The following is a 72,089-nucleotide window of genomic DNA, read 5'->3' on the forward strand; positions in this document are numbered from 1 at the left end:
GATGAAATCTCAGCTTGCATCATAAAGGCTGCATCCAGATCCTGTTGGGTTATTCTAGATAGAAGGTTCAGATACAATTCATACTCATTTGGAAAATCATTATGTTAGATTTGCAAAGAGCCCACTTTTCTTTATCGGCCTGCTTATGATATTCTTTTATTATTTTATATTGAATAAAATATATTCACTGAATTTTTGTTGTTTTTAAGTTTTTATAATATCACTCCAAAAACAAAAAATGCTCGACAAATATAGGCTACAATTTTCAATACCATTTTATAGTTCTCTAGTAACATAATAAAGTTTTTAACATGCTTTAAATCTTTCCCCAAAAAGTCTTGATGTATAATGCTAAAACAAAGTTTTAATAATTCTATCATTTTTATTTGAGGCGACATGTTGGTGCAGTGGGTAGGATGTTCGCCTCACAGCAAGAAGGTCACTGGTTCGAGCCTCGGCTGGGTCAGTTGGCATTTCTGTGTGGAGTTTGCATGTTCTCCCCGTGTTCGTGTGGGTTTCCTCCGGGTGCTCCGGTTTCCCCAAGAAGTCCAAAAACATGCGGTATTGGGTATACTAAAAATTTGACCGTAGTGTATGATTGTGTGAATGTTTCCCAGTGATAGGTTGCAGCTGGAAGGGTATCCGCTGTGTAAAAAACATATGCTGGATAAGTTGTTGGTTCACTTCACTGTGGCGACCCCTAATTAATAAAGCGACTAAGCCGGCAACAAATTCAATAAATAAATGAATTTTTATTAGTGCTGGGCAAAGATTAATCGTGCGTCATTGCATCCAAATTAAAAGTTAAAAGTCCAAATACAATATTTATTATATATATTGTATATAATATGCAGTATATATGTGTGTGTATTATATATTTTTTATGTATATACAAAAACATACATAGAAACAAAACTATACAAACAATTTTGTTACAAAGATTCTTAAATGTATATAAAATTTGTATCATATACACATATATCTTATATCTAAATATGAAGAGTTCAGATGCAAAAACCTCTACAAGCCATTTGAAATTTCCTTTTTAAAATTTGCATTTTCATCAGACCTGCGTGTAGGTTCAGTAATTTCAAGTTCATACTTCAAAATGAAATAACAATGCTCATTTCCAATGGAAATTTCAGATGGCTTTTAGAGGTTTTTGCATCTAAACTCTTCATATATTTCCTCAAATATGCATGTATGTATTTATATTTACATCATAAATATACACACATACATTATGGTAAAACAAATTTTAGGTTTTGTTTTGCATGCGATTAATTTTTGCCAGCACAAAATTTTATTTAATGTATTTTTTCTTTTCCTTGCGGACCACAGAGGGTTAACCTGAGCTCTTCAGTATTCAGTGAATACGTCACGAGCATGCACCGGAAGTATACCGCAACGGAACGCAGTACGTTTTGAGTTCATGTTGTCAAAACTTTTCGTCCGATGTCTTGTTTTTAATATCGATAAGAGACCCAAGCGCACAGTGCCATAATGGCACACCGATATCTGCATCTGTCAAGAGGCTGCAGGAACCTTCTTCACACTCTGCTGCCGAATGTCAGATCAACAAACCGCTTTCAGTCGGTAAATGTGGAGCTTGACTGTATTTGTGTGGATATTTCATCATGCATGAACCAAACATTATAAGCTGAGATTTGATCACAAACACGCATTCTGTCGTCTGTATGGTGGTTTTGTATTGTGTGCTGCAGACAGCACTGTTACAGACCGGGGAGATTGATAGTAAACAAGCGACGGCCTGTTTGACATTGCGTTGAGTAACATGTTGAGCTCTTATTATGTCACAGCCTCTTCACGTTAAATCTGTTGTACCTTTAACACCAAATGAAAACATCAGTCTGAGCTTTTGACTCTTATATATTCTCATATAATAATATGAAATCTTACGTTCATTTCACATACTGTTTTTGTAGTAAGTTATCTGTTAGAGATGGGCTAAAAGTGTGAATGTCAAATAGTAAGAAGATAAGTTACGTGAACAGGGTTTCTGCTGTTTATGTAAAATTATTATAAGTAATTTAAGGACTTTTAGAAAGACCAAATAAAAGAAAATGATGTAAAGGAACAGGAAATGTCAATGTTTTCTTTAAATAAACATTTATAGGGAGTAGACCATATTTTCTATTCATAACTCTTCAAAATGTGAAGATACGATTTGTACCATTACTTTTTAAAAGACATGTTAAGGATTGAACAACTCACCTCAAACATGAAAATATAGAAACAGTGCTTATTCAAACTTCTGATAACTCTGATTCTATTTCTCAAATTATGGGGTCTTTTTTTCCACTGATGTCTAGATTTCTACGAATTTAACACAATCAACCGGGAAGAAAAATTACAAATATGTATGAAAATTTTGCAATTTGTATGAAAAAAAAAATCTGCCATAACGTTCTGAAAAGAAATTTTATTAATTCAAATGGAAAAGCAATTTTCATACCCCGCTAACAATTGTTTGTTCTTGTTTTAAGCAGAATCAACTTAGTTTGATTTCTATTAAAGAAAACTTAATTTATTGATTTTGTCATTGTATATCTTGTTTTATGGATGTATAAATATTTGTATTAGTACGTTATTATACTTGGAAGTAGGGCTACACAATATTGGAAAAAAATGACATTGCAATATACTGCGATATTGAGTATAATTTTACCAGATGAAATAAATGGCTCAATATGGCAAGAATTAATCATTTTAGATAGATTGGGATGATTTTGTAGAGAAGTGCATTTGCATTAAATTTACTAAACCAGTCACGAGTGTTGATAAATGCAGTACAACAAAGACATAAACTAAATAAACAGTATTTTATGAATTTATGGAAGTTTAGCAGTATACAGTGCAAAACGTTAAATGACGCAGTATAATCTTCCTTATATTTATTTATATACATTTACAGTTTCTTAAAGTTGCAAACATTATCATTTTGTGTGCCTGAATGCTCAACATTGCAGATCATACAATGTGACTATTTTGGATGTGCATATTGAAATATCAATGCTGATATATTGTGCAGCCCTACTTGGAAGGCACTTTTTTGCACAGGGTTTCTGCAGGTTTCTTTAGATCAAATTTAAGAATTTTAAAGACTTTTTTATGGCCATTATGAATGAAATTTTAGGCTTATACAGGGCTAAACACTAATGATTTTTTCTGATGGTCCAGTTACTTCAGTAAATAGTTTTTAATTTGTATTAATGGAAAATCATGTAAAGGGATGTGTTGCTTTAGTTTTCTTTCCCTGCTTGGGGGATTTAATCAGGGCAATTTGCTGTAAACATGTCTAGTTTAGAGATGGATTATTGGTGATTGGGTAACTTTACTTGGACATAGGGAAATTAAGACCTGTTTAACAGGATTTAAGACCTACAACAAAACATTTACATGAATTTAAGAGTTTTTAAGGCCTAAAATTTAGTTTTTGAAATGTAAGACTTTTTAAGATCTTGCGGACACTGTTGCAGCTCATGCAAAATTGTATCCCATATGAAGTTTATGCTCAAAAAGGGACTTCAATTGTGGAAAGGTACATTTAGATCTTCTTTAGGCCTAAATAAATCCATAGATACCCTTACAAAAAGCACAGGAACCTGTATTTTTTCCAGGAGCTTAAAAGCTTTAGATTGTCAGTTGTTCTTACAGTAACAACTTCCTTCAGGTTCTCCAGGATATATTTATAATATCTGAGGTGTCTTGAGGAATTTAGATGTTCTCCAAAGGGAACCAAAATTGTGCCATGAGTATTTTTTGGTATCTTAAATTTGTTTTTGATAAGTTGAGTCTGTATATTTATTATGTCAATGTTTTTGCATTTTAAGGTCCAAGGTGTTGGACAAATTGTCCTAGACAGAAGATCCTTGCTCTCTCAGGTCTTGGGTACTTATAGAAGATTAAGCTCCAAACCTCCTAAAGGTGTGAAAGTCACTGGAAATGCAGTATTCTAAGCTAAGTTGTGTTTTAACTTATTTGTTAATGGCATTTTGTCTTTTTGCATTGAAGGTTTTGAAAAATACTTCCCTAATAATAAAAATGGGGGTCCAAAAAACAGTGAGCCCACGCCATCCAACGCTGAAGTCAAGGGTAATATTTCTGACCAGCTTAAAGTTCAAGGTAATGGCTTTCATATGATTATGATCTTTATAATCTTTTTTGTTTTGTCTGTCTATTTTAAACCAGAGGCCAAACCAACCAATTCTCAGAAAACCACAGGTGGAGGTGGAGGTGGAGGTAGTGGAGGAGGAAAACGAGGGGGACGGAAAGATGAATCCACCTGGCAAAGCCGTATTCAAAAGGTTAAACATCATGTTATTATTAGTTGTGCTGTAAGATTTTTTTTTTTAATTCAATGTTTGTTGTAATCTCTTTAAAAAAAACCAATAACATTTTGTTATCATCGCTCTGCAGTGAGAGTGGTTGAGCTCAAGCACATCAAATTAAAAGCAAACGAAAAGCATCTTGAAGGGGGCGGAGCATGTCAGATATTAGAGAGCATTTGATTATTCAGAAAGTTAGATGAGAAACTGAAGAATGAAGTGACGTCAAAAAACGTTGACCATTTTAGGCAGAATAACAAACTGTAAGATTTGCATGTTCATATCTTCTATTTTAAAAAAAACAAATAACTTTCTTTTAAATTCACAGGACCTTTTCTGCGCACCCTGTTCACACAGATAGATACATCATTTGTGTGTCCACGTGCAGCACAGCCACCTGAGGGGCACACATTTTCAATACTTTAAGCCAAGTTATTTCCTTCTTTGGCCATCTTTAAAACTGCCTCTCGGACACTATGCATTCTGATTGAATGGGTGCTTGCCAAGGTCACGATTCAATTTCATATTAGGAATCACCAGTAAAATTAAACAACTCTCTCTTTAGTTTCACTTCTAAATGTTTGAATTACACAAAATCCACAGAAAATGTATCTCCAGCAGAAAAGATATCCAAAGATCCTGTTTTGATTTGTAAAGAAATAGTTTTTGAAACTAATTAAGAAACATGTTGAGAAATGTTTCTCAAAATAAAATATATATTGTGAAAAAAAGTGGAAAAAAAGTTGTTGTTTTTACCCAGACATTTGAAAAGAATATATTTTAGAGCAATAGTCACAATACTGTGAAATTTGGATATTTTTATCCAAGGTTATCATACCGCCAGAATCATATACCAGCCCATGCCTATTCAAAACTTTGCGAGTGACATGTATTGTGTATTCTACAGTCTTTGGCTAAAGTAAGCATTTTTCTCAAATCTCTTACTGCACCTGTAATGATTGTACAAATTTAGCATACGTGACGAGAAAAGTCTGTTGTTTCATTGTAAGAGTAAGTCATGACATTTTTAATTTACAATATATTTCTAAAAATCTTGCAGATTAAGATTGGGGTGTAATTAAAGTTTTAAGTCTCAAAACAATTTGGCAATATGGTGTATGTTAAATAGTCAAGAAAATGATTTGATCTCTTACATTTTTCTCCATTTAATATCAACTTATTTTTTTTTTGTCCCTCTCATTCAGGGTGAATTTCCTTGGGATGATAAAGAATTTCGTATGTATTTCCTGGGTGGAACAGCCTTCTGGCTAGCTATGGGCTATTATTTCTTCATTCGAGATGGAGGAAGGGAGGTCACATGGAAAGACTTTGTCAATAGTTATCTTGCAAAAGGAGTGGTATGTGTTTACTTACAAGATCTTTTTTATCAATCAATATCGTTTGCTGTTTCTTTCCAGGAACGCATGAACATTGACCCTTGGGGTTATGTATTGAATCTTTTCTAGGTTGACAGGTTGGAGGTTGTAAACAAGCGATATGTAAAAGTCATCTTTACTCCTGGTAAAACTCCAGTTGACGGGGTGAGTTTATTTAGGAGGATTGCATACAGTTCTTTTTTCAATACTGCATACATTAGTGCTGTGCGATTTGGGGAAATGTCTAATTGCATCTAATATATCTATTTGCAACAGATATTGTGATTTTCGATTTGATTAACGATTTCATTTTGTATTCAAGCTTCAGCTCAATATTCTGTATCGTAACTTCTTACTGAAGTTAAAAAAAGGAACTGAAAAAATATTAAGTTACTCCAACATTTATTCAGATAGTTTTTAAAATATTCAGCAATTAAACACTCATTTTTTTCTAGAGCAAACAGTGAATACAAATAAATGGACTTCACCTTTCTATCAACAAGCTGAACTCAAATTAGGGAGATGGTGTAGCATATTATACAAACAAAATAATAATAATTATAAAAACGAGTGGGAGGAGACGCACGATTTTCAGGAGATTATCATTTGTTTACGGGCATCCGGGAGTCTCTATGCATAAGCGGGAGACTCCTGGAACTTTGAGGAGACTGGCATCCTCTTGCGATTAGATATTCGCAGCGTTTCAAATCGCTATTGCGATTCTATTTCGATTAATCGAACAGCCCTAGAATACATGTTGTTTATTATTTCAGCCAAAACCAACAATATTTAGCATATAATCAAATAAATTACCAAAGTAGCCCACAAAGACTGACAGGGTAACATAAACTACTGCTCACAATTTTGGGGTCAATAATGCTCACATTTCTTAAAGAGTCTCAGATGAAATTGGAGATTTATTCTTTCAAAACTAAGATTGTCTGATTGATCAGATGGCTCAAGTCTGTTATGATTGTTTTACTGCTTATAATGCCAAGTCTGAGTTTAACTCTGAGCCTGAAATGCTTAGACCAGGGGTCACCAATCCCGGTCCTGGAGGGCCGGTGTCCCTGCAGGGTTTAGCTCCATCTTGCCTCAACACACCTGCTTGGATGTTTCAAGTATACCTAGTAAGACCTTGATTAGCTTGTTCAGGTGTGTTTGATTAGGGTTGGAGCTAAAATCTGCAGGGCACCGGCCCTCCAGGAACAAGTTTGGTTACCACTGGCTTATACGTTTGTATGAAGTGAAGTGGGTTTTCTGCAAATGAAACATTTCTCATTTCATAAATGGGTACAATGCTTAGACATTGTAGATATTACGGGACAGTAATGATGGCGCCAATTTGATCTTATCCATTTAAACTTGAGACCGGTGATGAAACATTAGAAGTTGATCAATCAAAACCTCCAAGACTTAAGCAAGACTACATATTTGGAGACCTCTTAGTTTCTCTATATCGAACACGATGAAACGTAATATTTGAGAAGCCATAATGGGGCACTTTACAGAAAACATACTTTGTATTATATTGGTTTGTTTGTGTTTATTTTTGATCATTTCAGCCTTGGTGACTATAAGAGACTTTCTTTGATTAACCTTATACTTTTAAACATTTACATAACTAGGGGACATTTTTCTCATCCCTGTAACATTGTAATGACAAACAAATACTGTGGTCATTTCTTCAAACAGCAATATGTATGGTTCAACATCGGCAGTGTGGACACATTTGAGCGGAACTTGGAGACGGCTCAGCTGGAGCTGGGCATTGAAGGAGAAAACAGACTGCCAGTGGTCTATTCTGCTGAAAGTGATGGGTGAGATAGTGTCTTTTATATTTGCAACTTACAATTTATAATGAGACCTCAAAATTGCATTTAGATTTAAGCATCTTCTCTCAAATTGGAGAATTTAATGATGTGTGATTTTATTTTTCAGGTCGTTCCTCCTCAGCATGTTACCCACCGTCCTGATCATTGGGTTCCTGCTTTTCATGTTAAGGAGAGGGCCAGCAGGGGCAGGGAGGCCTGGCAGGGGAATGGGTGGACTCTTCAGCGTCAGCGAAACCACTGCCAAAGTACTACGAGACGAGATCGACGTCAAGTTCAAGGATGTGGCCGGCTGTGAGGAGGCCAAGCTGGAGATCATGGAGTTTGTCAACTTCCTTAAGAACCCAAAGCAGTACCAGGATTTGGGTGCCAAAATTCCAAAGGTAGCACAAGACCTTTAAATAACATTGTGAAGCTGCCAAAGAGATTGGGTGAGATTTCAACATTGTTTAATCCTATTGTTTAGGGGGCCATTTTGACTGGACCCCCAGGCACAGGAAAGACTTTACTAGCCAAGGCCACTGCAGGAGAGGCCAATGTCCCCTTCATCACTGTGAATGGGTCAGAGTTCTTGGAGATGTTTGTAGGAGTTGGACCGGCCAGGGTAAAGACATTTCTGTTTCTTGTTATTGTTTTTCATCCGCTTTGTTGTTGTTGTGACTAAACACTCTGTTTTTGGCTAGGTACGGGATCTTTTTGTATTAGCACGGAAGAATGCCCCATGTATTCTGTTCATAGATGAGATTGATGCTGTGGGAAGAAAGAGAGGCCGAGGGAACTTCGGTGGACAGAGTGAACAAGAGAACACACTCAACCAGTTACTAGTGGAGATGGATGGTTTGTATCTTGATAACAGTAATTATTACATTTATTGTCCATTAGGTGAATAGTCGATCTGTGCTTAATTGTTAATCAACTGAAAAAAGTTTGTTTTAGGGATCTTTAATCAAAGCCTGACCATTTACTTCTGTGATGGGAATAGCGATCCATCTCTGTTGACGTCAGTTTTGGGGCTTCAACCACAATATTCTTAACCACGCTGTTTGTTTGCTAAGAGTTTGCTTTTAATGCGCAAACAAAAAGCCTCGCACTTACTATCATTTGCAAGGCAAGTTTATTTATTTAGCACATTTCATACACAGTTGCAATTCAAAGTGCTTTACACAAACAGGAATAAAAGAGACTAGTATAAAAAAACAAAAACAAATAATATATAAAAAGATGAAAACAGCGTAAAGACAGTTTTTCCATATTCCAAAACACCAGTGTATCATAGTTTCTCATTTTACTCTGGGACTTTCCCATTCTATTGGACGTCTCCAACAGATTAGATTTTTTCACCTAAAAATCGAAAAGCGAAGCTTTACAGCTCTAATTTCCCAAATTTCAACTTTCTTCGCACGGCCCCCGATTTCTACCCCCTCCTGTGAGTAGATCACTTGAGCTAGCTAAACTTAATAAAAGGTATTAATCTCAGCCAGATGCCAGGGACTTTACCCCCGCAATAGATTATCTGTGGCAAGTCACGTCTCGGATCTCACTTATTGTAATTACGCTGCTATCCCATAGAGACAGATCTACCAGTATGGTGATGGCCCAAATGAAATCTTTTAACTGCCCAATCAGATACAGTTTTTCCATATTCCATTTGGAGTTACATAAGCATTCTGCAATAAAAGTCTCTGCTAATTCTGGTTCACGTGGACTAAGTATTTACACTTTTTCAGCTTTGATTCGGTTAATTCCTTGGCACATACCATCGCAGCTGTGTGATCAGTCTAGGCTGGTCACTGGAGCATACGATCACACTAGTGTGATTAGAACATTGCATCACATCATCAGCTGCCATATTCATATCTGCTTTTCTTCGATGACTGCCACTGAGCCAGAGGAAAATCATGTGCTGTGATTGTCATAAATCACAATTTATCATTGCTTTTAAACAAATAATGCTTATTTTAGGTGTCTCCATTGAAGCATAGACTAACATGGTGGTGCCCATCTGCATCATAGATCAAATACATGATCATTATTAAGCTGTTCATTAAACAACAAAATAAATGTTTTGACATATATTTGAGCATTGGGATATCAGATATTTGACCATATAAATAGGTTTTTCACAAAAAGGGGGAACTATAAAAAAAAATGTATATAATTATATAAATCATTGTGGCTGTGGTGTCATGTGATACATGATGATGGGGGTGAGGTGGGCTGGGGGGTCAGCTAGATTATTTCAAATATCAATGTGAAGGGATTAGAAAAACTATTGTGCTTGTTTTATTAGTATTTTTTAAAGTGTGAACACTGCCATCTGAACCTTGGTTTGCAAACAAACTAGGAAAATCTGAAAAAGATAGGTCTGTCTGCTATTTTCCAATGAACTCTAGAATGGTTTAACTGAAATGTTTACATGACAGTCAGAAACCAAAGGCATTCAAATTAACCAAAAATAGCAGTTGGTGGCATTTTTTTTTGTCTGGGCCAAGAAAATCATGCTAGGGCGTGAAAAACCCTAAACAACACTTTAATTTCTTCATAAAGTAGTAAATTAATATAAAAACATTTACTGGTCATAAACTCTAAATACTTTGTGTAAGATCATAGACATATTTTCGGAGCTTTCCTCTGGATGGTCCAGTTTCCCCCACAGTCCAAAGACATGCGCTATAGGTGAATTGCATGAACTAAATTGACTGTAATGTATGAGTGTGTGTGCGAATGTGAGATTGTATGGGTGTTTCCTAGAACTGGGTTGCAGCTGGAAGGGCATCTGCTGCATAAACCATATGCCTGAATAGTTGGCGATTCTCTCTGGTGACCTCTGATAAATAAGGAACTAAGCTGAAGGAAAATGAATCAATGAATGATCTGATGTAACTATTAATGCTAATGTCCATCTCTTTCTTTCCTTTGTAGGTTTTAACACTGCTACTAATGTTGTAGTGCTGGCTGGCACAAACAGACCAGATATTCTAGATCCAGCTCTAATGAGGCCTGGACGCTTCGATAGACAGATATATATCGGTAAGGAGTTTGTCACTTTTTATTTTAATGCTCACCAATGCTGTAATTACAGCACATTTAAACAATTCTATGCAAATGCTTGCAGGACCACCGGATATCAAAGGTAGAGCTTCCATATTCAAAGTCCACCTGAGACCATTAAAGCTGGAAGCAGAGCTGGACAAGGAAGCTCTGGCACGGAAAATGGCTGCTCTAACACCTGGTTTTTCAGGCATGTAAAGGCTTTATACTGTACATTTGGGTTACTTTTTGAAGTGTATATTGAGCTTAACGGTTCAACGGATTTGTTTTTCTTCTTCTGACAGGTGCGGACATCGCTAATGTGTGCAATGAGGCTGCACTAATTGCAGCTCGCCACCTTTCTGATGCCATCAACCAAAAACATTTCGAGCAAGCCATTGAAAGAGTAATTGGGGGTAAGAGAAAAATGGGATATTTGACAATTTCACTCACATTAGAGTGCATTCATAGCAAAATGATATTAATTGCATAGTTTGGATGGGAAGTAAGATTGGATGTCAATTCAGATGCCCTGCTGCTATTCCAATTCACAAGCTCGACTAAGTATTGATAGCATAACTGAACATGCTTTGGAAATCTTAAACATTTTTCAGTTTTGAGAGCATGTTTTTAATTGGTCTTTGAAAAAAAATATTAAAATGTTTCGAAAATTTTAATTTTCCAAAGCTAAAGGTCGTAACCATCAGAATTAAAACAAAACTATTGATGAAATAATTCCCTTTGAGTGCATTAAAGCTAGAACATAAGATTTGTTTTTAATTAAAGTGATAGTTCTGTCAAAAAAGAAACATTTACTCGCCCTCAAAGGGTTTCATTCCTCTGAGTTTTTTTCTCCTGTTGAACACTAACGAATATCTCTAAAAAACTTTTTAAACTTTTTTTTTCCAACATTTGTCAAAATATCTTCTTTTATGTTCAACAGAAAAAAAGAAACTCAGACAAGTTTGTGAGTTTGAGTTGAGAAAGGTTGAGTAAATGATGACAGAATTTAAATATTAGGGTGAACTGTACCTTTAAATCGCAAAAAAAAAAAAAAATTAAATAAAGAAAGAACTTGTCCATGGTATTTACATATATAAATGCACTGTATATATGTACATATATTAAGACAAACAAACTCATGTATAGATAATAAACATTGCTTAAAATAAAATTCTACAAACATTGATTAATATAATGAGCAACCAAACACATTTCGCCAGGAGGATTGTTTTTTTGCTGTTTCTTCTTTAATGAAACTGCATAAACATTGAACTATCATGCTGCCGTTGCTTTCAGATTTTATACATGGAGACATGATTGATTGTTTACGTAAATACTCAGCAAGATATTACGTTGCTAGATAGATGTTATTTCGCATTTCTGTTTGCAATAACCAAAAAAATTGGGGTAAAATTAGCTCTTTTTCTGCAAACTGGTTCAAGTATTTACAAAACAAAAATATACCTGCAGTTGAAGTCAGGATTATTCGCCCCCCTTTTTATTTTTCCCCTATTTCTGTATAACAGAGAGCAGATTTTTTCTACACATCATAGTTTTAATAACTCATTTCTAATAACTGATTTATTTTATCTTTTACATGATGACAGTAAATAATATTTGACTAGATATTTTTCAAGACACTTCGATACAGCTTAAAATAACATTTAAAAGCTTAACTAGGTTAATTAGGTTAACTAGGCAGGTTAGGGTAGCTTAAAGGGGCTAATAATTTTGACTTTAAAATGTTTTTAAAAAGATTAAAACTGCTTTTATTCTAGCCGAAATAAAACAAATAAGACTTTCTCCAGAAGAAAAAAATATTATCAGACATACTGTGAGAATTCCCTTGCTCTGTTAAACATCATTTGGGATATATTTAAAAAAGAAAGAAAAAATCGGGGGGCTAATAATTCTGACTTTAACTGTATCTGTTTCCTTCACTTTTTTAATGGCAAACCTTTTTCATCAAGCTCTTTCATGTTTCTTTACAATGGTATGGTAACATTTAAACTACTGTATACAGAAGAATCTACCTTTCTCTTTTTGTCGTTATCACCCAGCTCAACAAAGCTTCCCCTTTGTCGTTAGTTTGCTAAGAGTTTGCTTTTAATATGCAAAAACAAAGCCCTGGATTTACTTTTGGTTGGAGGTACATGCACATACTGAAGTCTCAGCAACTTCTGATTCACATGGTCCAAGCATTCACGCTCTTTCAGCTTTGAATCTATTAACCCTTTGCCACATGCAATCACAGTGGTATGATCAGTCATGGCTGGACAATGGAGCAAAAAGAAAGGTTTATCTGAAAAGTCGATTTTTTTTTCATACCAGCATTAATGATGAGCTCTGTGCATGTTTAGGTCTTGAAAAGAAGACTCAGGTCCTCCAGCCAGAGGAGAAGAAGACAGTAGCCTATCATGAGGCTGGTCATGCTGTAGCCGGCTGGTTTCTTGAGCACGCTGACCCCTTGCTTAAAGTAAACCTCACCCTGAATGACCTGCATTTTAATACTCTGGTGCTGTTTTAAATGTACTCAGTCATATGATCAATCATTTCAGGTGTCCATTATCCCACGTGGAAAGGGTTTAGGCTACGCCCAGTATTTGCCCAAAGAGCAGTATCTGTACACCAAGGAGCAGCTGCTGGACAGGATGTGCATGACTCTGGGTGGACGTGTGTCTGAGGAGATCTTTTTCGGCCGAATTACCACAGGGGCGCAGGATGACCTGAAGAAGGTGACACAGAGTGCCTATGCACAGGTACGTCACACATGTTTTCATCATCGCCTGTTAGAAAGTATCATCGGTGGTTTAAATAAATGGAGGATTTGACACTTTGATTGGCATCTGTGCTATTTTAGTGGCCCAGGTTTATAGACCTTTTTCTTTGTTGCTGCAGGCACCATAGCGGCCAGCACCTTCCTGTCAGATGCTTGGAATTTTCATTTAGAATTGTCATTAGTGAGAGCAGCGTTTCTCAACTGGAAAACACTTTTCGAGTGGATTATAGAGTGTTTTTGTGATGCACATCGCACAACTTTGATTTTGAAAGATGTGTGTTAAAACTGTTATGCTTCGGTCAGATGCGGTTCAAGCGTGAAAGAAAAACGTTCTCCTAATTTAGTGTCTGCCATCAGATGAGATGTTGAAAAACAGCATGTGTGTTCCCAACCTGTCAGCTCTTTTACTGTGCTCAGCTACGGGCTCTTCGAGTGTGCAGCGCACACACATCACATGTAATACATCACTGCGTTGTATAGAGCAAACCATATTACTGGCATGAAACTTAACAGGTATGCACTTTCCAAAAATGACCTAATATACAAATAAAAGTATGTTACTGATATACTATTCTGGCTGATTTGCATGTTGATTCTAACGGGGAGCATGGAGCATACAAGTTTCATGTATGTGTATCAAACATTATGGGGAATATTTGTTTGGGTTGGTTATTATGGAGTCAATCTATGGCCACATATACTAGCAAAATAAAAAAAAGAATGTTTTGCAAACAAACAATAAAGTAGAGCGAAAAATAAATAAATAAGTCCAAATATATTTTTTAAAAAAAGCAAAAATGTATTTTTGAGAAATAAAATTTATTTTTGCTAACAAAAATAGAGAACTGCAAAGAGAAAATTAAGCTTTGAGAAATAAAAGTAACATTTGCAAACAAAATAAGAACCCCAAAAAACAATATATATTTTCAATAAAAAGAATATATATATATTTGCAAAACATTTTTATAGCATTGCCTTCACAAAACAATTGCATTGCTCATTTGTTTATTAGTCAACTGTGAGTGTGCGATGCTGTTTTCACTTTGCACTTCACATTTCTGTGCATTTCACTTTGTGGCCCTGATTTGACAAGGGGGCGGAACTTGGGTATTTATGACAGGCCAGGACTGCCTCTATTTAAAGAGCCCATATTATACATGAAATAGGGTCATATCTTGGTTGTAAGGGTCTCCAACAACAGTCTAATATGCATGCAAGGTCAAAAAACACTTTCGTGGTCTTATAATCTGCATTTATTTTTACCTAATTATCCCAGCGACTCCTGTATGAATCGTCCAGTGATTCATTTGTTCCCAAACCCCTCCTTAGCGCGAAGCTAATCTGCGCTGATTGGACCAATGACAGCCTGTTGCGATTGGTCGACTGCCTTCAGTCAGAGTGAAATGCCAAACAGCTAATCAGCAATATAAAAGTAATCACAGTTCATACACGCTCGATAGTGTAGGCGTGGATTTTAGCTGACAGTGGGTCAATGTAAATACAGTCGATGGACTTGAAAATTTAGACGACTAACTATTTTATTGAGCAAAAACTCCAAAAACTGTCGAGGAGATCTCATAGCTTGTCTCACTCTGCTCTTTTCACAGACACACACACACATTGCCCTCGTCCTTGCGCGCGCGCGCACACACACACACACACAAAAACACACACACACACACCTCCGGATGACAACGCGCGCGCGCGCACACACACACAAACACACACGCATACCTCCGGACGACAGCGCACGCGCACACACACACTACTCCTCCACAGAGCTCCCTAAACAAAGCAGCACGCGTCGCGCTTTTAACCTGTCTTTGCACGTGATAAGAGAATATAGCCAGTTAACCTGATACAGTACACACGGTTACAAGTAACAAATCACAACTAAATACATTTGCAAGCTAGAGTCAACGAGGCAACATCTTTAATTGCACGTACTTACACTTGAGAAATGGAGGAAGAAACCCATCCTGACGTCCATCAGTAAGTTACTCTTTACTGATCCTTCCTTTAACAAACGCCGATGAAGTATTCTTTGTAGCATGTAGTTTCCAACTGCTTGGTTATAATGCTGAGGTTTCATCTTTGGGTAGACCCTCGATAATATCCATCTGCAGTGCGACTTCAATCGACCGGCATGTTTGTGTGCATGTGTTTGTGGGTGTGTGTGTGTGTCTGGGTTTCTGCGTCAGAGGGCGGGGCCTCAGGTTTGAAATCTCCCGGGTTTGCGCGTGCACGTGAATAACTTGGTTTCGTTCGTACGTCATGGCGAAACACCTAATGACTCGGTATCAAGGCGACTCGTTTGAAGCACTATGAGTCGACTCTTTTATAGATGAATCAACCGTTTTAAACACTGTACTCTTACAGATTTAAGCCTTAGCTGGATACTTCACTTCACTTAGAGCTGTGTTACACACTACATGGAGGGGCATTTTCAAAAACCCATAATATGGGCTCTTTAAGCCACGTCATCATTTGCTTGCCAACCACCATAAAACTTTGAAAGAAGAAGCAGAAGCATGGCTGAGCAGAGGCACACGAGAGAAGTTCAGTTTTGTCTAATTGATAGTTAGTTGTTAGTAGCCCCCTTGTCAAATCTTGGCCACAAGTGCAAAGTAAGAACCGCATCGCAAACTCTTGGTTGACTAAAAATCAAATCAAAGTGAGCATTGCAATTGACTGGACGGGTTTTGTAAAGGCAATGCTATAAAAAGTGTTTTGCAAATAATTTTTTTTTTTTTATTGCAAATATTTTTTTTTTGCACTGCTTAATTTTTATTTGCCGTTTTTTTTTTTTTTTGCAAATGTATTTTTTCTTAAAACTTAATTTACCCCTTGCAGTTTATTTTTTGTTAGCAAATGAATATTTTATTTCTCAAATAAATTTTTTTTAGATTTTTAGACGTTTGCATTTATTTATTTATTTTTCTGAATACTTAATTTTTTGTTTGCAACACTTATTTTGCAAGTATGTATGGCTCTAGATTGACTCTATAGGTTATATATTTGAAAAAAAGAGAAAAAGGTTTACTTCAGTGATGACGATGCTCCATTTAAATGACACATGATATGCTGTCTGATGACAAGGGTAAAATGTCTCGCAGCGGGTGCATTTCATTCCCATAACATCACATTTTTAAATACTCAGTCCAGGAGGTGGCGCTGATCAACATAAGTATTAGTTCAAAGACTTAAAATGCAGGTTATACACATTAAAAGTATCGTTTCAAAGCTGTCCAAATGTGAATCTTTTATATGCATAAAGCTGCCACCAGAAGTTCCAAGCATCCTCCTTACACATACATGCAAAGCATAATGGGTAACAATTTTGGATTCTATGAAAAAGCTCTATATGATTGAACAATGTAATTTAGTACAGATAATTTTTTTTGTCTGATAACACATTTGGTAAATGGTGTATTAACCGCCTGTCAGATATGTCTCTTAAGGATGTATGAATTTAATCACAGGTGACATTCACAATGAAAATATTACAAGAGATTTCTGTTTTAGAAATGAGCTTTAGCTTTCTATTCATCAGAATCCCTGGAAAAAAAAGTTTACTTCAAAATATTTGGCAGAATAGCTGCTTCATTAATAATAATTAACATCATTAACAATTAATAATAATAATTAATAATTAATAATTAACATCATTAATAATAATTAATAGTACAAAATGTTTCTTGACACCAAATCAGTATTTTAGATCGTGTAATAATGAGGCTAAATAACCACATTTGTCCTCTCAGGAATTATGTGTGTAAATGTGTGTGAGGATATAAATCAATGAAATGAAAGGAACTGTTTAATGTATTTAATGTAAATGTTGTTTTTCCCTCTACAGATTGTGCAGTTTGGCATGAATGAGAAGGTGGGACAGGTGTCGTTTGACCTGCCTCGGCAAGGAGAGCTTGTTCTAGAGAAACCCTACAGTGAGGCCACGGCACGTCTTATTGACACTGAGGTCAGAAATCTCATCAGCACAGCATACGAGCGAACGCAACAACTGCTCTCTGACAAGAAGCCTGAGGTGGAGAAGGTACAGCAAACTTTTGCCAGATTACATCAGAATGGCACATACACTCCAGTCACTTTACAACGTTTTGAAAGAAGTCTCTTCTACTCACCAAGGCTACATTTATTTAATCAAACGTCAAATAAATACAGTAATATTATATAATAATAGCTGTTTTCTGTTTTAAAATATTAAGTAAATTTTTGAAGCATCAATACTCAAGTCTTTGAAATTCAAAAATAATTCTAACATACTGATTAGCTACTCACAATTGTTGCTTAGTCGTTTATGATTGACGTCCTTAATATCAGTTTTGAGAATCTATTTTTTGTGAAAAGTGATGACAGCTTCTAAAAGTGTCTGAGAGGCATCCCCTTTTTGCCCAGTAGGTCAACCTTGTGTTTTATTTGCTAATTTTGTTGCTTTTTTTAAGATAAATATATATATATATATTATATAAATATAATATATTTATTATATTACTTCAAAATACTTGTAGATCTGATAAGCTTTTTATATCAATGGACAATATTTCGATATTAATGTTTCACAATGTTCATACACTACATTATTTGAATCTACCAAGCTTAGTTTACAATGTTTACATAGTTCTACTTACAAAAAATCAAAATCCCAAATATCAGTAATGTCAACAGATAGTTAAGATTAATGTCAGTTTTAATGTTATTGATTAATGCTCTTACTTTACAGATTTCATTCATTCATTTTCCTTCTGCTCCCTGGTTTATCACAGCAGAATGAACGACCACTTACTTCACAGATATATTTTAAATTTCAGGTGGTTTGTGTAATGTGTTTTATGTTTGGTAAAATAATTTCCAATGACATCTTCATTTTCAACTAATTACACTGTCTGGTTCCAATTGGTGGATTTAGAGGGTTTTGCATAAAAAGCAGACATGGATTTAGCTGGTTTTAACGCAAAAGAAAATTTACCTTGTTAAAAAACGAAGAATTGTCTAAAGTGACATTTTTGAAAAAAAATTATTTTATTAACCATCTAATGACCTTTTCATTACTTATAAAATGAAACTTCTGAACCTTATCAGAGGAGCCAGATAGAAAATGCACATTTGCAAGAAAAAAGAGGTCTGATGGATTTAAAGGTTTTTGCATCTGAACTCTGCATATATCCCAAAAATACTAAACACCACAACTGTTTTCAGCATCAATGATAATCAGAAATGTACATGGATCATGTGACACTAAAGACTGGTGAAATGATGCTGAAAATTCATCTTTGAATACCAGGAATAAATGACATTATAAAATACATCAATATAATAGTGGTGTCATGGTGGTGCAGTGGAAAGTCGCTGGTTCGAGAACCGGCTAGATCACTTGGTGTTTCTGTGCAGAGTTTGTATTTTCTCCCCGTGTTCGCGTGGGTTTCCTTCAGTGCTCTGGTTTCCCCCACAGGTCCAAACACTTGCGCTATAGATTAATTGGGTTGGCTAAATTGGCTGTAGTGTTTGTGTGTGAATTGAGTGTGTGTGGATGTTTCCCAGTGATGGGTTGCAGCTGGAAAGGCATTCGCTGCATAAAACATATGCTGGATAAAGGGACTAAGCTGAAAAAAAAAACGAATGAATGAATCAATATAAAAATTAAAATAAAGTTAAAATAATAAGAAGAATAAGAATATAAATCAGTTCTTTTAAATTGAAATAACATGTCACTATATTATTTAATTATATGTAAAAGTATTCTATCCCTATTTTAAAACATTTTAAAAGTCCTACTGGTCCCAAACTTGTGACCTAGGGTGTACATTTGTGTACAGTCAATTTTGTGCTTTCAGTAATTCTCTTTGTTTACCACCAGGTGGCACTGCGTCTTCTAGAGAAGGAGGTTCTGGACAAAAACGACATGGTTGAGCTGCTGGGCAAAAGGCCGTTTGCTGAGAAGTCAACTTATGAGGAGTTTGTGGAGGGAACGGGGAGTGTGGATGAGGACACATCGCTGCCGGAGGGCCTGAAGGACTGGAATAAGGAGCGCGGCAGTGAGAAGGAGGAAAGCACTGAAGAGCAGGTGGCCCGGCAGATCACTGGCGGGATGCCCTTCTGAGCACACCCATCCACCCGGACCACTGACGGTCAGAGCACTTATTTATCAGACGAGAAGCGCTAATCTGACAGACACTGAGGCAAGTAAACTGTTCTTGAAGGGAGCCGGGTTTACTCTGTAGTGAGGGTTGGACTTGCGTTGTGTACAGTAGGGTGTTTGTGAAATATAAACTTGGGCTGAAGTTCAGCAAAATCATCAGAAAGCATCTTCTTTTGAAGATGGGGAGTGTTTTATTTGACACATCAGCGCTTTGCCAAAAAAAAAAAAAGAAGTAACAATAAGGCTAAAGCGCTGTAGATTGACTGGAAAATTCTCTCTAGTCATTTCAATTTTGTTATTCAATGACCAAGAAGATGTGCTAATATCTATCTACATTCAACAGAAATCATCTGTGAGCTTTGCCTCTGATATGCACAGCGATGTTGTCTCTATTTCTGTACATTTACTGTAGATTCCAGTTCAAAACTGCCGCCGTTTTGTGACCTTACATGCAGGTCCGTTTGCAGTGCTGCTTGCTAAAAGACTGAAATCTACAATCATGAATGTCATGAACTGTGCACACATTCACTCGGGTTGACTGACATACTCTTCTCTCACCGATTCTTGCACTGGCATGGGCATCGGCCTTTGGTTATCCATGTTACTTTATGTGTTTATGAACACGTCCTTTAATTGAACATCATTTTTTGAAGCCTTTTTTTTCCGTTGAAGCTTGTTTGGGTGATTTACAAGCAAGGCAGCTGCTCTCTGTGGTGCAGATCGATTCAACTGTTCAAATTGGATTAATTGTACTCTACACAGGCTGCATTTGTGTGAAAGAAGATGTAGACGCAGTTCATTATGTTGGTGATGAGCTTATGAAGGTGTGTGATTCTGACAGTATATTCTGTATTTATTCAACAGTACAAATCCAAGCTTTGAGGATGATAACAACATAATCTTAGTTTTCAGCAAGACATCAGCAGGTATACAACACCTAAATGTGTATTTTGTTCTGTGAAAAAAAAATGTCCAGAATCTGAATAAATCCACATAAACTTCAAGTCATTTCTCTTTAGTTCTTCTTGATAACTCCGTTTTGTTTCTGTTTGACATGGACAATATCAAATCTTATTTCAAATGTAGTTATAAAAGCTTTTAAAAAGACTATAACAAGGCGTTTTTTTACTTCAAAAAAAAAAAAAAGGTCCAAAATTGAATAGGACAGTTCACCCAAAACAAAAATTTACTCACCATTTACTCACACTGAAGTGTAGGGATGGGTACCAAAACTGGCTACTTTATCGGTGCTAAAATATAAAACACCGAAGTATCGATAAGCTCTGACATTAACGGTTCTGCTTTCGTTACTAGAGAAGTATTGCTGAATAAACATTACTTACATTAGCATAATTTAACTCACCAATCTATTTTTAATATGCAATATTTAATAATTATCTGCACAGTTGGCAATCTCACATAAGAAATGCTTGTGTTTCCGCCCAATAGTACAACAGCGAGCTCAAGTTCATAGGCCTTCACAGTTCTCGGCTGTGCACATGCACTCGGAGGAGACTCGCACTAGCGCACACACATAGCTCCACCCTGACTCGTGCAGACACAGCTCGTGAGCTTGCACTTAATCATAGATATATACATAAAATGTTGCTTACCCAGGAATGCGCCAATTGATCCGCCATTTTAGTACAGGGTAGGGCTCCTTTGACATGAAAGTTGGACCAAGCTGCAGTGGAGGACTGTGGCCATCCAGAGCCAGAGAATTACACGTATATTTATGATCAGGAGTTTTCCCGAAGGTCAGTATGCACATTTTTTTAAATTGCGAAACTTATAATTTTACATCACTTTTCTACATTGATGGATCAGTGACCGCACGGGCATTCCTGATAAAAAGCTTGTGTTTGTGTGTATGGAAATATACTAATATCCCTCCCTGTTAAATTGATCTAATCATGTCCTGAAACACACCCTCTCTCCTGCTTTCACTTCTCAATCTAACGGAGAGAGCGATTCATTTGTGAATGAATAGCCGACAACAATACAAGTTTCTGGCACAGCAGCATCTCGTTGTCATATTTCTTTTGCATTGTGTGCTGATTTATTCAACAAAACTAGCATTAGCTGAGTGTTTGGTGTGAGTTGGTGCTACTTTGCCTTATGGTGAATGCAGTAAGTGACTGTATTATCATCAGTAACGTTACCTGTTTAGCACAAAAGTTCAGAACATACAAAAACGTAAAAAAATAAATCTTACCTATGAAATGTTCTGCCGTTGTGCTTTGTTTTCTTTCTTTGCTCGTTATTACACCCGTAGACAGCGCTAAAGTCCAGCGTCTTCACGTAATAACACTGTCTTGACTAGTGCAGTTGAATGACACTTGTCCTGGGAGCACTGTACCAATATGGCGGCGCTATTGACGAATGCTCAGGGTCCCTATACGATATCTCGTGTATATATCTATGGCACTTAATTAATAAATAGAGTGGCAGTGAGAACCAAACCTTCAAGAGGTTGTATTTCCCAGAGTAGACATCGACAATGCTCGTTGCAACAAACGCTACAACTTGTTTTCTTGTATAGGCGAACGCAACCAATCTGGCTAAGTATCTTTCAAAAGTGCATTAACTGCAGACAGACAAATGAAAAGTTTCTACTGCCTAGCTTCTAACGATACATTACCCACATCTTTGTGCTAGCAGTGAATCATATAAGGTCTATCTAAATTAGCATAAAATTAATAGTTTAATAAACACACACATTCTGTTAGACTGAAAACAGTATTTTTTTCTGCAGTAGCCTAAATACATCTTACACATCAAAATACTTTTACTTCACTCTATTTACAAATAAAGCCAATGAATAGCTTAATAATAAACTATGTTGATTAAGAAATCATTTTTAAAGAACTGCTTATTTTTACATTGCAAGATGCTCAAAAACTGTATTTAAAGCACTGTTAACTCCCAAACACCATTAACTCATTCATGTGAATGTGTCAATGATAAATCATAAACATTAGCAGGGATGCTTTCGGTTAATTTTCTCAACCATTGTCATTAACCGAATATCAGCTGGTCAGATTAAATGATTTAATAAAAAATGTACTGACGTGTCTATTTTGTGTCTGACACATCACATATTGCGTTTTAAAATACTGATTTATTTTATTATGCGAATAACAGCATACATTTGAACAACAGAACATCTTCACGCACCTGCAGTGTTTACAACAGCATAGAAGTATAAACTAAATAAAAATAATAAAATAAACATGCCTGCCCTAGATATTTTCACTCAAATTACAAATTTAGATTACAAAACGAAAACAATGGCTGATCCTTTTTGACCGGCTGTTTAGAATAGAATAAGAATAGGTTGTTTTTTTTTTCCAGTCATGTTTTTTTCTTCTGTAAAATAAAAAAAGCAGGCTACTTCAAATCAATCGCTCCATTAAAAATATGCATGTAATTAATGCTCCGCTGTAATCATTACATCACATTCAAACCTGTCAACATTTTAATATGTCATTATTTTAAAGTTTAAGTCTTGAGTTTTTGATTTTACCTTAGAGCCTCTGTTCTTTCCTTTACTCAATCACACCGCGGTTTATGCGTGCGCATATTTTTTTTATTGATTCATTTGACAATTATTAAAAATGTAATATTAAAATACAGTGTTGTTGTCGGCGCCAGTCGTGTAGTGGTTAGTGCGTTGACACATGCACTCCGGTGCTCGCGGCGACCCGGGTTCGATTCCGCCTCGCGGTCCTATGCCGATCCTTCCCCTCTCTTTGCTCCCCATGCTTTCCTGTCAATTCTCTCTACTGTCCTATTAAAAATAAAGGTGAAAACCCTGAAAAAAATAATTATATAAAAAAAATAATAATACAGTGTTGTTAATTCTGTTTAATTTGTTTTTCCCCATAAAAACTATACAAAAAGTACTGAAAAGAGAACTGTTAACATACTGAACCGTTAAGTGGTATTGATCAAAGTTTCAGTACTATTAAAACCTTAAAAATACCCATCCCTACTTACAGTAAGTGGTTCTAAACTTTTTCGAATTCCGCTCTTCTGGTGAATACAAAAAAAGATATTCTGAAAAATTATGAAAGCTGTTGGCATCCATAGTAAGAACCAAAAATAGTCAGTTGCTGTTTTTTTTTCAACATTCTTCTGTATATCTTTCTTTGTGTTCAGCAGAAGAAAGAAACTCGAACAGCTTTGGCAGTGGACGATGAGTAAATGATGACAATTTTCATTTTTAGATGAACTTTAGCTCTAACGAACCTGCACTTGAACTGAGTTTTTTGGCTTGTTTCTAGTTCAAATATCTAAAATAAAATAAATAAATGAAACAATTCAGAATTAAATGGGCTTCTCCTTAAAACAAGGCAAATAATCTGCCACTGGTGTAAGCAAAAATAATCTTGTTTTTAGGTTTGGTTTTAAAGGAGAATCTCACTTAATTTTGACTTGTTTTTCTGAAAACTTTTTTGTCTGTCTAGAAAATGCTTCTTGATTTATGAATTTTTAGATATTGAGTAACAAAACATTTGTTCAGTGTGAATGGATTACTTAATTGCTCACAGCATGTAATTAGATGGAATGAATTTTTGCTCATTTTTGCAGATATTTGCATTGTAGTTATACTGCATTTTTGAAAAATCTTGCTTAACACAGGTGTTGTGAGCAGAGAGTATAGTTAGTGACAGGAATGCTCAAATAAACAGTTTGCTGTGTTGAAATACTACAGCACTCCAACAACAACGTTTAAAGTGGATGTAACAAAGATTGATTCAATGCTACCAGTTGGAAACCCCCCCCCCCCCCTAAAAACTACACTCAACAGAACACAGTGCTTTTTTTATTGCTATATGTAAATCGTGCACACTTTGGTCAGATGCTATTAATTACAGGGAAAGCTCACCCAAAAATTAGAACATTATTTGTTATAGTTACATTGTTCTTTTTCTGTTGAACATACGGGAATATACAGTGAGTGTTGGATACGGCAGCCATTGAGTTTCATATTTTTGTTCCTGCTATGTCAAAGGCTGCTGGTTTCTGATTTTCTTCAAAAAAATCTTGTTTTGTGTTCAGCAAAATGAATAATTTCATAAAAGTTTCAAACCACTTCAGGGTGAGAAAACGGTGGCATCAATTTTATTTTGGGGTGAGCCGTCCTTTTAAGGTGGTTGTATGCCTGCCATTGCGTTAAATTCACCATACCCCACCAATTTTCATTTAAGTTTGTTTTTTGTAATTATGAGTTACAGTTTAATCCCTAAATGGCAACATGACAGAGATGCTGTGTTCGTGTTTAGTTTATTTGTACTATAATCCTGCACTCTAAACTTTTGCACCGTAAAAAAATGCTGGGTTCCACACAATCAATTAAGAAATGAAGTTCACTTTTTAGATTTTACAAATTTAAGTGGATTAAACATAAAACAATAAAGTTGCCACCAAAAAAACCCTTAAGAATTGTTGTTTCAGCTCATTTCTATTAGGTAGTTTGAACAAACAGCAAATGTCTTTTTTTTAGGTGTAGTACAAAAATAGAACATATACTTTAATAAATATATGTATTCATAATCAGTTAAATATAAGTTAATAATTTTCTCTTTTTAAATTGCAGACTATATCGGCAGATGACTTTGATCAGATCAGGGCTATAAAACCTAGTGCATTTCAGTGAAAAATGTAACTTAAAAAAGGCAAAATCTGCAGCTAAATGTTAAATGCATAATACAAAAAACATACACATTTACATACACAGTCACACATTAGTATTGGATCAACTAATTGGCCATAGTGTATGAATGGGGGAGTGTGTGGGTGTTTTTCAGTGTTGTACTCCGTACTGGGTTGCAATAGAAAGAGTATCCGCTATGTTAAAAAAAAAAAAAAAAAATACGTTGCCAGAGTAATTGGCGATTCATTCTGCTGTGGTGACCCCTGATAAAGCAGAGAAAAGCCATAAGAAAGTGACTGAGTAAAAACAATAAAACATTAAACAAGCACTTTAGCATCGGTAGTTTGTTCATATTTACTCAAAATTGAATCGAGCACGTTTGTAATTCGTCAACAAAAAACCTGGCCATGTGCACTGTTGTGATTTTGTTTGTCTGAAGCCCAGAGATTTTAACGAGGAGACATTCCACTCTTTGTTGTGAAGTGTTGCTGGAAGCAAATATGGATCATATTATTTTGCCCATGGGAATCTGGTGACATGCTCAACAGAAAAAAAAAAAGAAACATGGACTTCAGATACGTGTTCACGCGAGCATTCGTGATGAGTGTTCGTGATGAGTGTTCAAAAATACACCACAGCCCACTTTCAGTGGCGTAACATTTTCAAACAGCAGTATGAATCAGCCGCTGTGCTGCCGGGGAGGATGTCCACATTTAGACCAGCAAACATGAAGAGGCTTCCCTCGCTCGCCGCCGTCTCTGATTCAGCACTAAATGAAAGTCTTCCCCACACCGTGACATCACCTGCATACATTAGCAGCTCGCCTCGGGAAAGTGGGTCCTGCTGGACTCAAAGTCATGCTGAAAGTGCTTGAACATGTCAGAGGAGATTTTGAGTCACTTTTTTGTGTCTGTATGTGAGCTGGACAGTGCCACACTCTTTGAACAGGTCCGACCTGGACAGGAAGTTGACCTGTGACTTTATATTATACTGTACATTATTTTTGTGGTCAGAGCTTACTGTCCTAATTTAATAATTAAAAATCAAGGCATGATCACATTTTATTTTAGTAAAATAAGCGCAATCTAGAGGTCTTTGCCCTTTATATAAGCCACTTATGATACCAATTGATTAACTAGAAGTCAAGTTATTATTTGCTGTTTCTAAAACTTGGATAGGCAACAAGACTTTTTTCGGGGAGTGTATGTTTACTCATTGTGTAGAATCTGCATTGTTTCTCTTTACTTTCTTGAATGCCTGTTTTTTTGTAGAGTGCATGCACCAGTATGTTAAAACCCAGAAGACTAATTCGCCACTGGTTCCCTTAAAGTTTTCGTTTGGGTTTTTCAATTCATAAGAGTGAGATCTCTCTTTGGCCATAACGTGTTTGTCTCCTTTTCTTCCTGTGTCTGTGTGTTTGTTTCAAGTGATTGACTGACTATTGCTTCACTGGGAACAGCAGTGCAAAGATTTTTTCTTTCCTTTCCACAGTTTTGTGCATATATATATATATATATATATATATATATATATATATATATATATATATATATATATATATATATATATATATATATATATACATATATATATATATATATATATACATATATATATATATATATATATATATACATATATATATATATATATACATATATATATATATATATATATACATATATATATATATATATATATATATATATATATATATATATATATATATATATATATATATATATATATATATATATGTATATATATATATATATATATATATATATGTATATATATATATATATATATATATATATGTATATATATATATATATATATATATATGTATATATATATATATATATATGTATATATATATATATATATATATATATATACATATATATATATATATATATATACATATATATATATATATATATATACATATATATATATATATATATATATATATATATATGTATATATATATATATATATATATATATGTATGTATTTCAAAAGTTTGGGGTAAGTAGGATTTTTAAATGTTTTAAAATATGCGTCTCCTACTCACCGAGGCTGCATTTATTTAATCAAAAATGCTGTACAATATGTAAAATTAATTAATTATTTTTTAATTAAATAATTTATTCCAGTGAATTTAATGATGAATTTTCAGCTTCATTACTCCAGTCTTTAGTCACATGATCCTTCAGAAATCAATGTAATATTAATAATAATAATAATTATAACTATTAATATTGGTAATATTAATGTAATAGTAATAAAAGCAATAATAACTGGAGTAATAATTTCATTTGAATTTACATACAATAAGAAAGCAGTTATTTAACGTTTTTATAAATATTTACCAATACATTTGTTAAATGCTTCTTTAACGAACATAATCATACTCTTTAAAAAAAAAAAAAAGAAACTAACTGCAAACTTTTGACCAGTAGTTTGTATATATATAAATGACTTCTTATTTTTAATTCCATGGTGGAAACAAGCCTCTAGAACTCTCTTCTCTGTTAGAAGTAAAATAAGACATTTTGAAACATGTTTTTTTTCATCCATAGAAGAACAGTCAGTGTGGTCCAATATTGCTTGAGATTAAAAAGGTTGTTTTTAATTAATCAAAATGTGTTCTACAATACATAAGCGTGGCAAATTTTGTCATATTATAATAATCCCAGGTATCTAAAGTAACACCACCGAAATATGTTTTTTTAAAGCTAATTTTATGTTTTTGAATAAAAAAAACACTTCCATTTAAATACATTGTAATGTGTTTTATTCATGTAATGGCACAACAGATTTTGTTAGCAGCCACTTCTTCATTGTCTCTTCAGAAATCAGTCTGATTTGCTTGATATTTTTTTATAATTATCAATTTTACTGTAAATTTGCGGTTACGCTTAAAATCTTTGTGGTAATCATTGTTACAATATCCATTGATTACAGTTCAGAAGAACAGCATGTCTCATAATAAAGAGAATTATTTAATATTTATAAAATATTTCATATTTTATCAGTTTGATGCATCCTCACTAAATTAAAAATCTTTACATGAACATTTGTTATGTAGATGCAACAACCTGGTATCATTTATAGAAGAGCTAAAGGTGTGAAAATCATAGGTTTACAAGCACTTCCAAAGTTTGAAGGAAACTAACTGTTACTCATTTTGACAGAGAATATCATGACAAAACGTGATGCTCGAGGAGCTGCAGAGGCAGTTGGCTATGAGAGCAGCAAGCATAACTTCAGGTGATTCACTGGCGATGATCAGTGTCTGGTGGAGCAGGTAGAGCAATTTGGAGAAAGAGCAAGGGATCCCGCCTACCATCAGGAGTACAGCGTCACTCACTGCGGCCTGCCTGACTCATACACACAAGCGTAGTAGAGTGAGGACTCTCCTGCCAAAACTCACTCTCTCACACGCATGCACGCACCAACTCCTTACAGCCTCTTGCATCATCAGACTCGCAGTTATGACACCATAGACAACACCAGCACTAAATACTACAGGAGCGAGGCTTTTTAAATCAACTTTTGAGATTTTTGTTCTTCACCACAGATTTGTTTTTCTTTACTGCTGAGAAGGAAAACGGCAGTTACTTTTAAGAACGTTACTTTTAAAAGTAATGAATGACTTAAAGTAACTAACTTAAGTAACTTATCTTTTTAAGTAAATTACATTTCTTTTGGATTAATTTTCATCTGGGATGTGATTGTATGTTTACAAAAAAAATATATATAATATACACTCACCGGCCACTTTATTAGGTACACCTTACTAGTCCCGGGTTGGACCCCCCTTTGCTGTCAGAACTGCTTTAATTCCTTTATGGCATAGATTCAACAAGGTACTGGAAATATTTTTCAGTGATTTTGGTCCATATTTACATGATAGCATGAAGCAGTTGCTGCAGATTTGATGGCTGCACAATCCATGATGTCAATCGCCCGTTCCACTACATCACAAAGGTGCTCTATTGGATTGAGATATGATGACTGCGGAGGTCATTTGAGTACAGTGAACTCATTGTCATGTTCAAGAAACCAGTCTGAGATGATTCATACTTTATTACATGGTGCATTATCCTGCTAAAAGTAGCCATCAGAAGATTGGTACACTGTGGCCATAAAAGGATGGACATGTTCAGCAACAACACTCAGGTAGGCTGTGGCATTGACATGATTGCCATCAATTGGTACTATTGGACCCAAAGTGTGCCAAGAAAATATCCCCCACACCATTACACCACCACTACCAGCCTGAACCATTCATACAAAGCAGGAAGGATCCATGCTTTCATTTTGTTGATGCCAAATTCTGACCCTACCATCCGAATGTCATGGCAGAAATCGAGACTCATCAGACCAGGCAACGTTTTTTTAATCTTCTATTGTCCAATTTTGGTGAGCCTGTGCAAATTATAGCCTCAGTTTCCTGTTCTTAGCTGTCAGGAGTGGCATCCAGTGTGGTCTTCTGCTGCTGTAGTCCATCTGCCTCATGGTTGGATGTGTTGTGCACTCAGAGTTGCTCCTCTGCATACTTTGGTTGTAATGAATGGACCTCTGGCATCAACAAGGCATTTGCACCCACAGAACTGCCGCTCACTGGATATTTTCTCTTTTTCAGACCATTGCCTGTAAACCCTAGAGATGGCTGTGTGTGAAAATCCCAGTAGATCAGCAGTTTCTGAAATACTCAGACCAGCCTGTCTGGCACCAACAACCATGCCACATTCAAAGTCACTTAAATCACCCCTTTTCCCGATTCTGATGCTCGGTTTGAACTGCAGCAGTTTGTCTTGACCATATTTACATGCCTAAATGCATTCAGTTGCTGCCATGTGATTGGCTGATTAGAAATTTGCGTTAACAGGCAGTTGGACAGGTGTACCAAATAAAGTGGCCGGTGAGTGTATACAGTATATTTTGATCAAATGAAAAGCCTTTTCACAACAAAAGCAACAAGTTAAGTGAATAAACCTCAGGATGAGAAAAAAATGTAATGTTCTGTCTGTACAGTTGAGGTGCAGCTCAAACAAACCTGCCTGTCTGCATTAGATGAAAAATATGATGCGTGGAAAGATTGTTTTCTGTAATGAAAATTCTTGGCTATATTTTAAAGATCTGAGCACATGGTGTGATGGTCTGCATGGCACAGATGCACTTCAGGTGTGTTTGAATCCACTTTAGCTATTTTAAGGATGAGGTAAATGATCAGCGAACCCAGTGCATGGTCTAAAATAGTGATTCTTATTATTTTAATGTGTTTAGGGCATACCATGCATTAAACCAACCACTCTCATCTCCCATTCCCTTTAAGAGCAAGTTGTGGTTGCGGCATGGCAAATTTGTTATTTACATTGCATACTATGTAAGTTGGAAAATTTTATTCTTTACTAGCAGGATAAATCATCTGATTGTGTGTGAAGTTACAGCATGAGAGCAGACTTCTAGAGATCTTCAGAAAAAGACTAATTCCTCCAAAGCCTCCTAAGGTGAAGAGGGCATTGGAGGAGGTAGCAGTTTTTATATTTATATAGACAATAATAACCTTTTCAGTTTGAATCTGCATGTTGCTGTGCATCCCTGTGTGTGTAAAACAATGTGTTCACAGGTTTTGGATCACTAATGCACTCTTCGAAGGTCCCGTGAAGTGCTTTAAAATATGCATATTTTTTTTGTTGATGCTTGATGCAATCTCAAAAGACGTTAAGAGGGTGGGAAATTGAATAGCTCATCCCCTTTAAAAAAAAAAAAACAGCCAGTAGTGTTTTGTTTTATCATAGCTTTACCAGTGATAGAGGTTGAGCTTAAGTGCATCAAGTGAAAAGCAAATAAGAAGTGTCTTTAAGGGGGCGGGGCATGTCCAGTACTAGAGAGCACTTAATTGGTTATGATGTGATGAGAAACTACTATGAGGTGACGTGAGTAAAACCATTGGTCCATTTAGGTGGAAGTGACAAACTACAAGCTTTACATGTTTATATATCAGTCAAACTTTGTCACTATTTGGGGGCACACTAGCTTATTGATATCTTAAAAACAAATAATACTGTTACACCTAAAAAACTTTATTTTAATTTTATTGGACCTTCAAATAACCAGAATATATCTGTACACATTGCTGAAATATACTGAAATAGACTGCGCCATTGACCAAGTTAAACCTGGCCAATTTCGCACCCTTTTTCAGTGACCGTAAAATAGTATACCTCCTTTTTAAACCAGCATGCCCGTTTGCCACAAATAGCCTCAAATGCATTTGCTATTTAAACAACCTGCTTCAGGATGTAAAAACGATTCTTGTGTGGGGCTGAAAACCTGTTTTTATGCAAGTTAGTTAAGTAATCTTCACATTTAAAGGGCTACGAAACCCCCTTGTTTCAGCAGGGTATTTTCACACCTCTAGTTTGGAAAAAGTCAGGAAAGTGGGCGTGTCCAGCTCTGTTTAGGTGGGAGTGTAAGAGGAGGGAAAGGGGGAAGGTTTTGCATCAAAAATTGGGAGTTTCCGTTTGGGCACGCGCTGAGTCAAAACAAACGCAGACGCAGGGGAGAAAGACAGTGACTGCATTTACATGGACATCAGTAATCAAATTATTTGCCAAATTATTAATTTGTGGACTTTAACTGTTTGGCACTTTCATTCAGAAACGTTTCATGCAAGCCCCCCGTGACAAACGAGATATTGTATTCGAGCAACTGCTGGAAGAGTGTAGTTTTTTTGGAATGTTTGATACTGCATGGCGAATGGGGGAAAAAAAACCTTCGCATTTCTCTGTAACTTAGATGCACTCGGTAGGTAGCGTCGGAAAGCCGTGCGTGTATAGACTATCCTGTCACAAAATGCGGCGAAAATCCTGCATGATGGTAATAGTTTGATTGCGGTGTTTACAGGTTTACACTCAGAGAGCTGCATTTACAGTGCATTTTTCAGTCCATAATATTGTAATAATATTAACGTACTGGAAACTTAAGTTTTAGTAACAAAATAGTTTTGACTAAGGTATGTCTTTAAGCGCTGAAAGAGTACTGCTGATGATACAAACTAACTTTGCCACTGAATAAACAAACAAAGACCACTGATAGCTTACCAAATCTGTAGAGACAGGACAATCAACACCAACTGGAGCTGTGTCTTTTTTAAAAGGAGACGAGCAGCAAATCGGAATTTCACCATTTCCAGATGCGAAAATCCCTCAAGTAAAAATGTTCCTTACGAACGTATTTCTGTCGCATGCACTGTAATCCACATGTGAGTCCTGCTGCGCTCTCATAGCGGAGAAAGGAAAACAAAACCTTCGTTGCAGCACATTTATAAAAGCAACACTGACGACCCATGTCTCCAAACAATATTTGTTCTTCCACTTCTTTTGGCAACACAACGTGGCATCTCTCTGCCGTCTGAACAACAGTCAAACAGGTTAAAACAGTCTTCGAAGCTATCATGCACAATAATGAAGTTGCGTGTAATTCACAATAGAGCGCGCTGATTAGTTTGAACAAAGTCTTTCTCATGAATTAATGCAGTACACTAAGAGACGTCACAATGTACTCATCGGTACAGAAAGCCACTCTCCACACTGGAATACACGCAGGGATTTAATTTGACGCAGCTTTAAAAATTAGTTTCAAACCGGAAGAACGAATTTGCTGGAAATGACGCAAAAACAACCAATTTTCACTTTTTTTGTGAAATATATGTGTCCTAATAGTGTTTATAGCAGTGTGGAACACAGATATGAATGTCAATAGCTCAAAAAATGAGTTTTGATGTTTTGTGACCTTTTAAGCTAGAACTCTACAGTAGGTATTGCATTTACACAACATGCATAACACATCTGAACGTTCTATTTCAATAGAGATTTCAATATCAATTTTGACTGTCAGTATATCTAACAGTCAATAAATGGCAAAACAAAGGAACTGAGAAATGGTCTTAGAAATGAAAAAGCAATTCATTACTTTTCTTAGTTACTTGAATAAAGTAATCCGAGTATGTAACTTAAGCTACCTGTAATGCACTAACCACAACACTTACTCTGTTTAAAGTTATTGAAAAAATGAGATGTGCATTTGTAAAATAGGTTTTCTCTTCGTCAGGAATTGAAAACACGTGAGAATGCGCAGATGATGAAGCCTGTCTTACTCATTCCCAGAGTCCCTCTGTGTGTCATCTATAGAGAGAGGCAGGCAGTAGGATGTGTGATGACACCACCTTATGGGCACCTTTCAGAAATAGCAAACTCACCACACAGGCTTACACATGCTGCCCAGGCGAACATGTGGCAATGCTAAGAATACGCATTTTTAAGAGTTGAGAATCATCTACTGGAGTGTTGTGTTCTTTTCTAAGTGATAACAAGTCCAGGAATAAATGCAGCGATGCCAGTGGGAGGATGCAGGATTGCCCGTATAGTGAGCCCACGAGCACATCAGCAAGAAACTTTGTGAGTTTTTTATGCTTTAACATTTGATTCTAGAAGCAAATCTGTTTAATTATAAAGATATTGTCACCAGTAAATACAAAGAACTCAGCCAAAGGGATTGGTCTCACAATTGTGTGCCTCTCTCTCTCTCAAAAAAAAAAAAAAAAACATGGTACTTGGTAATTAATGAAATGCAAGTCAATGGCTACTGCCACTTTGAGAGAGAGTTGGTCAAAATATTATACATGCAAGCCAAACCAAACTGTTTACCTTGGCTCTATATGATACATTTAGGTCTTATGAAGGGGAATGAAGGTTTTTGCAAGAAACTGAACCTTATGAACAATATCATTAGCTCTAATCCATAACTTCAATAATTAGGAGTTACTAATCAAGACTAATCAAGATTTTAAGCCTTTTCATTTTGGATGAACAAGTTCACATATTAGGATGAACCGACGAACCAACACAGATCTTCAACTTACAATGACTAGACTCTAAAGCAGTGCTTCTCAACCACGTTCCTGGAGGACCACCAACACTGCATGTTTTGGATTTCTCCTTTGGCTGTCATACTCAGTACAGGTCTTTCGCTCTCTGCTAATAAGCGGATGATCTGAATCAGGTGTGTTTGGTTAAGAAGACGTGGAAAGTGTGCAGAGCTGGTGGTCCTTCAGGAACGTGGTTGAGAAACACTGTTCTAAATGAACCAATACACTGGCATATGTTATTCTATGATTCCTATTTTTGCCTCGATCATCGCTACAGTTAATCCAACAGAGATTAAAGGACTCAGTATAAACCATGCTTGTAGTTTATTGACTTTATAACAGTCTTTCAGACTTTTTTATGAGTATGTGCTTTAATAACATAATATAGTTATATGGTGTAAAAAACATGCACATGATTCAGTTATTTAAAGCAGAATGAACTTTAAAAAATGACTTCCATATTTGCCATAATATTTACTGACTTCACTATTAAATAATGTTTGGTTTCTAGCCTAATCATGTGGTTTCAGAAGAAAGTATTGTTAAAATGTCACAGGCATATTTATTATTATTTTTTCTTTCCAAACACCGGCTGGCATATATTATATGAATCACTATGGTTTCAATAGTATTTGTTCAGGTTCTGCTGCAGTGTTTCTCAACCACGTTCCTGGAGGACAACCAGCTCTGCACATTTTCCATATCTGCGTCCCAAATGGCACACTATACTCTATGCACTTACACACTTAACAGCATTGTATATGTATGTATTGTAGCCCCAAATGGAACACTAATGTTTTTTTGGAACATTCAAACCATTTCCCAGATGACGTTTGATGGTTGCCATATTAATGAAATAAATGACCAAACTACCTAATCGTACCTGCCAAGAGTATAACCGCATTCACCATCGAGAGTTTTGATTTCACAATGCAAAATAAATATAGTTATCTAACATGTGCGCCCAATAGCTCCGCCCCTTCCACTACTTGAGCAAAGCAGTGGCCGTAGTGTGTGAAGTGTCCAACATTTCACTTTTATTTTTAACGGCTGAATAAGTGCATCATCCCAGTATTTAAAGTGCACTTTAAGAACCCACTACTTACACTATTTATACTATAAAATGGTGTAGAATAGTACATAAGTATGCAATTTGGGACGCATCTACTGTCTCTTTATTCAAACACTCCTGATTCAGATAATCAGCTCATTAGCACCGACTGAAAGACCTGTCATAAGTGTGACAGTCAAAGAAGGCATCCAAAGCATGTAGTGTTGGTGGTCCTCCAGGAACATGATTGAGAAGCACTGTTCAACTGCATCCTAAAAGGTAAGTAAAAAAAAAACTGCAGTTTTTTTCAGTTTTGGATGAACTATTACATTATAATTGTATTAAAAGAAAAGTCAAAATGTCTTTTTTTATGTTCCACAGGAAACAAAATGACATTCAGTCATGCAGGAACTACATGAAGGTGAGTCAATGATGACTTTTATATTTATATTTATTTTATTTTTGGGAGAACTGTCACTTTAAGCTGTTAATCACCATTTGATTGAGTCATTTTATGATGAATTCAAAAATAAATATTTGTCCACAATATCCTTTTAAAAATAAGACAACATCTTGAGAGGATTAGTCATGACATGTATATCTTATTTTGAACATCAAAACTTTTTTGACCAAATGTGACAGTAAGGAAATTCATAATAATTACTATTTAAAGTAGTAAGTATTCATTAAACATATTCTGTTCATCCATAGAATTCAGAAAAAAGTATCATGATCCCATAAAAATAGCGCTGTCTCCTCACAGCAAGAACGTCGCTGGTTTAATCCCTGGCTGGACCTCGCATTCTGTGTAAAGTTTAAATGTTCTCCCCGTGTTGGCGTGGGTTTCCTCCGGGTGCTCCGGTTTTCCCCACAAGTCTGAAGACATGCGCTATAGGTGAATTGGGTAAGCTAAATTGCCCGTAGTGTATTTATTTATGTCCTGGTCCTCTGCTGGGGGTTGAGCATTGGGTTAACGACCCACCTAATAAAAAAATTATATTACGAAACACCAACATGGTGCAGCTAAATATCATTGGAGTATTTCTTGAGCTCCAAATCTGCATACTAGCTCTTTACCTAGCATTGAAACCACATTGGTTGACCATTTGTTCATAATAGGTTAAAAGTGATGTTCTTTGCTCTTTCAAACAAAGAAATGAGTCAAAAATGTGTTTTTCTTAGAGTGGAAATTAAAAGGTTAGAATGATTTCTGAAGGATCATATGACACTGAAGATTGAAGAAATACCTGCTTAATATTAAGATTTCCCATCAGGGGAATAAATCATAATTTAAAACAGTTTGTTTTCAATTGTTATATTACACAACTTTACAGTTTGTATGCGTTTTGATCAAATAAATGCAGGTTTGGCTTTTTTAAAACAGTATAGAACTTTTACAGACCTCACACTTTTGCATATTTAAAATGTATGTATTTAAAAAGCATTTATATATAACCATTATAGCCTTAAATTCTTAAATTGTTACGTACAGGCATGATGAAAGATTCTAAAGCTGGAGTTCAGGAAGGACAGAGTTCAGGAAGGCTAGAGTGACTCTGTGAGTATTCCATGTTCACAGGAGCCAAGGAATGAAAGGTGAGATGCGCTCCAGCATGTATGGACCAGCATGCATCTGTCTGACATACACGCGTCGTGGCCGAATATCAGCCCACGTTGGTCTCTGGAGGTGCATGGTCTGATCTGCACAAACATCTGGAGGAGCGCTGAGGTATGTCTGTTCTGCACTCGGGAACATTCCTGTGTTTAGCTGCATCACCTACGGGGCTTTTATTTTCTTGAAGTGTTCTGTCCAGATTTTAAACTTGTGAGATAATCGTTCTGAACTCATTGGAAATGTTGGGGAATGTGTGCATTATAACCACAAGAGGGAGTCAAGTGAAGTCACTGCCATGCATCACTATGATGTGAAAAGCTAGATATAGCTTTTATTTCAGCATAAATAATATACTGTTTTTAAAAATGTGTATTTTAAATCGACGAATCTCTCTTAGAAATGCCTGTCCTGAATGAATGAATGATTGATTATGAAATATAGCAGTTGATGCTTTTTAATGCTCATTTAAACTGGAAGAAGCCCCTCACTTCACTCTCTTCTCCTTCTCCTTTATAAAAGTGCATCCGTCTGCTGTGTGCACGCCTAACCGAGCATGAATGAGTGTGTTTACATGTGTGTTATGCACACAGATAGCCATGATAATCACGTTGACCCCTCGACTTTTTCCTCCCCAGGAGATTATTCCACCACACGGTTCTCCAGCCTGCACAACAGGTGCCGAAGGATTGATGGCTGGAGAGATGAATGATCAGTGGAAAAAAAGGAGAGAGAGAGAGAGAGAGGGTGCGTAAGAGCAACTTAGATTCTCCGGAGGAAAAAAAAATGGTACACGTTACTGGAGGAGTCACTGAAGAGAGAGCGAGCGAGAGGGAGGGAGGGAGAGATGAAAAAGTCAGTGAGTCAGTAGTGAGAAAGATTGTAATAAAGTGAGAGGGAGGGATGAAGAGGAGGAAGGTATAATTACAGAGAGAGAAAGAGAGAGGGGACAAACAGTGAGAAGCCAGAGAGGGAGAGAGTGCTAAAGAAAGAGTCAGAGAACTGTCTAACCCTGCCCACTTTACACTCAACCATTCAACTCCGGCACGGGCAGCCGTGCACCGTCAGGTTTCTCCACAGCTCTGCTGCACGGACGCGACCCGGAGCTCATCGACCTGCAGGAGGAGAGAGAGGACCAGCTGCGCTTCCTTCAACTTTTAGCACCATGAACGCTCCGTTCAGATAAGGATTATTTTGGACTGGCTCCCGCTTTTTCCGTATCGATCTGACAAACAAGCCAGTGCGCCGACTGTGATCTTGGCAGAGGAGCAGAACAGGACTGAGGTGTGAGTCTGCCGTCACTCAGGATGTCCTCGCTCACGCTCGTGACAGGGGTGCTGCTGCTGCTCTCCGGCTGTTTGTCAGGGGGCTGCTCGCCTACTCCATCTGATAGTGGCTCTCCAGGTGCGGGACGGCCCGATGATCCCGTGACCCCCTGCCCGTCCTGCGCTCTTGCCCAGAGGCCCAAGGACTCTGAGGAGCAGAGTGACATGGTGGAGGCGGTCAAGCAGCACATCCTCAACATGCTGCATCTGAACACCCGGCCCAACGTCACGCACCCGGTGCCCCGCGCCGCCCTGCTCAACGCCATCCGCAAGCTGCACGTGGGACGGGTGGGCGAGGACGGCACAGTGGAGATGGAGGAAGACGGAGGGGGGCTAGGGGAGCACAGAGAGCAGCCTGAAGAGCAGCCCTTCGAGATCATCACCTTCGCGGAGCCAGGTGAGGCAATCTTTAGTGGCACTTTTATGAGGAAATGTGTTGACATTAATAGGCTGTTTGTGGTGCCAAGTGACGAACGCTCACCTGTTGAGCGAGACGCTGGAGTAATGCTGAAGTGTGCTGATGAAGCACTGCTTTTAAAGCTTGGATGCACTATTAGAGAGTGTATTTATACATTTGTTACAAGTAGAATGTATAGAATTACTAAAAGGTATATAATCATAATTTTTTCATAAATTTATTAGTAACAAACTGTGAACATCGCTTCAGTCTCATAATGAACCAACAATGATCTTGGTTAATGATAATTTCGTCACAGTCACATACATACCTAAATGTTTTAGATTATCTAGATCAAAATAAAAAATGTACTATGAGCAAACAGACAAACAATGAAAAGTTATTTAATTATTATTTAATGTAATTATACAGTTACAATCCATTGGATGGAGGATAAGCAAGTAGTTTTAATTTAAAAATTAACATTTACTCACCATTAACTCAGCATCAATTTTTTTTAATCTTTTTAAAATCTCCAGTTTCTTTAATCTGTTGAATAAAAAAAAAATATTCTGAAGAATAAGTAGGGGGGAGCAAACAATGGAAGTCAATGTCTGCAGGGTTCCAACATTCTTCAAAATATCTCTTTTTGTGTTTAATAGAAAAAACTCAAACAGGTTTGTAAGAAACGGATGATGAGTAAATGATGACAGAATTGCAATTTATTTTGTGTGTGAACGATACCTTTTTCTAGTTATTATTAGATCGAATAGTAATAAAATTAGCCCTATAGGCTTGATATTTGTGGGTTTGCATTTTAAAGCTGCGTACCGCAACAGTATACAGTATATGATGTACAGTGGATGTCACCTCAGATGGCTCCACTCAGACTACTGTTTGGAAGGAGTGCTTTTAAAAAGCACTCAGGTAGGTGTTAGCGGAGGTCTGAGGGAGGGAGGGAGAGTCATCTTAAGGGGAACACATGCGCTGCAGCTGTGGAGTATTAACACTCTGACTGCGCGCTGCAGCAGGAGGCTCTCGGCGCCGCGCTACTGATATGAAATGAGGAAATGATGCCCCTATTAACAGCTATTGAATACAGCCACTCAAACATCTTTAATCCTGGCAAGCTACGGGAAACTGTAGAGACAGCGATTCAGTATCAATACAGACACTTTATCACGATAAGCATCCGACATACATTAAATATTCACTTAAAAATCTTCTTAAAGAAAAGGTTTATCCAGTAATGTAAAACCTGTCATCATTTACTCAGCGATTTTTGTCTGTTAAACACAAAAGAAGTTATCCTGAAGAATGTTGGAATCATAAAGCCATTAACTGCCATTTTTTAAAACTGCTATAAAAGATAGTTTCCAACATTGTTCAAATGATCTTAGTTTTTGTTCAGCAGTAAAAAAAAAAAGAATCATTTACAACCACTTTGACTAGTAAATTGTCTGTGAATTCGATTGTTGGGGGGTAAATGATCCATTTAAAGAAATGGTTTACCTTATTTTCTCACTCTCAAGATGAATGAGAAGATAATATGAATAAAATCAACTGGTTTTGATTTTGTTTGGACCTGAAATGCGATCCACAGCTCCCTTTGTGTTTCAGATTTGGAGCTACACGAGAACAGAGTTTTAGATTTGGGTGAACTGTAGCGTTAACATTCACGTGATGTTTTTTTTCCATTAAGTATCATTCATTCGAAATGTCATACAGGTCATATTAACGCTAATGCTGAGCTCTCTGACTCTAAAAATATGCATCTGCTGACCGGATGATATGCATTTAGCATGGTGCCATCAGTCTAATGATCAGCTTTTTTTACGATTAAAAAACAAAAATGGCCCAAACAATGGTCTTTTTTTTATTGAATACACTTTTGGAGCCACCCCTAACAAACTCTACATCCCAGTCGGTTCAAGTCTGGGATGGGAAGATCCACAAGTGCATTCCATTTTTAATTGGTTCCTCATGACTTATTTATAACAATGTCACTGATCCACAAATCAGCATGACACTGCTGTAAAAAAAGAGAGGAAAAAAACATTTTGTCTGAATGGGGTGCGGAAGCGGATGGTTGAAGCGGCCCAATCTCATGGCATGAGGGCAGTCCCCCCCCCCCCACAAAAACAATATAGCAGTGTTTCTAAAGATAACAAGGCTGACCTATGTTTAGACCAGCACTGGCCATGATGTGGATTGGCAGTCATGTCTGATTCTTATACACAGACTGACCACCAACAGTCCCACACAGGCTTAATGGAAGCTCGTTAATTGCAGCTATCATCATTGAGTGCACGAAGGTGCCAGCAAACGTTTGGCGGCACTGTCGTTTGTGCTTGTTTGCTTACATAAATGTGCATAATGCCTTGATGCTATAAATAGACCTTTTGAATGAACCTAAGATTAAAAAAAGGCCCCTCGGAGCCTTTATAGGACGTTTAGGGGTGTTAATGATGCTCCGGGGAAGCTGGGCAGAGGGGTGGGGTGCTTCGATCCCATACAAAACCCACAGGGCTGTTAGCTGGCCATAATTGCTCCATTCATCAAAATATGGGGCCCAGTAATTACTCTGGGCTGCTCTTCTGTTGGTGTGTGGAATGGTCGGGGTTTCTTTGAAAGTGCGACGGGATGAGTCGGCGGAAGAAAGGCCCATCAGAAGTTTAAAATGCATAAAAAATAAATAAATCATCATTTAGTTTGCCCAAAACGTACAATTCGGTCAGTCACTCACTCTCATGTTGTTTCAGTGCTGTTTGTCTAATCTTTCTCTTTTGAAACTTGGAATAAGATGCCTCCCAGGACATATGGTTGTGAAACAACACTGGACGCCATTGACTTGCATGTACAGTATTTTTCTATATGGTTTCTTAAGAGTAGGAAAGTCAAACAGTTGATCATATGGTAGATATATGGTTATTTGGGGTGTAATTGTTTACAAAAATAATGGTTTTCTGCAAATAAAATAGCTTTACCCCTTTTTCATATATCTTAATAACAAATTACAGCTCTGTTTGTAAATGCAGTCAATACAATTTTATTAAAACTATAAAAACGTATCTCAGCTAATGCTTTAAATTATACCAGGAGCCATAATGCATTTTAATTCTATTTACACACTAAAAAAAAGTTGGTGTAACCCAACTTTGGGTCAAAATTTTCCAACACAACTATTGGGATATAAAGTGTCAAATTTACACAATTAAAATGAACCCAATGTTGGATGTTGTCAATATTTTCCCCAATGTTAGGTTACATTTTTTTATTTGACCCAATGATGAGTTAAAATGGGCTAACCCAACTATTGGGATATAAAGTGACAATCAATTTACCCAATTAAAATGAACTCCATGTTGGGTGTTGTCAATATTTTGTTCAATGTTAGGTTACAACAACAACAGTATTTTTTGAGAGTGTGACAACACAGATTAAACAATTCATATTCAATCTACTCAATCTTGTTCAATTTGACCCAACGATGTGTCAAAAATGGACTAACCCAGCCATTGGGATTTAAAGTGTCAGTTAAATTTAGCCAATTAAAATGAACCTAGTGTTGGGTGTTAATTTATCCAATGTTAGGTTACAACAACAGTATTTTTTAAAGTGTAACAACACAGATTAAACAATTAATGTTCAATCTACCCAATGTTGTTCAATTTGGACTAGCCCAACTCAAATTGGACTAACCCAACTATTGGAATATAAATGAACCCAATGTTTGGGTGTTGTCAATATTTTACCCAATGTTAGGCTACAACAACACAGCAGTTTTGAGAGTGTAACAACACAGATTAAACAATTGATGTTCAATCTGAAATCAGTTTAATTGTGCATCTTAATCAGATTATTAAATATGTTCCAATTGTAAGTGTAATCACTCACAATTTGGTGGTATGGGTAGGTTTAAGGGTGGGTTAAGGTGTAAGGGATGGTCAACAGTATATTTGCAAATGTAATTACAGAAGTTAATTACAGATGGAATTACATACAGGTATTTATTCAAGCATAAGTACACAATAAATACATGTATTTACACAATAAGTACATTGTAACAAACTATTAATTCCTGTGTAAGTACATATTAGTTAAGGCCACTTAATATAAAGTGGGACCACTATTTTTTTTAAGGTAAGTGGTTGCAAACAATTTATGTGGGCTGAATTTAACAAACATATTCAATTTAGTAATATTTAACCTAATTTGTTTTTTTTTTAATTCAGCCCATATAAATTGTTTGCAACAACTTACCATAAGAAAATGTAGTAAATCTATTGAATCCTTTTTTTTTCAGTGCATGCAGTGGTTAAAACACTGACTTTGTACTGAACTGAATAACTCGATGCTAGTGCTACAGTTATAGCTGTTGTAATCTGCTCTAAACTGTCTCAGAGTTGGAAACTTGAGTGAGACTGACAAACCGGTTGAATTTAGACTAATTTTAGCTTCACTCAAAAACACTCCAAATATTTTTGCTACTTGTTCAAATCAATTTTTATGAGCTAAATTAACACAATTCTTGAGTTTTTTGGGAATAACTAATTGTTTCATGTTTAAACTACTTAATTTTGTAAAAACGAATAATGTAACTTAAACAATTTGTGTTGGGACAACATGAAGGAATTGTGTGGAACCCTGCATTCTTTACAGTGTGCACTCAAAAAATGACGTTTGGTGTTCATACTACTTATTTAAAATTAGTTGAAACAACACAATTCATGACACTTTTTTTGGAAAAAGTCAATTTTTTTATGTAAATTCACTTAAATTTGTAAAAACGAATAAGTTAACCTAATTCCTTCATGTTGTTCCAACGCAAATCGCATGGAACCCAGTTTTTTTTTTCAGTGATGTCCATGGATCTCAAACTCAATTCCTGGAGGGCCGCAGCTCTGCACAGTTTTGCTCCAATCAGTCTTGAACATCTTGATTAGGTGGATCAGATATGTCCGATTAGGGCTGGAACATAACTGTGCAGAGCAGTGGCCCTGCAGGTATTGAGTTTGAGACCTATGGTGTAGACCAGGGGTCATCAATCTCGTTCCTGGAGGTCCGGTGCCCTGCAGGGTTTAGCTCCAACTTGCCTCAACACACCTGCCTAGGTCTTTCAAGTATACCTAAGACCTTGATTAGCTTGTTCAAGTGGGGTTGGAGGGTTGGAGCTAAAATCTGCCGGACAAGGGACCTCCAGGAACAAGTTTGGTGATCCCTGGTGTAGACGTATAATCTGGATCTCACCCTGTTTTGCTGTTTAGACTTGTTGCCTCATCTTACTTCTTTCTAAAACGGCTCAGAAGTTGACAGACGCATTACAGCAGGCCTTAAAATTCTTTACGTCTGAACTGTGAGGGATGTTATTAACTACTTATTTGCCGTCCTGACCCTTTTGCCACCCCTGTCTTCTGACGATTCATTATTAGCATACAGATAGGTGATAGGTTTGTGTATTGTACAAGACAATAAGATGTGCAATCCTGTATTGTGTAGACGCAAGATTACACTTGCTTATGTGAAGAATATGTTTTGTGTTGCAGTCATCAGGTGATTGTTGTAGTGATCAGAGACTGCGATATCACTTTTACATCCTGGTACAACAATGCATGCGACTACAGTGAGGCGTCTTCTTAACACAAGCTTTGGGTGGATGCGGTTTTTATTTAACACAAAAGAAAATGGTTTTCTCAAAGTGTTTCAGTGGGCCAACATCCATTGCGAATGCCTTTAGTTAGGTGATTCCTATCCTGGTGTATACAAATGGAATTTAAAAATGAAAATAAAAAAGTATGGTGCTATTCTGCAAAGATTTTGAAATGCATATTCAAGAAAAATGTTATTAATTAAATATTTAATAAATAATATTAATAAATGAATAAACTAATTAAGTATATTAAATATTATATTTTATACTGTTTATAACATATAATATTAAATTATATTATATTAATTCAATATATTATATATTATATTATTATACTGTTTATATTATATTGATTTTTGTATTAAATTATCAATTATTACACTGTATTATTATGTTGTACTTATATTATAATATATTATATTATATTATATTATTTTACATTATATTATATTATATATTAATTAAATATATTAAATATTATATTATTACACTGTTTTATTATATGACATTATAGATTTTTTATATAATATTATATTTCAATAATACAAGATATGATAGATTTTTTTGTATTATATTATATATTAATATTATTATAATGTATTTATTATTGTATACTGTATTTATTATTATGTATGTATACATCATACATCCGTCATCCAGTTTAAACATTCTCTGGGTTAATGCGTGTTATGATTTTGGTCGTCTTCTTGGACACTTTTTAAGCATCCAAATGATTTGCTGCATTTATATAACGGCCATGCTTTAAGAAAGTTCAGTATGATGCGATTTAGTTTCTATGTGCGATTTGATTGGACAGGAATCACAGGACGTTCTACTTCAGCCATTCCTTTAGACAAGGAAAAAATAGTGACTGCAAGTAGAAGGAAAGTAGTGGAGGTAAAGTACCGAAACAGCACTAAAAATGTTCTCAAGGGAAAGTAAAAGTAAACATTTTTAAAACTACTTTGTAAAGTACAATTCATGAGAAAAACTATTCAATTACAGTCATTTGAGTATTTGTAATTTGTTATTTCACACTACTGTATACTAACTCACTAATACAAACTCAGCCAATAGCAGTAGCTGATTATTCAGTGATAGCCGCTTATACTAATTATGTCTTTTAAGCCTTCTATTCAAATAAGTACACAATTTTAAAAGAAGTTGTGAATAGCAACTAAAATCATTAACACTGACAAAAGAATTATAAAATGCCCATAAACAAGCATCTCTGCATCAAAAGTTTTTACATTAGCAGTCTAGAGCTTAAACTGCAGTCTTTTACTTGTTTCTACTTGTACATGAGTCACTCAGTTCAAATTAATTCCAAACAAAATACATTTTCTGTATATTCACACAGATTTAATGCATATTCCTGGTCTCTTTTGATTTACGGGATTATATTCAGCCTTGATTGTCAACTGTTTTATCTGTCGACAAAACTGTTACACAACAGTTTTATACAACAAGTTAGACAAACAGTCGTTGCTTTTAGTTTTAAAAAGATCAGTCAATTATTTAGTATGTATCTATAGGTCTTCTGTTGATAAAACCAGATCCTTGACCAAAAGCCATTTTATAAATTCCAGATATCATCAGAATGTGTTTACCCACGGCACGACTGTAACACAAAGTAAACAATCCTTTGATCTTCTTTGATCCTCTACGTGCTCAACTAGAAATGCTCTTTGTGCAAAAAACAGAATGCAAGCAAGTGATACCAATGCAGCTTTCCAATTGTCAAAACAGGCTTACCCTTGATATTACAGTGCACAGACACAACTATAGCAAACACTGAACATCTAAAAGAGATAAATAGTGACAATATGATAAGATTGTCCGAAAATGAATAATAATAATTGAGTGTGAGTTACGTGACATCAAGCACATTTGAACTTCGCTCTGAAATTGCAGTGTTACTTACAGGATAAGCTCCTTGAAGTGTCCACTTCACCCAGGCCTTCACCTCGGAGACGCGTGCCGTGTGTTTCAACCTACAAGAAAGACAATAAAACTACAGTGAGTTCAGAAAGACTGAATGAAGAACCCAGTGATAGTGGCAAAAGAGCATGTTGCCATTTAATATGGACAGAAAGGGCAAGTCTTTATGCTTGGTCACACACTGCAACTCTTGTTCGAGTTAAGAGGTGTTCAGATAAGAGATCAAGCAGGATAGTGACACACACACACACTCAGAATGAGAGAGAGGTGCTTTCATTTGCAATTAGAAACCAGTGCTTTGCTGTTTCTTTTTCAGAAAAATAAAGGTTCCTTGTCGAGACTGACGATTCCATGAAGAATTTTTTATGTCCATCAAACGTTTTAATTCTATAAAAGCGATCACAAGCAGAGAAAGCAAACTATAAATGATCATTATACTATAAAACAAAAGTTTCATCATTAGTCAAAAAATGGCTTATGTTGAAGCCAAAATTACAAGTTGTGGAATGTGCCACTTTATTACATCATAGATTGGGTAAACCCCGCCTCCTGCTTTCACATCACTGCTCCGCCCCTTGATTTGAGCTGTATTAAAGAGCCCCTATTAGGGGTTTTTGAAAATGAGCTTCTATGCAGTGTGTTACACAACACTAAGTGAAAAAAAAAATCCAGCTGAGGATTAAATCTGAAAGTGCACTGTGTTTAAAACTATTGATTCTTTAGCGACTCAATAGTTGACTCAGAGTCTAATAAACGAATCGAATTCGGTTCGGATCTTTTGTTCGGATCTTTTTGTTTAATCGCATCGATGTTGACATGGTACATGACCAAATATGTAGTTCCAGTTCCGGTAATATGTGAACGCGCTTTCCCTTTAGACACAAGCGGAGGCGCGGGGGATCACGGGACTGATCATGAAGATGACAATCAATTACAGATGTAGATTCAGCTGAGGGGAAAAAGGGGGTTAAAGTTCATTTTCACAACACCACAGTATAGCCAACCTAGCGCTGTGTTTGTTCCTGTTGTTTTTCTGATGATTGATACAACAACCTACGCTGCAATGCGGGATTCGCCAGCCGTTGCTATTAAAGGAGCAGTAGAAAATGGTGGACTTTGTCAGTAACTTTTACTTCAAATAGACCAGTTTCTTTTTCCTCCGGATCATAACATATAAGTGTTATTAAAATTGTTGCCTCGTTTTGTGTAGTTTGCAAAAATATGTGTTTAATTGTGTGCTGTGAGTTGTAATCACCCTGCACTGCTTGTAATCACGTTTTGATTATAGATCAGTGCTTTTACTGTATTGCTCTGGTTAAATCTGTATGGGGCTGATCACATATCATGTTCAAAACCATGTTGAAAATGTGACGCGTGCTTCTTCCTTTACCGATTTAAATGCATTTCTGAACTCTCAATCCTCTGCTGTTTGCCTTTGCTATGGCCACCATCAGCTGTTCCTCACACGCAGTCAATTTTCAAAATAGTTCAGCTTTTGCCACTGTGTGGATTAATACTGAATGTCTTTCGTAATTACTTGGGGTTAGGGTTAAGAGTAGAGTATTATGCTGGTGTTTAACTGCATTGCTTTATTGCATTCCTGCATTGGGCTCTCACATTTTCTGTGCTACTTCATAGTGCAGCCGTGGTGGGCATTTCTCTCTGTCTTGTGCTGAATGCAGTCGATCAATCAGCGCAGATTGGCTTTGTTGAACGAAGGGACAAAGCCGAAGGAAAATGAATGAGTGAATGAATTAATGAAAGAATGATTGAATTATATGTACTGAATATTTATGCAATTTTTTAAGTATTGAACAAAGGGGCACACAGTTGTCCGTGTAAACTTTTAATCCAATGATGGGGGCAACATAGGACAGAAAACAGCCTATTCTTTTAAATTATTTAGATATTAATTATTTAATTATTACTTTTAATTATTTAATGTTACATTTTTAAAACATTCTTCACACCAAGAAAAAAAAAAATTTGTTTTAAGCAGTGCTTCCCAAAGTGGGGGTCGCGAGACAATGACAGGGGTCGCTTGGTGATTTCCAAAAGTCAAATAAATTTTATTAAACTCTTAGAATTACTATATTTTATCCAAAACCCACAGAAGATAAAAATAGTAGTTAATAGTTACATAAAAACAACAACATGCAAATGAAAACCCATTAGCCTTTCAGTTATTTTATTCATAGGATTGGTGTGTTTACATTAGATGAACAACACAGCAATAGCTGCGTTATATTTCTACAATGTTTACCATTGCTGATCCTCATAAACCTAAGCCATATTTCTCATTACTTGCCAGAAATTCCAGTGTCTACCATAAACAACTGGCTGAGCAAAACAAAAAAAGTGTAGCAACTGATAAATGAACCGAGTATATGGGAGCATAACAGAAACTTCAAACAGATTCACATTTGGATGGTGGCACTACATTGTTCACAGATCTGTTTGACAACTAAATCCACTGAGTAAGCGAATATTGGCTTTCGTTTCAGTTTGCACCGCCATCATCACCAAACAAATATGAAGACTGTTTCCAAATAAACTGCCACTGGTCCCCGCAAACTCGTGGACAGCGCCACACAGCCTGAATGTTTACAGATTTGGGGCTGATTCAACTGTTATGGTTGTATCTGCTCATTAAATAGAAGAGTACGATTATTTTAACATTCAAAACTACACACTTCAGCTTTTAAAAATAGCTCTTCCTGTTATGTGTTAAGTCCATTCAGTGTTTCGTGGGAGTTTTCTGACAATGTGAGATTCAATGAAGAGAACAGACCGTCCAGGAAAGTTACTCAGAGATCTCAAAGGCTTTCATGGGTTTAAAATAGTAATTCATCCAGGCAGATTTTCATAATAGCATGACAATCGTGGCACAAAGAAATAAGCGAGCGCTTTTGTGATGAAAATAGCTAGACGCAACATTCAAATGGCGTCTTTAAAACGTTTAAGGTTCGAGACATGGAAAAAAAAAACATTGAGAAACAATTCAAAAATAGTCTAGACTCTTGAGTGTATTGACCCTTCTATAGTTTCCTAGATGGCTATTATTCGAGTGCTATATGAGATGAGTGAGTAAAGAGATAAAGCTGCAACTATTTGTCTAGATAGATTTCACTGACAAACATAAAAGATTGACTTCTGGAGAAGGGGTTTTCACATCCACGCTAACTATCCTTTATATCAGATAACATAAGGTTTATTTAATGTGGGCATGTTGACTAAACAGTTGAATTAATCGGGGTTGGCAGAGAGTCGTTTAAAAGAGTCAATCGGCAGTGGTTACTGATGCTGGGCTGGCTTATAGCAGACAGTCATGTGCGAGTTATAGGGAAGGCCCTTGTCATAACATACATGCTTTATGTACACAACTGGAGTGCCAGGATTTTAGGAGCAGGAAATGTTTTTATGGACTAAGGCTAGGTGTTGACGAAGAACTGCAGATGGTGGAGATCGACCGCAAAAAAGAACATATCCCCTCTCTCTCTCTCTCTCGCAGTTTAGTATGACAGGCGTTTTGTGCTTGGATTCTGTCGAGCTGTTTTTCATCTGATGGCTTGTACAGAGTGTTTGTCATTAATAATCTGATCCACACAGAGCAGAACTCCTCAGCAAAATCTGGCAGATTTCCACTCACGCCATTCACAAAGTTGCTCTACACATCGGCACCATTTGAGAGTTTGTTTATTAAATGTTTTGGTTCATTTGATTTTACAAGTGTGCAGTTCCATTTTTTTTTTTTTTTTTTTGCTTTATTATTTTGGTTTTAACTGAACGCACAGACCTATTTACACCTTATATTATGATGAATTAAGATTGATTGGATCAGAAGTTGTTACAGTCACCAGCGATGTAACTACTGCAGATATTTGGAGAACTACAAATCTGCCACATATACGAACTACGAACTTCCAGCATGCACTACACACACCGGTTCCTCATTCTGTTGATTACACATTCACAGCCGGAGGTTCGTTATGAACTTATACTTGTACTTCAAAAGCAGAACAGACACTTGTCTTTGCCTTGCTAGACCCTTGCTTTGTTTTATTGTTTATTCCTGTCTACTTCCTGCCTTTTGAACATCTGCTTGTTTATTGACCATGACTCTGCATTTGCCTGTATACATCTGTTTGCCCCTGTGCTGACCATTGCTAGCCTGACTATTCTATGTTGAATAAACCCTGCATTTGGATCCGCATTTCTTTGTCGGCGTCCATATTCACATATCAGAAATAACCCCTGTTTTAATCAATTAGTCTTATTTGTCAACAATTTTCGATCCTTTTCCCCTTTCCCTAAAAAGAGCCTATATCGGGAGGTGTGTGTACAGTACAAGGACTTTTTTCTAATCTTGATAAATGCTTTTGAAAGAAGTGTCCTTGCGATTTCCTGCAGTTGAGGTTTTAACATGTCCGCTATATCTGTTTGCATTTTGTTTTTGCAAACATTCCCCAAAAAGCATATTAAAGATTTGTATCTATCAACCAATATATCAGTTATTGGCTTCTAAATACAGAAAGCTACATTCATTAATCTCTCAATGTTCTTTTGCTATATTTCTCAACTTAACTTACTATTTTGCGACATACAGAGATGCACCTTTGTTTTTTTATTTTGAAACTACTAAATATTACAGTTGTTGTGCATAGATCTCTGTTTGATTGAGTACTTTAAGTGTAGTGTCTTACAGAGTGCAACAAGAAATTGTTTTTGTAAAGTAAAGTGTTCCCTTGAAAACCAGAATATTGCAAATGAAACCTCCAACAATTAAGAATTATGAATCTAGGCTCTGTCCATACGGCAACAGATTTAGGTCAATCCGCAAAAGTCTAATATTGCTTTGGCCTTCTGTCTACAAGACACCAAGAGATGTTGGTGCCCTAAAACAAATGATATATGTATTTGCAAGAAACTTTTTGAAAGAAAAAAAACACAAACATTGTCATGTGGACATAGCTTTAAAGGGTCACGAAACACCAAAACTAATTTTTCATATATATGTACCATGTTGCTAAAAACACTTGTTGGACACATAAATTTTACAAAAAAAAGTGAAAACTGGTTGTTTTTGTATTATTTAGAGAAAATTATTTCTTCCGTCCTGGAAGATGTATGTACCGGTCGGTACAACGTGACGTCTTAGAGTTTACAACATTAACTCATGAGAAAGTCTTTGTTCAAACCAATCAGCGTGCTCTATTGTAAATGAGGTGCAACTTTATCAATATGCATTATGCTCCGCTTGGCGCCACACCACACATCCTCCTGCATTTTAAAATTCTAAACATAGGTTTCTATTAACGTACGCACAAGGGAGCCTCAAGTCGGTGGCTGTCTGTGGCACCTAGCTACAACTCAGAACACTGTTCATACTTCTGCCATGCCACAGAGTGCCATCGGGTGTGTGTTACTTACAACTGCCATGTGCACGGCTTGGTGCCAGGCAGCACATCCAGTTTGTGACCCCCTTTAATTTCATGATTTAAATGTTTTTATATTATTTCAACCAATTTTTATTTGTAGTTTTCATTTGCGGAGTACTCTCAGCTCCATTTTTTACAACAGGAAAATTGTGTGGAGTTTCTCTAAACCAGGGATGTCGAAACAGTGTTTTACAGATTTTAGCTCCAACTTGCCTCACTAAAACTGCACAGATGTTTCTAGAAAGCTTGATTAGCTAGTCTAGGTGTGTCTAATTGGGGTTTGAACTAAACTTTGCAGGACACCGGCCCTCCAGGACCGAGTTTGGGCACCCCTGCTCTAAACCTTTGCTTTATTTTGGACCACTTTTTTGTTTGATTTTCAATGTTATGATGTCAAAAATGGGATTAAATGCAAAATCTGAACATTCAACAATGCAAATCTCCAGCCAAACATAAAGGTAATCAATTGTCTCTTGTCTTTTGTCCACAGGAGATGCCCCTGATGTCCTGAAATTTGACATTTCCAAGGAGGGCAGCACACTGTCAGTGGTGGAGCAGGCCAACGTCTGGCTGTTCCTCAAAGTAGCCAAGGGCAGCCGAGTGAAGGGAAAAGTATCCGTTCAGCTCCTTCAAAATGGCAAAGCTGATTCAGGCTCCACCGATAGACCAGAGGACCAAGTGGTGTCTGAGAAGACCATAGATACACGGCGTAGCGGCTGGCACACATTACCGGTACCCCGCACAGTGCAGACCCTGCTGGACGGGGACAGCAGCTTGCTCAGTCTCCGTGTCTCCTGTCCGATGTGTGCTGAAGCTGGCGCTGTACCCATCCTAGTGCCGGCAGAAGGAAACAAAGTCAAGGAGAGAGAACAATCTCACCGGCCGTTCCTCATGGTGGTACTTAAACCAGCTGAGGAGCACCAGCACCGGCGCAGCAAGCGAGGCCTGGAGTGTGACGGTAAAATCCGCGTCTGCTGCAAGCGCCAGTTCTACGTCAACTTCAAGGACATCGGGTGGAGCGACTGGATCATCGCTCCATCTGGTTATCACGCTAACTACTGCGAGGGCGACTGTCCCAGTCATGTGGCGAGCATCACAGGCTCTGCGCTCTCCTTCCATTCCACCGTCATCAATCACTATCGGATGCGTGGGTACAGTCCGTTTAACAACATCAAGTCGTGCTGCGTGCCCACGCGCCTGCGGGCCATGTCCATGCTCTACTACAACGAGGAGCAGAAGATCATTAAGAAAGACATCCAGAACATGATAGTGGACGAGTGCGGCTGCTCATAACTCCAACTGTTTATTGTTGGTACAAAGCACATATCAGCGGATTGAGGCGGTCTGTGTTTCACCCACAAACTTTTGAACTGCAAACTCGCACAACCTGTCTTGTTTCTGGATCATTCCAACAGGACTGGTTGTTGGAGAGGTCTTCGTGGCACTTTCATATTAAAAGAAAAAAACGATGGAGGGAGAATAAAGCATAATATATTTTTTTTAATGAAGGAATGGAGACGGGAGAGGGAACGGGTGCATGGGGCAAACGTTCAGCCCTGATTCTCTGCACTGCAATAAAGAGACTTATTTTGAAGTGTGGAACTATATATTCTGAGAGGAATGAGGAGGGAAAAAATCATGCAACTCTATGCAAGACAAGTATTATTACTGGATGTTCTTCTTTTTATTATTATTTGTCTTTTAGCGTTTGTTTAATGTTGTTTTTAATGTTGTCCCTTTCCTCACGAAAAGTCATTTTGTTTAGTGCGTCTTTAAACGAAGTAGTTGTTTTGATTTCGTTTTTTCTTTTGAGAAATACTTGAACAAATTTAGTTTGACCAGCTGCTGGAGCCAAACTACTTTATTATTATTTTTATAATATTATTATTATTGATAATCACCTATTAATATTATTATTTTTCTCCGAAACATTCTGAATGTTAAAGAAAAGTAATATAAATTTGCACTAAGCCAACATTTGTACCATGTGAGCCCCAGAGAACTGCGGGCCGCATTCCAGTTGCCATATCATAGTCTAGAACCATAAACATTTGGTTAAACTTACACATAGAAAACCAAAGACCATACACACCCTGTTCACAGAGCAAATCCCCAAAACGCCCGGCTCGGTGAATTTAATCAAATTAGGAAACAACTGTGTATGGCCAACATAATACCATTAACTCAATATAGCACATAAAATAACTTTTTTGTTTTGTTGTTTGTTTGTCCTTTTCCTGAAACAGCCTCAATGTTAAGATACTTTTTGCTCTCTGTGTTTTTTCGACAGTGTTTGTCTCTGCCAACGTATAACAAAGGTCTTAGTATCTGAACTGAAACCTAGCCTTCAGACGCTGTTCTCCACAGAAATATTCAGAGATAGAAACAATGTCCTGGCAATGTTGGGTTAAAAGTACAAGACGCTGAAGGAATTTACTTTGTTTTATGTAGAGTTATGCAACATATGATTTATTTATGTGTTGCTATGTTGTAAAGAAAATCGAAATATGTGCTTGTCATGTTTTATATCTAATTTATTTTGCAGCATATTCTTTGCTTCACTATTAAAAGCTGAATTGTACAACTTCAACTTTTGGTTTAAGTGTTTACTAGGCTGTGTCTTGACTTTTAGTCTAATTTTTGTAATCTTGTACGTGACCTTAAATATCAGCTATGCACAGCCAAGGCAGATGCTGTGCAAACTGGTGTGAACTCGGGGGTCATTTTTAGCCATGCATATATTGTCTAATGAGAGGTTTCGGTTGTTAGGAATCAGAGATATTATTGGCTGGCTTTAAATAAGATGTTCTCACATTGTCAGCAACTTTTCATTTACAGTTAACACATCCATGTTCTCGAAAAATACTGATATTTATGATATTTTACTGTTGAATGATTATTTTAATACAAAGACTTAATACACTGTAATACACTGTACTATAATAAGGTCAGTAATGTTTTATATGCCAGGTTTTAGGGGACTGTTTGGTACTTCATTATATTTAAGCAACAGCTAGAATTTACAGTGCATCTGGAAAGTATTTATAGCGCTTCACTTTTTCCACATTTTTTATGTTACAGTCCTATTTCAGAATGGATTGAATTAATTTATTTCCTCAAAATTCTACACACAATGCCCCATGATAACAGTGTGAAAAAAGATTTTTTGAAATTGTTGAAAATGTATAAAAAAAAAAATAAAAAAGCTGAAAAATCACATGTACATAAGTAATCACAGCCTTTGCTCAATATTTTGTTGATGCACCTTTGGCAGCAATTACAGCCTCATGTCTTTTTGGATATGACGTCACAAGCTTGACACGCCTGTCTTTGGGAATTTTGTTTATTCCTCTTTGCAGTACCTTTCAAACTCTTATTAGGTTGGATGGGAAGCGACGGTGTACAGCCATTTTTAGATCTCTCAAGAGATGTTCAATAGAATTAAGGTCTGGGCTCTGGCTGGGCCACTCAAAGACATTTATTGAGTTGTTGTGAAGCCACTACATTGATATTTTGGTGGTGTGTTTTGGGTCATTTTCCTGCTGGAAGATGAACTGTCGCTCCAGTCAGAGGTCAAGAGCACTCTGAAGCAGGTTTTCATTCAGGACGTCTCTGTACATTGCTGCATTCATCTTTCCTTCTATCCTGACTCATCTTTCAGTTCCTGCTGCTGAAAAACATCCCCACAGCATGATGCTGCCACCACTATGTTTCAATGGTTTTTCAAATCATGTCCAATCAACTGAATTTACCACAGGTGAAGTCCAATTTACCTGCTAAAACATGATCTGTGGAAACAGAATGTACCTGAGCTAAATTTAGAGCTTCACGGAAAGGCTGTGAATACTTATGTACATGTGATTTTCCAGGTTTTTTATTTTTAATAAATTTGCAACAATTTCAAAAAATCGTTTTTAACATTGTCATTATGGGGCATTGTGTGGAGAATTGAGGAAATAAATGCATTTAATCCATTTTGGAATAACATAAAATACAAAGGCTGTAACATAAAATGTGGAAAAAGTTAAGCGCTTTCCGGATACTTTACGGATGTACTGTATTTTTAAACATAGACCTAAAATGACACTTTAAACTGAAAATGTGAAAAGTCTTGTATGCTTTAGGCCTCATTTAAATGCATTGCACATCCAAAGACAAGTACAAAAAAAATTAAAGCACTTTTTAAATGTTAAAAAGAGATATATATTATTGTGATAAATGCACAAAAATGCTATAGTCATTTGATTTTGAGTATCTACTGATAACGAAACCTGATCTGATACTTCTATAATACATAACAAAGAATAGAGAGTGAAGAAAGAGATCCAGGTTCCTTATTTTTTATATAATTCACCTTTTTATTTTTAATTTAACATTCAACAATTCTGTTAACAGACAGAGCATTTCTGTGAGGTAGCTTGAACAATCAAGTAATAACATCAATTCTTCACTTTTGGACTTTGGTGCAACAGTAAACATAAAAAAAAAAAAAATCTGATATAAAAACAAATACCACCTCAATTTAAAATCCCTGGCAGGCAATCCCAAGTTTACATATCTCACAGTTTGCTATGTCAATGTTGTTGTCATCAACTTTATAATACCTCCAGACCAGCTTTCCACTTCAAGCTGCTTCCGTGTTCTACTTTGCTGGCATTTAAGCAATAGCCCATGTTGTCAGATATAGCTGATTTTTTCAGCCCAAAAGCTGTCCGAAACCCACCAAAATGCAAAAAAAGGCCCATAATTATAGATTATTTTTTATTTTATTTTAATTTATTTAAATAGAAAATTACCCTAGTTACTTTAACTGTCAGAATTTTTAACACCAGCAGTCACACAACATAACCGAAACACTGCCCCCCTTTCACCCACACACTGCAATGTTAAGAGTATGTTTTACTTTTGAAATGGGGTATTAATTCGTCCTATTTTGGCGTTTTAAATGATTTTGAACAGAGCTAGGTTATGCATGTCAATCAGACGACGCTTCAATGTTTGTTCTTGCTGTCAATAGTGAAAAAAAGCATAGATAAAAGTGTCATGATAAACTTCTGTGAGTTTAACTAGGCACTGCGTGATGCGGATACATGCGAAGGAGAGTCAGATTTTTCCTCCTCTTGCGGGTGGGCCCACACAGTTTGTGCTATGCACTGGTCACTACTAACTGAATGGAGTAGGAGAACACAGTTATATTTTGTTAAATAAGTTGCATATAAAATTTACGTTTCAAAACCACCCAAATTTTGTCAACCCGCCTAAGCTATTTTTTTTACCCGCACAATCAAATTCAACACTGCTAATAGCGTCTCTGCAACAAAGTGATGTCATGCCGCACGGGTTGCTGTTTCTGTGGGGAGTCAAGAAGGAGGTCTAACTCTGTGCCACTGTATAACTATTGATGTGTTCAAAAATTATGAGAATATTTATAATATGCTGATCGAGAGGTAAGGTCAGATTCCGATCGAGTCTGAAAACCACTTGAAAGTCACTTGATCTGATCTGGACATACTACTATCAAATTTTATAGAAAACAAATATCTTTAAATAATTAAATACATAATAAAGATCAACATTTGAATAAATCTATTCAAGTTTTCAATTTGATGTTAATATTTTTAAAATGATCTTAAAGTGAGATTTTGTTTGGGAAAATGTAGGGATTTGTATGTCTGCTGTCATACGGAAACAAGTTAACTTTATAGTCAAGAGGATTAAAAAAACATACTATTTAAGGGGAGGTTTCTTGGACAGAGTTTAAATTAAACCAGAAGTAGGCTTTAATCTAGAACAGTTAATCATGGGTTTTTGAAACACAGATTAAAGTAAACACAGATTATTAACACCTGAACTGTACTAAACTAAACATGATACATTTAAAACCACCTCTGCAAATCACAACTATGGAAGCATACGAGTAGCATAATTCAATTCAAAATGTAATATGCAAAATGGCAATGCAATATGTTAAATGGCAGTGTATTTCTGTATTTGAATTTGCATTTTCCAAGACATATGAGCAATGTTTGGTGCAGAATGAAAATGTAAATTAAATTACATTGTTTGCATTTCTCATTTCAAACACTGTTTTAATATGTAAATTGTATCCACATTTTAAAGCTTTATAAGTAGCAAAATTACATTGAAAATGCTATACACAAACTTAATTTAATGTGAATAAAGTACAAGCAGAAACTGTAGCAAAATGATAATTTAAATGTTATTTGTCCTAAATGCATTTACGCTCGCGTCTAGGAAACGCAGGATTACATTTTCAGCATAACAGCATGGGATGTGTGTAGCAAAATTAATTTTGAAATGTAAAATGCAAAACGATAATGCAATATGTAAAAGGCAGTGTATTTCTGTATTTCAGTTAGCATTTTCCAAGACATATGTGCAATGTTTGCTGCAGAATGAAAATGAAAATGAAAAAAAAACATAATGCATTTTCATTTAAAGAGCCCATATTATGGGTTTTTGAAAATGCCCCTCCATGTAGTGTGTAACACAGCTCTAAGTGAAGTGAAGTATCCAGCTAAGGCTTAAATCTGTAAGAATACAGTGTTTAAAACGGTTGATTCATCTATAAAAGAGTCGACTCATAGTGCTTCGAACGAGTCGCCTTGATACCGATTCATTAGGTGTTTCGCCATGACGTACGAACGAAACCAAGTTATTCACGTGCACGCGCAAACCCGGGAGATTTCAAACCTGAGGCCCCGCCCTCTGACGCAGAAACCCAGACACACCCAGACACACACACACACACACCCACAAACACACGCACACAAACATGCCGGTCGACTGAAGTCACACTGCAGATGGATATATCGATTCTCTACCCAGAGATGAAACCTCAGCATTATAACCAAGCAGTTGGAAACTTCTGGAAACTACAGGCTACAAAGAATACTTCATCTGCGTTTGTTAAAGTAAGGATCAGTAAAGAATAACTTACTAATGGACGTCAGGATGAGTTTCTTCCTCCATTTCTCAAATGTAAGTACGTGCGATTAAAGTTGCCTCGTTTACTCTAGCTTGCAAATGTATTTAGTTGTGATTTATTACTTGTAACCGCGTGTACTGTATCAGGTTAACTGGCTATATTCTCTTATCGCGTGCAAAGTCACGTTAAAAACGCGACGCGTGCTGTTTGTTTACGGAGCTCCGTGGTAAGTTAGAGGTCTGCATAAATTTCCGAATCAATCGCGGGAGCAGTCGGTAACAGGTTTAAATTGGGACGGGAGCGGGCTGTCTAGCAATATCGTGGATATTACTATGCGAATGAGACAGAGCTTTGCCTGCCTGTGTGTCTGCTTGTCGCTTGTGTGTATGTGTTAGTGCGCGCGTATGAGAGAGAGAGAGAGAGAGAGAGAGAGAGAGAGAGCTCTGTCTGGCTGTTTCTGGACTGTTTTGCTGGGTGATTTTCGGTTATGTTCTCCCCCGCTCTTTAGCGGGATTGGGCGCGGCAGGTAGAAAACGGGGCGGTTCGGGCACCGGGACAAGAAATTCTAAATATAAGCGGGAGCGGTCGGGTTCAGGCTAAAACCTGGCGGGTGCGGGCGGAAGCGTTGTCGTCCAGAGGTGTGTGTGTGTTTGTGTGTGTGTGTGTCGCAGCTAAAATCCACGCCTACACTATGGAGCGCGTATGAACTGTGATTACTTTTATATTGCTGATTAGCTATTGGGCATTTCATTCTCTGACTGAAGGCAGTCGACCAATCGTGACAGACTGTCATCGGTCCAATCAGCGCAGATTAGCTTCGCGCTAAGGAGGGGTTTAGGAACAAATGAATCAATGGTCGATTCATACAGGAGTCGCTGGGATAATTAGGTAAAAATAAATGCAGATTATAAGACCATGAAAGTGTTTTTTGACTTTGCATGCATATTAGACTGTTGTTGGAGACCCTTACAACCAAGATATGACCCTATTTCATGTATAATATGGGCTCTTTAACACATCGCGACGAATGAAAGCCAATTTGAAATTGAAAATGCATTCTGGCCTGGCCACGCCCACAGACGGCCACCGTTGCTGCAAGGCAGGTTTTAGGTTATGTCGTCACAGCTGCCGCGAGGACTATTAGGGACATTTGGCAGCATAAACATGGCGAAGTCTGTTCCTCAGCGGCTTCGTGAAGCTGCACGAGCCCTCGAGCTTGAACTGGGAAATAGTTTAGAAAACCAATCACCTCCTAGCTCAGTAAACTTGGCTTAAGGTTTGATATTCGCGCACGCAGTTTTAGGGATCATCTGCAAATTACATCGACAGAACCTAAAGGGGCTTTAGCTGATGTGTACTGTATGCTTATGACAAGAGCTATTGCCTATTTCTGCATTGTATGTACCATATAGTTAGAGGTATAGTAGCTTTGCTACCTGTATTAAATCAGTCTGGCCTCTAACCATTTATTGGAATCTCCTCAATTTTTTTCTGCTTTGCGTTACTGTGCGTTTTGGTTCTGTTGATGTAAATCGCAGATGATCCCTAAAACTGCGTGCGCGAATATCAAACCTAAGGCCAACTTTACTGAGCTAGGAGGTGATTGCTTTTCTAAAGTATTTCCCAGTTCACGCTCGAGGGCTCGTGCAGCTTCACGAAGCCGCTGAGGAACAGACTTCGCCATGTTTATGCTGCCAAATGTCCCTAATAGTCCTCGCGGCAGCTGTGACGACATAACCTAAAACCCGCCTTGCAGCAACGGTGGCCGTCTGTGGGCGTGGCCAGGCCAGAATGCATTTTCAATTTCAAATTGGCTTTCATTCGTCGCGATGTGTTAAATGAAAATGCATTATGTTTTTTTTATTTTTCATTTTCATTCTGCAGCAAACATTGCACATATGTCTTGGAAAATGCTAACTGAAATACAGAAATACACTGCCTTTTACATATTGCATTATCGTTTTGCATTTTACATTTCAAAATTAATTTTGCTACACACATCCCATGCTGTTATGCTGAAAATGTAATCCTGCGTTTCCTAGACGCGAGCGTAAATGCATTTAGGACAAATAACATTTAAATTATCATTTTGCTACAGTTTCTGCTTGTACTTTATTCACATTAAATTAAGTTTGTGTATAGCATTTTCAATGTTATTTTGCTACTTATAAAGCTTTAAAATGTGGATACAATTTACATATTAAAACAGTGTTTGAAATGAGAAATGCAAACAATGTAATTTAATTTACATTTTCATTCTGCACCAAACATTGCTCATATGTCTTGGAAAATGCAAATTCAAATACAGAAATACACTGCCATTTAACATATTGCATTGCCATTTTGCATTTTATATTTTGAATTGAATTATGCTACTCATATGCTTCCATACACAACTAGCTGGATTGAGGTTGCCTATAAAACATGGAATGAACCTGGAAAGTTTTGAATTGTATGCAACTGAGAAGCTAATGGCAAAGACAGCTGAAAGGAGACTGTGATGTGAAACATGAGAAAAGTCTTTTAAAGGAAATAGTTTCAAGACTTCCCGCACGGATCAGCTGTTGAATCAAAGAAAATGGCTGCCTGGAAATCTATTTGTGATGAATTGGACGCTTTGACTTGACTTAAGCTTTTCAAACAAATAATGGTCATTTTTAAGCAATATTCCACCATGATCTCTTATTTCTAACGGTTTATACAGAGTTGAGAAAAATACAAGGTAAACGCAAAATTTCTTCATGTTGTCCCAATACAAATCGATTACATTATCTTAATTGTTTTACAAAATTTAATTTGACAAAACATAAATTAGGTTAAAAAAATAAAAATAAACCCAAGAATTGTGATGTTTCAGCATTACAACTAACAGACACCTCCTCACAATTTCTGTTTTTTTGTCATAGCACTGTCAAAACTGGCAGTTGGAGGGGCCCAATGCCTCAGACAGATGTAATCTAAAAATTATATTGAAAACCAACAGGAAGTGCATTTATAGATTTTATTAAGTGAAGTTTATTTATAAACTAATTTTGAGAGGATCATATGCTTATGATTGCTTGCAGCCGGCCCCGCATTATTCAATTTTTGATTCACCAATCAGACGATTCCTATCCCCTTCCATCCCTACTTCTCCTTTCCTAGATGGGTGGCACGGTGGCCCAGTGGTTAGCACTGTTGCCTCACAACAAGAACGTCACTGGTTCTAGTCCTTACCAAGCCAGCCAACATTTCTTTGTGGAGTTTTTATGTTCTCCCCGTGCTCACATGGGTTTCCCCTGGGTTCTGCGGTTTCCTCCCACCGTCAAAAAAAAAAGCAACCTAAGTTAATTGACTAATCCAAATCGGCATCATGGACCTGCTCCTAGTAAATAGTTATCTTTTAGGAGTAATCACTATCTGTTCATTAGCTACTATAGCAGGGGAGTTCTCGAGATCTTCATAAGCTCAAATTCCTCTCTCACCTTGCAAATGGGAGGGGGCCCCGGGCTCGAGGATCTTATGAGCTCAGCGCTCTCTCCCGGGACAGCATGCCAAACAAGCTTTATAAACAATCATCAGCTAAGTGTGAACTCTTGAAAAGATTACAAGGGCAAACAATTTATTTTTTTTAATGACATGCACAGATGAATTGTTCGCCCCAAAACCAAATACATTTTTAGTTTTAATTTCATGTGTACTTTTAATACCCAATGTGTACTTTAATCTTTCCAGTGTGCAACAATGTTGGAAAACTGTAACTGGGGAGTGCAAACACCTTGAACAGTTAAGGAAAATCCACTCTTTCATTTCCTATTTTCCTCAGCATCTGGAGTAGATGGATGCTTAATGGGAATATGTGTTCCATCAATGCAACTCATGACTCCAGGGAAATTTTTCATATTCATATAATAGTACCTTGTAGTTAACCTTGGTTGTAGGATAAGGGAAGTTTATGTAATATGGCCTTAACACACTGTTGGTTCACTGACACCACATAAATCCCCAGTTTTTGCACCACATGCCAAAAAGCTTAAAAGTTAAATGAGGACCTGGAAACAAACTGCAACAAGCTGTTCTGTTTTGTGCATGTGGAAACAAAGTCTAAAATGTATTTAATCAAATTGCTGCAATGGGTCACTTCTGTCTGCAAGCACTTGTCTTGCTGGTGGTAAATCCAAGTAAAAGTTAATCTGAAGTTGAAGTGTCAGTTCACCCAAAAAGTAAAATGATTTTACTCATCCTCATGTCATTCCAAACTCCGGAGACATTTATTCATCGTAAGAACACAAATTAACATATTCTAGGTCAAATCAGAGAGCTCCTTTATCCTCCAAAGAAAGCAACAGTCCTGACTTAACCCAGAAAAAATAACCCCAAAAAAACATCCTCAAAACAGACCATATGCCATCAGTGGTTTACTCTGAATATTATCAAGCTACGGAAATACTTTTGTGCAATCATAAAATAATGACTTTATTCAAATCTTCTCCACAGTGTCAGTATAGGGTCCACTTTACCACACCTCTCTGTAGGGTTGGGTATCGAAACCCGGTGCCATTATAGCACCGGTACCTTAAATCAGCATATGAATTTCGGTGCTACGACAAGGACGTAAGCATCAAAGGGGAGCATGAAAAAAGGCACAAATAGACGTTGTCACAGCATCATTAAACATTTAATTCTAAACAACTTTGAGGAATACTGACAGTGATATCAGGCGTTTGTTATTGTCGCTAGGGAACAGACGCACGCAACGTAGTACAGCGCATTCAGCCTGGTTTTCGGTGAGCGAGAGCGACACTCTTCAGATCTACACGCGTGATCACGTTCATCCAATTTGCTTTAACTAAGCATTCTAAAGCGTATTTTACAAGCAAGGATTCTGACACAGCAACTATCTTTACAAAAGTTGCGTGTATGGGGGAAACATGTCAAACTTAATGACACAGGGCTCAAAGGCAGAGGAGAGGAATGCCTCTCTCGCGTGCTCCCTCCCTCGGGCACTGGCTTTCGCGGCACTTTCTCTTGCTGTGACGGTGCTGCGCGCATCAGTTCCCTGCATTCGTCAGTTGACACCCAAATTGACTCAGGTAATAAAAAGATTAAACTTCAGTCATGTTCATGTTGTGAAACACTGTCAAAATGTCCACTGTTGATGATATTAGACTTCTGTTTTCAATAGCGATTTTAACACTTAATATAGGAAGTCGATACCCAACCCTACCCCTCTGACATATAACCTCGAATGTGCCTCAGATCTATGTTAATTTCATCATTTCAGGACCTCACGCAAAGGCATCGGAGAAGTAAGCTGTACGTCACTGCACAGTGTTGATGAATGTGCACAATATACTGACACTGAGGACAAAAAACTGTCAAATAGTTCTTTTTTATGTATGCACAAAGGTATTATCATAGCTTAATAATATTTTGAATGAAGCACTAAAGCAGTGGTGCTCAACCCTGTTCCTGGAGATCGACCTTCCTACAAAGTTTAGCTCCAACCCTGATCAAAGACACCTGAACCAATTAATTAGGACAGCACTTGATAATTACAGGCAGGTGTGTTTGATATGGGTTGCAACTGAAATCTGCAGGTAGGTCGATCTTTAGGAACAGGGTTGGTCACGCCTGCACTAAAGGCATATGATCTGTTTTTATGGATGGTTTTGTTATTTTTTAGGACTTTAAACTAGTTTTGCTGAGTATGAGGTAACTGCTTCCGAAATAACCTACTACTCAGTAGTACTGCATTTGAATTTGAATCGGCTACTAGGCCGTTCGAAAAGTACATTCAAAACAGCATGAATTAGCGCTGCACATTATTGGAATATTCAAAAATTGAGATTTCTTTTTAAATTTTTTTTATTTATATCGTGAAATGAATACCATTTTACCATATTACTTCATATCGCTATTAGGAAAGAATTCATAATGTTAGATCAATTGGGATGATTCTGCAGTGGGAGTGCATCTCCATAAAATCTAATAAACAATATATAAAATTGAGGTTTTCCCTACATGTTTCGTTGCAGTCTGTGCTGTTTGCGGTGCATTTCTGTATTTACATGTACTGCATTTTCATGCATAACAATCTATAAATACAATCAAGAAAAAGATACAATTAAAGATACAATTCGCAGATTGCGAATGATCACATTACGATATCGATGCTAAAACGATATATTGTGCAGCTCTAGTACGAATGTGAGTAGTGTGAATGGAACTCCGACGTGCTACATCTGCCATTGTGTCATAAGCACGTGACCTACCCTCAGTTGTGTTGCTTTACTGCCATTTATGAATTATCTCACAGTGCATCATGGAATAGCGTAGCGTGCATCGGATGCGCAGTTTAGAGTCTCGGCAGAAGTAATAGGTTATCTGGGTGATTCTCGCATACTGTTTTTTAAATTCTATGAATTCGGACATACTGCTCGGCTCACATACTGTTATTAGTGTACTATAAGTACGCAGCCTTCCAGATTTTACCTAAAATATCTTAATGTGTTCTAAAGAAGAACAAAGGTCCCAGGGATTGGGGTTGGAACGACATAAGGGTTAGTAATTAATGAGAGATTTAAAATTTTTGTGTTTGAATTAACTCTTTAAACCTGTATAATTTAGGCCTCAATTTAGTCCTGAAGTAGCTCGGACATCAGCCTATTCAATTAAATTCTAAAAACCATGACAGAGAAAAACACATTACTGTTAATCTGGTTTAAAGGGTCATTAGTCTAGGACTAGGCTTAAACTACCCCAAAATAGATTTTTACACCTTAATATTTGTTCCAAAGCTTTGCTATCAATACTCCAGTCTTTAATAGTGCCACGATCCTTCAGAAATCTAATAAGATAATTTGTTAATCACAGCTTATATCAAAACAGTTTGCGCTGCTTAATACTTTGGAATAATCCTTAATGAATTAAAGCAGACGAGAACAACATTTAGATGAAATCTAATCTAGATCTACTTTTGTTCATTTTAATGTTTTGTTCATTGTTTTCTAATCTTTATATATATATATATATATATATATATATATATATATATATATATATATATATATATATATATATATATATATATATATTGAAACTGATTATATAAAAACAAACTGATAGCAGGGCTCGAAATTAACTTTTTCACTTGGTAGCACCGGTTAATGAATTAAAGCAGACGAGAACAACATTTAGATGAAATCTAATCTAGATCTACTTTTGTTCATTTTAATGCACTGCATCCTTGCTGAACAAAAGATTTCATTTTTTTCTTGACCCCAAACTTTTGAATGGCAGCGCAAATCCCAATCCGATATGTATTACAAGTAGGTGGTTTTCCATTTAACATAGTCAAAGCATAAAAGGCCTTCAATCAGAGATATGTGCACTTACAGAGGGACCTTGTCAGCACACCGGCTTGCTGTGTCAGGGCAAGAGATGTGACCCAGGGGTAGAAAGGTAATTACCGCTATCATCACTCAGCAAATAAAACCCCCTCAGGTCCTGTGAAAAAGAGCTTCCCTCAGAGGAGGACATAAGCACTTCCCCATAAACCCTTCATGCCATTTAGAGCACAGCAACAGAACACACCGCTGATTTATCATCAATCACCAGTCGAAATAAATCTCCTGGCACAGAAATCATCATATGCAAACTTTTCTTGCTCCATGAACATTGTCTTTGAATCTGGGTCAAGGTCAGTGCGCTTTCGAATAAGTCTTGTAAAACTTCACAGAAACCAATTTTTCGTTTGGACATCTTGACGTTTGAGGCCTGAGGGTGTTTACGCAAGTCTTTAATTATCCGCCTATATACACAAACAATGCATGCTTTGAAATAGTGCATGTGTAATATCGCTGGTGACTGTTAAGCAATGCGTCATATCCATGTGTGCCTTTATAGTGCCATAAAAGGCATTTACGTCTTTGTTGGGTCTACTTGTGTTGATAACTCTATATCGTTGGTGACATTCAACAGAATTCATTAAAAGGATGACAAACAAAGCAATACATATATATTTACAGTTCAAGTCAGAATTATTAAACCCCCTGAATTATTAGCCCCCTGTTTATTTTTTTCTCCAATTTCTGTTTACATTTCTAAACATAATAGTTTTAATAACTCATTTCTAATAAATTATTAATATTATCTTTGCCATGATGACAGTAAATAAATTTACTAGATATTTTTCAGGACACTTCTATACAGCTTGAAGTGGCATTTAAAGGCTTAACTAGGTTAATTAGGTTAACTAGGCAGGTTAGGGTAATTAGGCAAGTTATTGTATATCGATGGTTTGTTCTGTACACTATCAAAAAAAAAAAAAACAAAAAAAAAAGCTTAAAGGGGCTAATAATTTTGACCTTAAAATGATTTTTAAAAAATTAAAAACTGCTTTCATTCTAGCCAAAATAAAACAAATAAAACTTTTTCCATAAGAGAAACATATTATCAGACATACTGTAAAAATTTCCTTGCTTTGTTAAACATCATTTCAGAAATTTAAAAAAAGAAAATTCAAAGGGGGACTGATAATTCTGAATTCAACTGTACATATGTATAATAGTAAATTTTTTGTGACTGGTGGGGCTTCTGCACAAATAAAAATCAATTTTAGAATCATTATAAAATAAAAAGATTGTTTTTTTTAGTGGGAAGCTGTAAAGAAAGAGCTTAATTTGCTTGATTTATATGATGCCTTTTCATATTGTCAGAAATGGATAATGCAACTAAACCTCACAGTAAACAAAGGAACTTTTACACATATCACTGGTTCCCAACCTTTTTTTGCCTGTGATCCACTTTTCCACCAGAAAATATTGTAAGGCCCCCCTCCACATTTGTTGATATTATCGCTCATATAAGTTTGCAGTAGATATGACAAAAATAAGGTTGTTTTCAAACAAACGGTATGTTCATTAATATATCTAAATATGTGTATACACAAATATTATCCTAGTGTAAAAATATAAAAGCAAAACATCAGTAGGCCATTTGTCTTGGGTACAACTTGCAAATTTGGGGATGAGTCGTCTGCAAATGTCTTAATAGTTTGGACGCTTTCATGCATTCATTAGCAAGAACTTTGGCACAGATAATACACTGTGGCTGGGTCAGGGACTCTTTGCTTTGAGAAAATGGAACAAAACCATAGTTCAGGTAACTATCTTGGTATTTCCTGCATTTCGTCTATTGCTAGCACTGCGACCCAAAATGCTTGGACCTTCCTCACCTGGGTCCAGTATGCTTAGGTCATTACTATTAGCTGTTGAAGGCGACACAGTGAGACTGTTTTTTTTGTGGAGGATCAATTTTGTTTATTTTTTTAGTCAGCCAGGGATAAAATGAACTAAGGCAACATGATCGTTCTCCTAATTGTCCACTGCTAAAAATTTTTTAAAATATGATGTGACCCCCCCACAGAGCTCACTGAGGCCCCCTTGTGGGCCGGGACCCCTCTGTTGGCAACCGCTGATATATATTATCCTACACCTACATGCTTTATGAGCCATTCCCACACACTATAAAACATACTGTAGCATGCAACATTGCATAGAAACATGTAAGAAGGCAGAATATTATTGTAACCAATATTGCTACTATGGTGTCAATCACCACAATTTCAGGAAGCAAGTTATGTTCTAAACACTCAAAAGCAATTATAATTTTAATGCATTAGTTAATTCTGAAACATTAGCATGCACATGGCCATTAGTAATCTACACTTTATAACTGTCTTTTAAAACAAACTGCTCGTAAACACTTGCCGTCAACTAAAATTAACCGAATATCATCAGCAGACCTTGTGAGGTGTAAACATCACATGCATTCCTGTCCTTCAAGGACATGAGCCTGGAGAACTCAACGTACCCCAACCGGCGAGGAGGGGGCTGGATGTACTGAATCCGTGTGGGTGTAAAGCATTGTCAATCCTCCAGGAATAAATGTGTTTGGAAGGGTGTTTGTATATGTTATAAGGGCTGAAGTGTTTATTTAACACCTCATCTGTCAAAATGAAGGCAGGTTTTTTTGTGCCTTTTACAACTTGGACTCTGTATATAACATCTCTCTGGCAGTATGACACAATTTAGGCCCCTGAATGGGACATGGTGGCCTTGAACCACGCCAGCACCCTCCCAATTCATATTTACAGAGAGTCTCAATGGTGACTGGCTTATGTCAGAGTCAATATTGGCGACGTTCCCCTTTAAAGAGTTGTGAAAAATTGTGGTCTGTTGCACACATAAGTAAAATTGTAGTAGATGAAGTAGAATGAAGTACATTTGTTTTTCTAATCTTTTTAGATATATTTATATAAATATTGAAACTGATTATATAAAAACAAACTGATAGCAGGGCTCGAAATTAACTTTTTTACTTGGTAGCACCGGTGCACCCAACTTCAAATATTTAGGAGCACCAAAAAGAATTTAAGGGTGCTTTCACACCTGTGAATCGATTCAGTTGTTCCGAAACAGAGATTACAATTGTTACATTGTTGCTCTTTGCTCTTGGAGCGGTTCGCTTTCACACTGCAAAGTTTCTAATCGGACCAAAAGAGCTAAAACAAGTCACGTGCGAGTAAACTCTCCTCACATTGGTCAGAGTGTCAGGGTTTATTTTGCAGCGTCCCGCTAAGCTGTCAGGAGAAGTGGTGGTTTGGTGGTGATTGACAGGGTGCGCGCGCGATGTGTCTGAGGAGAGATGCGGAGGGGAGGGGTGAGAAGGGTGCGCGACGATGCCTATTTGAGGACCTGTAGGGAGACGCGAGATTACCGGGAGATCATCACTCGTTTGCGGGCATCCGGAGACTCGCGAAACTTCCCACCCCAATCATAATTCTCTCTTCATATAGCCGTATATGCCTATTACATATCCATAAAACACAGTGATACAACCGCGCTCGGATTGGATCGCTTTCTCACTACAATCGAACCGCTCCAGGGTTCGTTTCAATCGAGCCGAGACCACCTCATTCAAGCGATCTCGGAGCGATTACTTTGGCGCGGAACAGAGCGCGATTGCCCTGTTCACATATGCCAATCGAACCGCGCTAACTGGGCAAACGAGATACGTTCCGAAACAAAAGTGTAGGTGTGAAAGCACCCTAAGAGAACCAGAAAAAATTTAGGAGCACCCACCAAAAATGAATGAGCACCACTGCAAATTGTATTTTTAGGGATTTATTGTATTTTAAAACAACATCAATTAGGACTAACAAAAAACAGAAACAACTATCTAACTAATGCTGAGATTACATTGACATTATTGTGCAATAATTACACAACGAATGTCTAAAAATTATAGAATATTAATGATGATGACAATAGTAACAATGAATCACATTTCTCTCAAAGATGCTGCCTTGAATGTGCTTGAATGTGTGTTATCTGCTATACAAATTCTGTTACTTTATGGAAAAATTATTTATGGTTTGCATCAAACAAAAATGAAGCATTGCAGTAAGAAATGTTTATTTTGCACTATTGTTTTTATTTGCATGTCAATTTAATAAATAATATTTCTGCTACAAAACAAACGAAAGACTATAATAAATCATTCAATTCAAGGCTGAGAGCTGCAAAACAGTCATCAGTAACTAAGTAGAAAAATAATATACATCTATTCTATCCCTCTTTAAAAGTTTTGATTTCGGTTTGTGTCATTTTAAATGCTCAGTCTCATTATGCACTTATTCAAATTTTTCTGTGTTTGTGGAAAAGCAGGCGAGTCAGCCGACCCAATTTATGAGCAGACAGAGCAAGATTTCTTGCGATGACCTGGTTTAATACCGCTCTTTGTTATGAGCCGCAGTTTCAGTGTAAACTTAGTAAAGGGGAACTTCTGTGGTGATGATATGTACAGTATTAGATTTTACATTTAGCGGTTATTTGTGCTGTACATGCAGTAAATGCAACGCATCAAGATTCGGGAACCTTCTCCGAAAACACTCAATTGATTTCAGCTGGCGGATCAACATTTACCACCTGTCGTGATTGCTGTCATCTGCGCTATTATTTGCAACTTTATGTGGGGTTTGCAAACCTGTGTACTTTCACTTGTCAGCCTTTTGCATTTCCCGCAGTCACAAAAGCTCCCAAAAGCCTTGATTGATTGACAGCTAATATGAGCGAATATATCGGCAGGGAAAAGCGATTCAGCACGTTTTTAGAAAAAAAATCCAAACAGGTCGCACAACAACCATTATATGCAGTCGCACAAATGCTCCCAAATATATTATAAGGTCGCATAGATTAAATTTCAGGCGCATATGCGACCTAATTGGTCACAATTTTGAGCCCTGTGATAGGTTTAATAAAACGCACTTTTGGACACATCACATTGTATACATCATTGTGTATACAGTAATCCCTCTTTAAAACACTGCTTACCCTTCATAGCCATGCAGTTTCGCCAATTTTTTTGTGCAATTTGACCATTCAACATGTTTTTTTTTACAGCGCATTGTGATCTGTGTCCTGGTTGGTTCTAGACCACTGCCAATCAATCTTCCCCATGCTGTGTCTCCTGTACAGTACAGAATGCATTCAGCTTCATGTCGACGAAACATTCTGCACCGTCAAAGGCACCTGCGGTAGCACCTAAAGGCAGAGGAAGATGCTAATAATCGCACAAAAAGTTGCACTTTGGGACATGCTAAAGACGTTATGAGGCTGTAGGCCACCATTATGGAATAAATGAATCTTCTCAAACAAATGTTTGGGCCTGAAAACAGGTTTTGATTTTTGGTTTCATTCTATAATTCTGGACATATTTTTATACGAAGGTTTGATCTTTGAGAGTGTTTAAACAAGAGAGAAAACTGTGAAAATGCTAATGCCTGTCAGAGAAGTGTACAAAGTGTGTAGTGAGGGGTTTTAAAGCCCTAAAACATCTATAATATTTGTAAAAAACAAAGCTTACTACTTAGCAGATTTCACTTATTGTGGGTTATTTTTAGAACGTAAATCCTGCGAATAACCAGGGACCACTATCTTAAAAAAATGAACGTTACAGTCAGATTCCAGAGAAGGTTCTAGAGGCTCTACTTATAAAGTCTGTGTAAACCAAAAGTTGCTAAGACACTTATTTCAGTAAGCTGACATATTACTAATTAAATATTAAGCAGGGGGCATGGCTTTGTTTTTGTGCATTCATGGCTAAGATTAACAATATAGTGGCTGATTCAACAAAGAAGGACCTGCACTCCAAGAGTTTTTTCTACTTAATTTTGGGTTAACTGTTTACTTAAAGAAAAACAATGAGTGCTTGCAAAATAAACATTGCAAATTTTGAACAGATTTTAAAACGCACCACATTTATTAATGGAAAACATTGGACATCAAATGTTCTAGGATCATTCTAGAATCACCCATTAACAAACTTTCAAGTCACTTAATGAAGTCATTTGTACAGAATAAAGTGACTTTTTTGCTCTCTGCAGAACAATTGATAAGATTGTATTGTAAGATCTGCTCAAATACCAATCATGCCTGATATTCTCTTACTACACATCCCTGCCCATTATTCTCTACATAGTTTTCTCTTACTGCCCAGTCTGCAAACTGGCTCTGACATTCCACATCTATTGTCAACATGTTTAGACTGAAAT

At 36.7% G+C, this 72,089-nt stretch overlaps 2 protein-coding genes and 1 long non-coding RNA gene across 3 annotated transcripts; all 3 read left to right on the forward strand.

Moving 5' to 3' along the window:
• Positions 1–1,489: 1,489 nt before the first annotated feature.
• afg3l2 (AFG3 like matrix AAA peptidase subunit 2) lies at positions 1,490–20,530 on the forward strand. The gene is given in 17 exon segments (NM_001111197.1): positions 1,490–1,596; positions 3,855–3,948; positions 4,036–4,116; positions 4,213–4,328; positions 5,555–5,707; positions 5,816–5,890; positions 7,421–7,545; positions 7,667–7,940; positions 8,024–8,161; positions 8,241–8,394; positions 10,480–10,587; positions 10,673–10,798; positions 10,893–11,003; positions 12,951–13,066; positions 13,149–13,349; positions 17,229–17,423; positions 19,245–20,530. Coding segments are annotated over 17 exon segments (2,403 nt in total). The 5' UTR covers positions 1,490–1,503; the 3' UTR covers positions 19,488–20,530.
• A 9,547-nt stretch (positions 20,531–30,077) lies between these two features.
• Positions 30,078–37,569, forward strand: LOC141378049 (uncharacterized). The gene is made up of 4 exons (XR_015478456.1): positions 30,078–33,659; positions 35,562–35,601; positions 36,760–36,909; positions 37,431–37,569. It is a non-coding gene; the product is annotated as an uncharacterized LOC141378049 (long non-coding RNA).
• A 162-nt stretch (positions 37,570–37,731) lies between these two features.
• On the forward strand, positions 37,732–54,133 carry inhbab (inhibin subunit beta Ab). Its single transcript, NM_001018156.1, is given in 2 exon segments — positions 37,732–38,514; positions 52,034–54,133. Coding segments are annotated over 2 exon segments (1,218 nt in total). The 5' UTR covers positions 37,732–38,099; the 3' UTR covers positions 52,837–54,133.
• The last annotated feature ends 17,956 nt before the right edge of the window (positions 54,134–72,089 follow it).

Source organism: Danio rerio, chromosome 2 (genome assembly GCF_052040795.2).
Source record: "Danio rerio strain M-AB ecotype USA chromosome 2, GRCz13ab, whole genome shotgun sequence".
Lineage (NCBI taxonomy): Eukaryota > Metazoa > Chordata > Actinopteri > Cypriniformes > Danionidae > Danio > Danio rerio.